Raw genomic sequence first — 72089 nt, forward strand, 5'->3', positions numbered from 1 at the left:
TAGTACTATTAAAAAGCTAGTGCGTGCTTAAATGGGGTGCTAAATTCTATTAAAGAAATACTAGTAGTATGTACATACTGAAGAGTTAAAGTAACGAGAAGAAACATAACATAGTTCTGCTGGGGGCTCAGCATAACACACCCCTCAAATTAAACTAAGCACACCTGAAATTAAACTATGCAACTAATCCGGTAGACACTGCATTAGAACCACCATGAGCAACGACACTGACACCTTACTCACTCGGAGTCCTCGTCCACGTCCTCGACTTCGTCCTTGTCCCTCTTCCTCTTGGCCGATACTTCTTTGCTTGAACCGCACACTTGGCTCTTGCTCTTCATCCAACCCTTGTAAATATTGAAACAAAGGTAGCCATCCATTGCAGCGTAGTGGATGTGGTCTATATCTAGTACATTCCGCTGCCATGCATGACGATGAAACGTGTAATGAGGTTTCTCCAGTTTACCGTACGAAGGATGAACCATGGCTCCTGCCAGGGTCAGCATTGAAGGCTGGCCACTGGAGGGCAGCAGCCGATTCTTCTGGAGGTCGAAGGGGTTGCCTACAACGAGGCCTATCTGACCCAGGACTCTTTTGTCGTTCGTAAAGTCTACAGTAACGAATTTGACTAGGTTGCTCTTGAGGAAGTTCTTAAAATCCAGGCATTCAACGTCGGCATGGCATATGTGGTAGACCAAGCATAAGTCATGCACGCAAACCTAGATCACGGCGGGCTTCTTCCTCTCTTCCTCCTTTAGATCCTTCTCTCGTCCCAGGACTGTGGTGTACTCAACATCTAGCCCAGCGACCCACTCATCATCTGAGTTTTCGAACATGCGTCTGAAGCGAGAAAGGCATCCTTTCACCGTCGCGGAAGAACGGGTGTAGATGACGTCGAACTCATCGCCGGTGATGGTTCTAACCTTGTACTCACCGCCGATCATGGAGATTTGGGACGCCATGGATTTGGGAGGAGGGTTAGGATTAGTGGAACTGCCGTAATGTGAAAGGACGGGACGACTAGGAGCGAACCGCCGTAATATTAAAGGACGTGCGGGGACGAGTAGGAGCGAACTGCCAGCGTGCGAACGGCAGGTTAGTGGCTTTCCATTCTCCCATGATACGGGCTTCCGAGAGCCCTTGGATCTGAGATCGAATGGTTGCATGGCGTGATTCTAGACCTATGGGTGAATATCCTATCCTGGAGGGTTATTCTGCAAATTTTCAGCAACTTAGCATGCGACCGTTCGATCTCAGATCCAAGGGCTGCCAGCAGCCCGTATCATGGTCGCGCCTACCACGACCGTCGCGTCGCTCGCGCGGTCGCGCCCTTGGAGATTTAACACGGTGCGTTAGGCTATCTGATGTTGGCATGTCATACATAGTCATCACTTAGTCACTCATACTACAACAAGGTTAGCTATAAGGTTGGCTATAAGTGTATTTTTTTTTACTTCTCTCTATCTCTTTCTTCGTACTCCCTCCGTCCCATAATATAAGAACGTTTTTGACACTAGTGTAGTGTCAAAAACGTTCTTATATTATGGGACAGAGGGAGTAGTATTTATTGCATTTGCCAAGGGGTGACCTCTTCCAATGAAACGGTGCTTAGATGAGGTGCTAAGGGCATTAAATGGCTTAGCAATCAAGTCCCCAATGCATAGGTGCTTATTAGTTTTTTGTTGCTAAGTTGCTTCATTTAATTAGCTATAGACTCAAAATTGTCTTTTCACCTAGGTACACGCGCTTAGCACCGTTTCTTCCTTGGGTCACCAAACTAGTCTCTCTCTTATTAATTAACTTGCCACATCAGACTTTATGCCTATGTGGCAAGCTTAGCACCTGTAGGAGCAAGTAAGTACAATAGTGGGCTATAAGCCCGCTTTACATGGCATTTTTGCATATATGGAGGAAAGAGGCAAGGAAAAAGTGGAGAAGTGGGCTCTCATGCAAGAGCTAGCCTCTACATGGTGGAGCATTGGGAGAGGCACCTGTATGGAGGTGGTCAGGAATCGGGAGACTCACGCCGGTCGTAGCGCCGCAGTTAAAATGATAATGGCAAGTCAAATCATGGGGCCCCACCTGTCCAGCAGTAACTCGCTGTCAAATCACACAACCCTACATTTGCAACAACCTACTCCCTCATCCTCTCGCGTCTCTGTCGAACCGACTAGGCGGAACTGCCCCGCCTACCGCGCAGGAAAAGCCCCGCCCTCGACTTTTAAATAGTACTACAGTATAATCCCTCCGTCTAGGTGACCAAGGTGGAGAGGAAAACGAGAGAACTTAATGTTTATTTGCTAAGGCTGGTTGTAATGGTAGTATCATAGCTAGTATCATGCATGCCAACTAGGCAATTTTGATGAGATTTCGTAGAATTAAATGAAGAAAGTCAAAGTTGAGTATCATATCATGATACCGTATCATAATAAATGCTATGCTACTATGTGTCATACATGGCAATAAATAAAGTACTACTCCCTCCGTTCCTAAATATTTGTCTTTCTAGAGATTTCAACAAGTGACTATATACGGAGCAAAAAGAGTGAATCTACACTCTAAAATATGTCTATATACATCCGTATGTAGTAGTTCATTTGAAATCACTAAAAAGACAATTATTTAGGAACGGAGGGAGTACATGATACTAATATATGATACTAAGCATTATTAATATCATTGCGTGCAATGAACTGACCACTGCATGTCATGTTTGATAGTCTCAAGTCAATAAAAGCATACAAGCCCCACATCTCTTATTGGTTGATTCCTCTATTTATGTCAAAAAATAAGAAACATCGTGAGACTTCATGCACCGCGCCTATGTGTTTACTATTTGGTTTTCGTAAGATGACTTACTCACCTAGACAGAGGGAGTATTCGATTTGACAGCGGGCGGCGCAGTTCCCGATACGGCTTTAATGCAGACGAGGGAGGGAGTGGCGGTTCCCGAAATGTTGAACGGCCAATGCATCCTCCTTCAATTAATGCATGAGGGAAGTAATGGGAGGAGGTCCGGGAAAAGAGGTTGCACGATGTGAATGCAACGCAGTTTGCCCTCATATAAAGGCGCCCCTCCATTCCAATGCATCTACCACATCGTATGCACCTAAGCATTTGCCTAAGCACCTACACTAAGCGCAAAAGAGCTCACTCTAGACCCATGGCGGCGATGCGCGCGAGCCACCAGCGGCTATGCCAGATGGTCCACGACGCCGGCCTGCGGCATGGCACCGAGGATCGTCTCCAGACGGTGTTGGAGACCGGCTGGTGGATGGCCGCCGTCGACGCCAACTACGACTCTCAGTTGGACCAGATGATCGTTGCCACCAGCAACAAGTTCACCGTCCTCAAGAAGCTCGCGGACGACATCGCCGTACTCCTCCAGCCCGCGCGCCCGGGCTCCTCATTGCCTGCCACCCTAATCGGCCTCCATGGCCGGAACCTCTTTCAAGCACTGGTGGCCCTGCGACTGCCCGCCGACGCCACGAAGAATGTCCACCTGGAGGTCGCGCTCGCCGCGAGGCGCCTCGCCCTGCAAGAATTCGTCGACCTACACATCCACGTGTACGAGCAAATCGTGTACATAGGTATCTACAAGGCCAGTGAGGACGCTACGACGTTGGCCTTCCTCAACCGGCTGGAAGCCTTGGATGCCTTTGCTGAGAAGCACCTCGACCTCGCCACAAAAGCCGCCGCTCCTTAGCCGCCGGTCGGTGGCCCGGCGCACTAAGTTGAGGAGGAGGAGGTCGTACGTTGATGGATGCATCTTTCTTCTTGCCTTCTGTAACCACCACTGCGATCGCATCATCGTGGCCTTAATTCTTATTGTGCTGTTGCATTCTCGTTCCAGTCAATACCGACATGTGCGATCCCTTTGCTTAATTATATGCATCACTGTAACTAGTACTCCATCCGTCAATTTATAAGTTGTGCTTACCTTTTCCATCAACTTCGTGCAACGCGCGGGCATCTTGCTAGAAACACTAGAACATGTCGGACCGCGTGTGACCAAACCGACGATGCGCCAACCTAGCTACTACGTACCCTGCTTATCTGGCGGAAATAGCCCCTCCCTAGCGTTTCCAATCGTTATTTCTATCTATCGATCGTGCCAAGGAGCGGAACCAAATGTTACAATTTATCCATGTTTCTCTACTCCTACTCCTATAAAAGACTCAGTTGGTGATGGTGGTGTGTCTGCCATCCGTCGTTTCTGACCATTAGATCTGCATCTAACGGCTGTGAGGTAAGTTGTGGCATTTTTGCAACAATAGCCCACTTCTCTGCTCCAATTTGCAGAAAACCCCTTATTATCTTGAAAGCAACCACATCCCTCCCTCACCTCATCAAAACAGCCTGAGAAATATATTTTGAGTGAAAAGTACTCCCTCCGTTCCTAAATATTTGTCTTTCTAGAGATTTCAATAAGTGACTACAAAATGAGTGAATCTACACTTCAAAATATGTCTATATAATCCGTATGTGATAGTCCATTTGAAATCTCTAAAAAGACAAATATTTAGGAACGGAGGGAGTAATATATTAGGAGTATATCAAAACAAGAGTGATTTCTTTCAAGTTTGTGAACAAGTACTACTATTTACTACTTTGGATCCGTCGCAACGCACGGGCACATTGCTAGTAAAAGGAAAAGGCCTGCCGCGTTCGCGTCGCACCCCCACACGCCCGGGAATCGGGAGTACTCCACGGCCTGTCCGCCACGACACATAGCTTAGGGAAGGCGTGTTGCCCAGCATTTTCACTTTCATGTGGGACCGCCGTTGAGCAAACCGACTATTGGCAAACCGCACCCCGCCCGCCGCCGGGTTGGAAAACAGAAACGAGGGGAAGATCTAGCTGTAGCACGGAAGCCAAGAAATTTGGTGTCAGATGGGGCTCGTTGATAGAATAGGAGCATTCCGTGCTAGTACTACTCCTACTAGTACCAAGTTTGTACTCCTAATATATTACTAGTACTACCACTATACAACTAGTAGGTACGTGCACGGCACAACATCGTAGGAACAAAAAACGGGAAGATCTTGTTTTGGGTGATTTATCTTTTTTTAGTCAACATAGTATGAATAATATGATGTGGGGGGCAGCAATGAAGCTTATGTGGCTTGGTTGCATGGCTACGAAAGGTTAGAGAAAAATAAATAGATAATGTGTTTAGAGTGCACTCCACTAAATAGATATACTTTGGATCCATTGCAACGGACCGACACATCTATATCTATACCCCCTATATAGTGTGTGAAAAACTTTGAAAGTTGGTCGTTGGATGAAGCCAATCCGACGGTACAAAGATGGCAAATCCAAGCACTACTGGCCGTTGGATATCATCCACCAGATTCTGCCACATGTATAATCTTGAAGACTCCATGGTTGAACTTAATTCATGACTAACTTTGCCACAACTAAGCTTAGGCAAAGTTATTAGTTCTTCAAAATGAGAGCCACAAGTTGGCAAGCCTAAGGGGATCTTGCCACATTTTTTGTGTGTATGTCATGTGGGACCTTAGTGTGGCTTGCCTAAGGTGTGGCTTGAACCAAACACTCACCTAAGTTAGTCAAACTTGTCTAACCTTACGTGTGGCAATCTTTGGCAATCTTAAAGTGTGGCAAGATTCCCTTAGGCAACCCAAAGTGTGGCTAACAAAGCAACTCAACTAAGGCAAGTGTGGCAAGTGTGGCAAAAATCATGTGGCAATATATGGCAAAGATAGTCACAATTCAAACAGCCCTACTAACCAAACAACCCCTAACCTTAGGTAAGTTTGGCAACATTGTATGATAAATTGTGGCATTGCTAGGCCTAAAACCAAACAACCCTTGTGTCTGCCACAAAAAAAATGTGGCTAACAAAATGGGCACCACAAGTGTGGCAAGATTTGGCAAGAAGTTGAGTCTATGACATGTGGACCATGTAGCTAGAAAAGTGTGGCAAGCCACAAGTGTAGCAATGAACCAAACACATGCCTAAGATATTGTGGCATGCCTAAGCTTAGGCGTGGCAACCTTAGGCTACAAACCAAACATCTATATCTATATCTATACCCCTATATAGTGTGTGAATAACTTTGGAAGTTGGTCATTGGATGAAGCCAATCCGACGGTACAAAGATGGCAAGTCCGAGCACTACTTGCCGTTGGATATGATCTACATTCCACCAGATTTTGCCACATGTAGAATCTACTCCCTCTGTTCCTAAATACTCCCTCCGTAAACTAATATAAGAGCGTTTAGTATACTAAAATAGTAATCTAAACGCTCTTATATTAGTTTACAGAGGGAGTATAAGTCTTTGTAGAGATTCCACTATGAACGACATACGGATGTATATAGATGCATTTTGAGTGTAGATTCACTCATTTTGCACCGTATGTAGTCTGTAGTGAAATCTCTACAAAGGCTTACATTTAGGAACGGAGGAAGTAGAAAACTCCACATGTAGAAGCATAATGCACAAACCACCAGAATCTCATGCGTGCAATGCACGTGTACCTTACTGGTACTAGTTGGTAGTAGTAAGAAACAAATTCCGGTTTTGGCACGAGCTCGTACTGCGGGAGCACCGCAAGGCCTGCCGCAGGAGTTACATTTCCCTCTCGGGGCCCACGGGACCGAACTTCAGTGGCTTAGTGCCCGGCCTATGAGTCAATGACATGCGGACCTTAAATGCGGCTGGCCCACATGTCATTCTCATGGTGGTGGCGTGGTTCGCGACTCACTCGTTCGAGATGAACCGGCCGGTGGTGGCGTGGCCGTGGCGAGGGTGCCACAGCTGGGCGTCAGGGCGTTACGAGGCGTAGATGGCCACACCGGCGGGTACTACCTGTAGTACAGAAGTACTCCAGCTGAGGATTGATGCCCGGGACGAAATGTGTCACAGCCGCTGGATGAAAATTCGATGGTGCGTGAGTACGGATCGGAGCACAGCAGCGGAGCAGGCAAACCGCGTCCAATCGGGTGTGTCTGTGGTAGAAAGTTGATGGTCGTTGCAGTTCAGCTGGCCCGCATGTCATGCACACAAAGGCAGAGGAGCGGCGGGGCCGAGAGGGATGAGGCGCACGTCGGGGGGATGAGGATCCCCTGACGCGAACATCCTACCATTCTGTCACTGACATGTGGGACCCCCAAGCGTGGGTCCCACCTGTCAGCGAAGGAAAGGCAGGGCAAGGCAGTGATAGCCACGTCAGAGGATCCATGTCCACCTCGGGGGACGTCATGCCGTGGGTTGGAGCGGCGTCGTGGGAATCGTGTGTGGGTGTGGCAGTGGTAGAAACAAGAAACGTGATGGTCGTCGTGATTCAACTTCCATGGACAAGTTGTCATGTCTACTAACACATGTATATCAAAACTAGAGTGTTTATATTTCAAGCACGTGAACAAGTATTATTCTACTACTTTGGATCCATTGCAACGCACGGGCCAGCGCATTGGTAGTAGTAGTAGTGTCTATCTCTATCTCTAGAGGCCTTCCCTCATTCATCCTTTTCTCTCACAAGATAAACTACTCATACAAATGCATATTGATGTTCCGTGGAACGCACGAAGATGTTTCCTTGGGGGTCTCTCCAGCGCGGCGTGGCCATAGTTGCAAGTTGACGCCCCTTGAGATGCCGACGTTGAGGGGCACTCGGATTTCCTCCGAGAGCAGGTAAGATGAGTTTGATCATGTAGTAAATGCATTCTAAAGACTACTTCCGTGTCCATTTCCTAATTCTCCCCCTGCCCACTGTTTCACAGGTTAGGCTCGGTGCGATTGGAGATTGGCTTGCATATGTACGGGAGGGTACCAACATCAATTTGCACAACATTTACAACGGTGACACCGTTCCCGTAGAACCTTTGTCCAACATTGGGATCAGCCATGCAACGGGCCACCGCATGAATTGGTACGATGGAACCACGGTGAGATTGAATAAGATAGCACGAACCTTGCACATGGCGGTCAAAGGCGGACCATGCTGTCTCCGGCCGATTTGTTGCCATACGAGTACGAAGGCGCTGTGCTCCTTTCTAACCGCATCTTCGCGGTGACAAACCAGGGGACTTAATTTGTATGGGACACATCCTACGATATACTCCCTCTCTCCCAGTTTATTTGTTTTGAATCTTTTCGTTTTATAAGTTTCAAATTCAAATTTAGAGCTCCCCATCACATGTTGAGATTACAATGTCCATTAAATCGTTGCGTGCATGTATAGTAAAGAAACAAATCTCGAGGTTGGCACGAGTTCATGCAGCGGTAGCACCACAAGGCCTGGCGCAGGAGTTACATTTCCTTCTTCAGCACCTTACTACATCTGCCTTTGAGTCAATAACATGTGGACCCGATAGGTGGCTGGTCCACATGTAATGCTCCCGAAGGCGGAGGGGCAGTGGGGCCGAGAGGGGTGAGCCGCAGGTCGGGGGAATGTGTGGTGTCATGGGTTCAAGCGGCATCGTGGGAATCGCGTGTGGCTATGGTAGAAACTTGATGCTCGCCGCATTTCAGGTGGCCCACATGTCATGCACACAAAGGCAGAGGGGCGGTGCGGCCGAGAGGGGTGAGGCGCACGTCGGGGGACGTGGTGACATGGGTTGGAGCGGCGTCGTGGGAATCGCGAGTGGCAGTGGATGAAACATGATGGTCGCCGTAGTTGAACTTCCATGGACAAGCTGTCATGTCTACGGACACATGCATTGCATACCGATCACTGGAAGGAGTAGTAGAGAAAGCTATATATGCGAACAAATAGTTCCTTCTAGTCAAGCGGACCCATGCTACTACTTTGTTCCAAAGACATGCACACCATCGAAATAGTCCATCTATATCAATATACACCGAGAGGGAATAAATTTTTTTACAAGAGAGGAAATAGTTCATCCATACATAATGCCCTCCTGCTGGTGCAGCCTTTTCTTCTTCTTCTTCTTCTTCTTCTTCTTCTTCTTCTTCTTCTTCTTCTTCTTCTTGTTCTCATTTTCTGTGGGAGACGGCTTCGCAACAAGCTCTTTGGACCTTCAGCTATCTCAAAACTCACACGAGCATCGAGGGCAGCATATTTTATCCGCTCGTACGTCAAGGGATAATTCTCCCATCCAGACGACCTTAATGCCACCGTCTCGTCACCCTTCTGAAGATTTGTACCGAGCACAAAATTTGCTATGTCGAATAGGGATGGTGTCTGTTTATCACAATCTTCTACAGGAATTTTGATTCTGGTTTGTAGGTCAGCGATGCTTTCCAATCAAGGTTGTACGGCTCCAGCTTCTGTTTGTCCCCTTTGATGGCTGCCCCACAGAAGTATACGTCCTCCCGAGACAAGAAATCGTGAAGCTCACCTGGTATGGAGGGCGCATGTATGATGTGGTACACCAAAACATCATTTTTGAGGCACAGCTGAAGGACGGCGGCGCATTGGATCTTCCCAGTGGCACGCTCCGTGTACTCTGCGTCGAGACCGATGACCCTCGTCTCTACCTTTTCGAGGGAGTTGGATACATTGTTGATCCACTTCCGAACAACCCTTGGGTGGACGGTGACGGTGGCAACTATGCTCAACGAGCCTTCGACGAGGACATGTTGGACGCTAAAAACCTGCATCTCGATCTCTTTCGCCATTTGGAACCGCTGGAACGGAGGGCTATGGTTTGGAGAATTAGGATTAGATGGCTAGTCTAATTGAAGTAGTAGATGATTATTTAAAGATGTTAAAACAATGTGAACGCAATGGGGTTTGGATGAAAATGAAGATGAAGGGGAGGTGAAGAAGCCGAGGAAAATCGGTTCCCGATGGAGAAGTAAATGGGAGAAGTGGCGTGCAGGCAGCTGATTAGACGGCTAGGTAGACTAAACGAAAAGGCTATGCGGGTAGACTGAGGAGTCGTACCTGTTCGTGTACGTGCCCATCCTTCCTGATAGGTGGGACCTATGCAGACAGATAAAAAAATGTGTCGTAGCTGGTTCAGATGGATATTGGCACGTGAGTGGGAGACACAACATTCTCTGGTTAAGGAATACTACCTCCGTCTAGGTGAGTAAGTCACCTTATGAAAATCAGGTTTTCCCAAAACCTTTAGGCGTGGAGCATTAACTTCCTGCTCGATCCCCTCCCAGCCTCGTTAGCCAGCGTGCTGTTCCTCTGTTGCCGCATTCTACCTTTCCATTTTTCCTTTTCTCAAGTGTGGAACGATCTGCATGCCGTCCTTGATGCACCAGAAGGACCACTGCATGCATCACGGCAGGGCGTTGATTGGGCCTGCTTGGAGAGCTGAAAAGGCATCCATATAACTACGTATTAATTGCTGATTTTGCTTCCATTTGTAACAGTGCCGTGGTTGGAAGTTTTGCTCGTCCCGGTGCTCTTTCTCGTCCAATCTACAGCCACCTATGTTGCGCTCATCTAGACGGAGGGAGTACACGGTTATCCTCATCAAAGGCCCATCTTCACGCTTCCGCATGCACGAGAATTTGGTTCTGCTCGCAATATGGATGATACATGGAGGATGAAGTGAACAGGCATGCTAGCACGGGAGACCTATTTCCGCTATACAATACTGGAGTACTCATGTTCCTACTAGTAGTAGTAGTAGTAGTAGTAGTAGTAGTAGTAGTAGTACAACCGTGGTACACTTGATGGTCAAAATACTATTCATCCGGTCCTCACAGTGAAGTGACAACACCCTGCGCCTGACACTAGTCCACGCGGCGTGTTCGGGTTACCAAAGTCAGCCTCACCCTGTGAACTGTGCAGTCTATCACCGCCGTTGTACAGCACATTGGCATGCCTCGCCTCGTCTCCCTCTCCCCTCCCATAGCACCACTCCATCTCCATCTCCGTTTCCGTCTCCATCTCACTGTGCCCCCGTGTACCGTCGCCTCGCTCGCCTCCCCCAGTACCACTATTCCCTCGCTAGCCGCTCCAGCACCGACAGCCTTCTCCCCCGTAAATCAAGCCCCCAAAAAAACCCCACCTTCCAAGCTCCACCATGGCCGAACGCGAACCGCACAGCATCCATATGAGCCGCGATTGGAGCAATCTCCCCAGTGACATCCTCGACCTCTATTGTTCGTGTATGGATATGTTGAGCGCCCCGCGGCTGGCTGCATGCTCGAGGGACATGCACATGGCCATCGTCGAAGCGAGGCCTAAGCTTTTCAAGACACCCTGCTTGCTGCTATCTGGTCTTGCGAGATTGGCTCACCATGATACGGAGGCATACATGATGCCCCTCGACTTTAATCCGATCTCCATTAGCCGAAACTTCTTTGCAGGTATGTAGTGGGTCGCCGTACATCATTTCCCTCGACTTCGATCCGATCACCATCGCCCGAAACTTCTTGGCAAGTATGTACTGGGTCGGCATGAACTCCCACTGGATGGCTGCCTTCAGAGAAGACGGTAAAAAGTTGATGCTCGTGAACTTCAAGACCTCCCATGAGATTATCCTTCCTCCGTTGGATTATATAGAGTTTTGCCATCGCGGTCCAAGTCATCTAGATTACCACGTCAGTTGGACGGACCTTGTTTTGCAGAAGATTGTAATCTGCCAAGTGCCCACACGACATGCGAATTACGCAGACTTCAAGCTAATTGCCTTGTTCGACCGCGGACTCGCCTATCTTTACGCCGGTGCCTTCTTTAGCTGGAGACAACTCAGCTCGCAGTGGATCATCGTCAAAGCTAGCGCCACCTCTTTTGCTTTGGTGTTCGTGTTGGTCGCCTCAATCTCGAGCTTCCTCCTTTTGACGGCCCCCTCCATCTCGAGCTTCTTCGTTTTGAGATTGATGTAGGCCTTCACTTGCTCCTCTTTTTCTTGACGCTTCCTCTCATCCTCTGCTTCCTTTTGGGTCATCATGCCTTGCCAAGTTTCTTGCAAGGGGAACGACGCCGCACCACGCTTCTCGTCCACCTTGGAATCGGTCTTGCCTCTTGGCTACTTCCCTCCCTCGTGCTGAACAACGGCCAATGACCCTCCTCTTTTGGGCGGTTGTTGATCTTTAAACTTGAGGAAATCTTTGATGATCGTCCAACAATGGGTGATGGTGAATGGTTTGCCGCCATGTTGGTCCTTGAAGGCTTCCAAAGAGTTGAATGCCTGCAAAATGAAAGTGAAGGCCACAATGTAATAGAGGACACAAAATGCAACGAACATGTAAATATGGTCATGCATCGGATGCATACCGACTGTCCACGATGTTGTGGAGGAGCTCGGCGACTGCCCAGTGGGCGGCGAATGGGCAACAAGCAGACGCTCGCCACGGCCATGTGGTCGTTGGAAAGAGAGAAAAGAAAGAATAAAAAAAGAAAAATGTGGTCCATTCCTCCCTGTATATGGTGTGGATATGAGGATTACTGGGACAAAGTAGGGAAGGGTCCGATTGAGTGGTTATTTATTCTCTACTGTCTGGGCAGTGATCACACTGCAGTGAGTGTCTTGGTTTTAGATGCTACTCACGGCATTTGTGTCATGGTCTACCCTTCTCTGCCTGAAGCTTTCTTTCCGTTCTAAGCTCACGAATGAGAGGTATTTGGACTCGATGGCTATAACAATTCCAGTGCCTCCATGCAGTCACTTTCCACCACCAGCGGCAGATGAGTCCAGTGCAAGGCCAGGGTTAGTCCTTCCTCCATGGCCTTAAGTTCCACCGAGGGAATGTGTGGTACTGCAACGGAAATGCATAGCCCACATGTACACATGACATGTTGCCCAAGCCTCTTTTTCCGTGGATGAAATACAGATACAACAAACTCCTCTATCACTAACTTCTCACAAGATGCTAAAAAAAACTACTGTATATTACTACTAATAAAGATCCAGAGGCATCCGTGCGAACACTCCGAACTATTAGGTGATCATCCAGCAACACAACTTTTCGCATAATTCAATCCATCCCCAGAGCAGCATGTTAAACGCCACATGAAAAAGATGCTCTAAAAGAACACATAGCTAAAAAGGGTGTGCCATGAAAATTGATAGCATCTTCTGCCCTGAGCTTGTGTTGCTCGATCTGGTTTCCCCAGAATCTGATATCTGCAGTTGATGTGATCCTATTACGTGGGTCTCATTGATACAGACTCGCTTGATTTAAACACCTGTACAAAAAGGTGCAGTACAAATAAATAAACAAACAGATGAAGAACAATAATTTGTATAACCTGACAGAGCATAACTCGCAGTGCCAGAATTCAACAAGAAAATAGATCGCTTAGAGAAGGCCCCATTTTTTGGCCACTAGTCCTAAATCTTGTGGATCTGCACCCTTTCATCCATGTCCCATTCGTTTTAAATATAAGGTACCTACGAGATTCAACTTTGATCAACAAGCAAGTACTAATTTTATGTTCTAACCAAATCCACCGGGCGGCCTTGTCCTCATCACCCACTCCCTTATTTTATGACCTAACCAAATCCACTGGGCCGCCTTTTCCTCATCACCCACCCCCTCACCAGTACACTCCCTCCTATAATTCTAAGTTTTTGGTGGCACCAGCACTGAGTGCCTCACACTGCTTACTACCCACAAAAAGTAGATTGTGCTAGGATTTAATTAGCAAATGTTAGTGACCACATATCTTTATGTCACTTGATTAAGTCATATAGATTCCTCACAAACGCAGATCGCAACATATGTTGTGTAAACTGTTGAAGTCACTCTATGTCTTCAATTAGTCGGAATGGATTTGGTCCAACCGACTTACTGAGTTCCTTATACAAAAGGTCACTCCCTATAATAATAATTGCCCATGTATGTTCATCAAGAAATCCTCGACAGGATTTTGCAATATCTCAGTGTGTTGATGATTTAACATCATTTGACAACGCGCGAGTTATTGACAAAGCATGTGATCATCCTAAGACAGGACTTTGAGAAGGATCTGGGTAATAGCAATTTTGCTTGGGATCAAAACTCAAGCAACTTCACACATGTATTACGGTACACCAAGTTGTCTACATAGCGTTGTGTGGCATTAGTTGTAACTCCTGCATATCCATGGTACCGACCCTTCGTTGCAGGTTAGTGTGATCCTCCAGTCCATTGATCGAGTATATCGTACGCTGTGTTTAGCTAAATAATGCCGGATTCCACTGTTTCCAAGCTGGTTGTTTTGGAAATTAATGAATGGTTCTAGGTTGGTTATTTTTAAAATGAATTTACAGTTTATAGGTATCTTTCATAAGATGAACTTTTGGTACATTCCTTTTACACCATAGCATTTCACTCCTGCGATCAAAGTATATTCTGTAACAGCACAAGCAAAAAATTCAATATGGACAAGTCATATCCAGCCAAAACTCTCGTGGATGTTCAATCGCAGACACGCTTTGTTTCCTACTTGGTGTAAGAGGCATCTCATGTAAGTCTCCTAAAGAGTTCCTATTGGCTATATCCACCAATCATTCTGAACTACAACACTTGAATTCTGTACGTGGGGTTGATAGTACTGAGTACTGAATCACCAACCATCCAGTATATCTAAGATAATGTTCCTAGTGTTGCTCGCATTCAACCAGGTTACAGAATGGGCAAACAAGATCATGTGACAACCTTGCAGATTTATTCACCAAGTCCCTTCCATATTCAACATTCCATAAATATGTTCATGAAATTGGTATACGACAACTTCATGATTTGCAGGGATCAGGGGAGTCACTCTCTAATTAACCTGTTCATACACCATATTGCACTCTTTTTTCCTTTTTGAGTTTACTCTCTAGGTTCTCATCTAGGCTTTTAATGGGGTAATATCTCTACAATACATATGCCCGACTTTTTATTTTCCCCACCGGGGTTTTTCAAAGAAGTATATATGACATATCTATTGAGTGCTACCTTGCGAGATAAATTCACTAGAGGTCATTGGACTCGCCCTCAAATTTCACTTCGGTCACTAAACTCAGGAATACCCAAAATACGGTCAATAAACATTCATCGATGGTCACTGCACACGCTTTGGCTCTGCATTCTGCCAATGTGGCATACTGCTTGACCGATTGAACGTCCACGTATGTGTAGTACATGATGATCATTCAATCGAACACTTCGCTTGCACCCATGAGGCTAACGTCCGTGCCCGGGACTCGCTGGTCGCTGCAGCCGGATGCGCTGGATGTTGTCCTGGTGTCGTGCCAATCAAGGACTCCATGCTTGGCGTTGGCGCCTGCGTCGTCCGTCGTCCTGTCGGACAAGACAAAGCCGCAGGGCCTCTAACTACTACTTTAGAGTGCACCGTCGCAGCCGTTGTAGAGGGATGCTCATCAGCTCCGAGGCCAATTAGTATGTGGTAGCTTGATTGCTTGCTGCCATGCCAGATGTGCCGTTCCAGATCGAGGCAAGGGCGCGCCACGCTGCATCTTAGCCCAGGAAGAGGTTGTCAACGATGAGCAGGGATCAGGTCCAGCGAATCAAAGAACAAAGAGGTAGCTCTCATGACCATCGTTGGGGCCTCTAAGGAGGAAACGCATGCCAAAGCTCCCCAATCGCATCACGGCGCACTAGGAGGGCAGGAAGAAGCTCCTCGTGGATGTGGCTTTGGCAGGGTTGTCAAAAAGAAGGCAGCTGCGACGACAGCAATGAAGACAAAGGTTGTCGAGGCGCCAACATGGAGGACCTCCGCGAGGGCAAAGCGCTGGCAGGTAGGCATGCACAATTCCAGTTTTTGATGCAACAGGTTGGTACTAAAGCTACATGGAGATCTTGCATTTCCTGCCCTCCCGTGACATCTTCAGCTAAAATTACCATCTAAAGGATTTTCATATCATCAGTACCAATCCATCCGTTAGGCAAGCCGTCGTGCAGCACACACCAGGCATGCACGGACAGAGCACACCACCGCTGCGCGTACACACCAAACTGCTACTATCGAGGCATGGTGGAGCGGGGCCGGCAAAGAGCATCAGGGCCATGACTCAACGTCCTTGGCTGCCTTAGCGAATGGCAGAGTTGCAGAGCCTCAGAGCCTCATCTTGCGCACTGTCAGCTTGGTTCATCGCGACGCCATTGTAATTCTTCCGGTTCCTGAAGAAGCGGTGTGCGCCCTCCTCAAGCAGCCGCCGCCGGCAGACCTCTTTCGCCGTCGCCAAGAACTACACTGCATGTTTGCCGCTCGAGCGAGAGAGAACGACCTGAAGGAAACAGCACCACCGCTGCCCTCCTCCATCTTCCTCTCGCTGCCAGCCAGCGAATCCATGGCTCCACGCTCGTAGCTGAGAAAGGACTCCACAGCAAAGGGAGAGGATGGCTGACAGAGGTGGTCAGCCAACGATGGAGGAGCACGGCGGAATTGGGGGAGGATTTTCACGGTACCATCTACTACACGAGCGTTTCGCAAAAAAAAATCACCGCAATGAATCCGTAGCCCCGCGCTCGTAGCCGGGAGAGGACGCCATGGCAAAGGGAGAGGACGATTGACAAAGATGGTCGGGGGATGATAGGGACCGCGGCGGAATTGGGAGAGGAGGATTTTCACGGCATCATTTACCAGATGAGCGTTTTCGCAAATAACAAATCCCGGCGCATTGGGGGCGCTCGGGGGCTCCGGCGCAAGGGAAAAACACGCCTGGCCCACACCGCCGGGCGAAAAGTCAAGCCAATCGTCCAGATTCGATTTGCCTGCTCGGCAATGGACTCGGACGATGAGGAGGCGCTCGCCGAGCTGCTGGAGGAGGAAGCCGATGCCGACGTCCAGGAAGAGGAACATCCCATGGTCCTCACCGCCCTCGCCGGCCTACTCGCGAGTAATGAAAAGCCGCAGCGAGGTGGCTTGGCGCCGGGGCGGATGAAAGCAAAGAACCGGCATCGTCTGGAAGGCTACTGCATGCTCTACTCCGACTACTTCGCCGACGCTCCACTGCACGGCGACAAAGTATTTCAAAGCTGTTATCGGATGAGCCGAAAGCTTTTCCTCAGGATTGTGAATTCCATCCAGAAGTTCGACAGCTACTTCAAGTGCAAGAAGGATTGCACCAGCAAACTTGGATTCACCTCAATCCAGAAGTGCACGACAGCGCTGAGGATGCTTGCATACGGAGCTCCCGGTGATTCACTCGACGACTATGGGCGCATGGCCGAGTCCACCACAAGTTCTGCAGGGCAGTGGTGGCAATGTTTGGACCGCAATACTTGTGAAACACCCAATGCGGAAGACACTGCTCGGATCCTAGCACAGAATGCAGCAAGAGGATTTCCTGGAATGCTTGGAAGCATCGACTGCATGCATTGGAAATGGAAGAACTGCCCATTTGCTTGGCAGGGGATGTACAAAGGCGCCAAAGGCGGTTGCAGTGTGGTACTTGAGGCGGTGGCCACACAGGACCTCTAGATTTGGCACTCCTTCTTTGGTATGCCAAGAACTCACAATGACATCAACGTGATGTAGTGCTCCCCTGTCTTTGCCAAGCTTGTTGAAGGTCATTCTCCTCCGGTAAACTTCGAGGTCAATGGGCAGCACTACAACAAGGGGTACTACCTAGCTGATGGCATCTATCCGAGATGGTCGACATTTGTGAAGACTATCTCAAACGCTGTGCCAGGAGGCAAGAAGTCCTACTTTGCCAAGGTTCAGAAGGCTTGCAGGAAGGATGTCGAGCGGGCATTTGGTGTGCTCCAATCTCGATTTGCTGTTGTCCGGCACCCTGCTCAGACCTGGTCGAAAGATCAAATGTGGGAGATCATGGCTTGCTGTGTCATCATGCACAACATGATCATTGAGAGCGAGCAGGAAGAGCCAGTGTTCGACACTGAACCATACTACAGGCAGGGTCCTCTTGCCGAAGTTGATCACCAGCTACCGGCGACCTGGGCTGCCTACCTCAACATGCGTTAGGAGATCCGAGACCCACAGGTGCATCAACAACTGCAGCAGGATCTGGTGGAGCATCTATGGAGGATCAAGGGCGACGCCTAGCTCGACGTGTGATGAAACATGAGTTTTTATTTTTGAACAATATAATTTGTATTTAACTATTTGTTGTTGCACTATTTGTTGAACTATTTGATTTCCATTGATTTTCTATGATGAACTATGTGATAAAAGAATTATTTATGTTGAGAATTCACGCCGAACCACGCCGAATATGGGCCGATTCTCGCCGATATCGGGCCGAAAACCTGGCCGACATCGGTGCCTGGGGGCGACAGTTGGGTGCCCAACCGCCCCCAGAGCCGATTATACCGCCGGCTCGCCCCCAGGCTGCGATTTTTATGCCTCCTGGGGGGGCCAACGGCTGGAGATGCTCTAAGCTTTTCTTACACGAATTATCAAGACAATAACTCTTATATGTTGTATCATTTTATCCATGTTTTCGTAGGTTTGAAGTGGTTTTAGCAACATATGAAGACACTTTTCTCCTCATACTTCTCCCCACATGTTTTTTAACCTGTATCAAGATGATGTTGCTCGCAAAGATAAGCATTGATTAGGAGGGTTGTTTGGAAATCAATGGTTAACTCATGCTTATGGAACAATCAAGTGGTTCCTAATTTGCTTGCATCTCTTGTAACACTATAAATACCTCAATTCATCATTAAGGATTACACATTGTTTACATTACATCATTAGTTTATTCTCTCATCGTTTCTACTTCCAAGACATTATCATCATCGTCGTCGTTTCTACTTGTAACACATTATCATCATCAAAAGAGAATTATTGTTCCTTTCATAGTGTTATTACTCTTCCTAACTACACTGGATACAAAACACGTTATCATCACACTCCATCGAGGTAGAAGAAACTACGCCGATGAGATGTTGTTTCTCACATCTCTTTCTCCGCCTTCTCATGGAGGATCGCCACCATCGCTTGACATTGTCGTTGCTTCGTCCACCATTGTTGGGGTGCTTCACCTCAACAATTATGCGTCACAGTGGTTGCAGCCACCACGCTGTGTTATGGACAGCGCCACTATACCACTGGACATCCTCGCAATGACCGCCACGCCGCCCCAATGAGTGCAAGGGCCAGAGACCTCAACCTATGGTTAACGGCTGGATTGAGCGCCCCATCGCTGGATGCAAAAAACGCCACCAAGCCTTGATCCTGCCGCATAGCGGATGGCCTGCTGCCTAGTGCACGGGTACAAACTGTATCCAGTGTGCAAACAGAGGAGGCCGTGCGCGCATCACAACCATCACCATGAACCGCCATGAACCGACGAAGGAACGAGCTCGCGACGAACGTGGGACCAAGTGGCCCCTACAAGCCGGTGCGAATATTTGTCTCTACCGACACACTGTCATCTCCCTACACTTGAGGGTCATTGCCACTTCTACGAACGCATTGCCGCCGACGACAATCAAGCTCGCAAACGAGCACAAGCACCGCAGCCTCTAGCAACACCTCGTTGCGCGAGGAGGGCTTCATCCCTCCACCACTGATAGAGCTTGAGGAAACACGCAAGGAGGCGCTACACCTTGAGACCTGGCTCGACGAAGCAACCAGAGCCAGTTGGATCAGTTGGACCCCGAAGGGACCCTAAATGTCGGCCTATCACATACAACGGGCACCAGACCTGCCAAGACCCAAGTCCATGCGCTTGTGGCCTTTTTGCTAAGAACTCCCTATATTTTTAGGTTTCACATAAGGTCACCCTATCAGTATTGTTTTTGTATTTGTATTGTTTAGCTCCTGCATTCCAAAATCCAACTTTGACCATAAACTAGACAAGTAATATATATTTTTTGTGACTTAACAAGTATACCATTGGAAACTTCTTTTGAATATAAATTCAGTATACCATTTTTTTCACATATAACCCCCATTTGGTTGTTCTAATTTATGGTCAAAGTTCAATTTTGAAATGTGTGCACGCCTTATTCATTGGAATGGAGAGAGTAGGATGCGGAGCGGTGGAGGTCAAAAGCATGCAAAAGAATCAACCTACAGGACATAGGGGGACCACACTTCCAAAAAATCAGAGAAAGGAACGATGAATAGGGACCAGCACGTGCCCAAGAGAAATCATTAATTCCTGATTGGGCGATCTGACGATGGAGTGGGTAGTCGATGCATCCCGAGATATCAGCCACGCCGCGTGATTTGAAGATTTCTCCAATGTACAATGCAAATACACAGTAGCCACGCGCTCGAGCCAAGCAACAACGCGCGACCTTATGTAGCCCACGGCTCTCTAACTCCAATCACAGCCTCACTGACCTAACCCTTCATTACTCCGTGTGCTCGCTCAGTCGCTCTGGGCATCTCGCCACCAACGCCATTCCTGAGTTCATGACTTATTTTTTAGATTGTTCGTGATCCAGCTTACCGCTCGTGTCTCCGTTTTCTAGTGGAAGTGTCTCAGATTTATTTAGATACTGCATGGAGGCTTTGGACTGCATTCTCAGTTATATGATGTTTGTATTATTTAGATATTGGTTGGGAGGCTTTGGACTGCATTCTGGATTATATGATGTTTGTAAACCCTAATTCTATATTTCTGTGGGCTTAAAGTTTTGGCATATTTAGACGCACCAAGATTAGTATTATGATATACATGTGCACTAGTAAAAGAATATATTGCAAAAACGTTTGTGGGTGCAAAGCCTCCATAGCCCCAACTCTGGATCTGCCCATGCTGCTTAATATGTACTCCCTCTGTCCCATAATATAAGAACTTTTTTACACTAATATAGTGTCAAAAGCGCTCTTATATTATGGGACAGAGGGAGTAGTTATGATAACAAATGACAAAAATAAGTTTGGTGGCGTGGCATGAGGCGGAGTCAGGTCACTAAAGGTGGTAGGCCAACAACAACGAGGCAGTTCTGGATATAGGAAGGAATGGGCAGAGATCAAGGGAGGACAAAGCTAAAGATAGGAGTGGCTGCAACGTGGGATCAGGTTCATTATGTGGCAGCTTACGTGCTATAGTTATACTTCATACAACAAATGTTCCAGGTACAGTGCACGAGGATTTAAAAAATGCTCACCTTCTCAAGAGGTTGTCTAAGCATGTCGTAGTATTTATGTTCATAATGCCTTGTGTCCCTCCAAAACTGAAGAAGCAAACAAAATAGTGAACACAACAACACAATAGTCCCAAAGTTATAGCAAGATATTATACTTCAACATACATGCTCAAGATTTGCCTTCCACACCTCGTTTGCATAATCAACCTGTCAAAAGTTGACGATGAATAATTTCCATGAATACAATGAGTTATAATTGACCTTTAGGAGGAAGCCTACCATTTTAACAGCGTCATGACATGTGTCATCATCTTTTCTTGGTAAGAATTTTTGAAGATCCTGATATTCGAGAAAAAGAATGGCCCTAATCAACCATGTAATATGAGAAAACAGAGATAGCAAAAGAAGTATACCATTATTGCTTGGATTGCATAACATCCATCAAAGCAATGCCCAGTCAAAGCATTAAATTGATCCAATAATTTCTTAAATGATTCTTTATCCTTCAAAAGGAAAAAAAAATGTCAACATACGAAATATGGAATTAAATATAACAGTTATAAATAAGCAAAGTACCCAATCAATAGAAGAATCATCAGTACTGAAAAAGCCTTCTTCATCCAGCAAATCCATCAAGCTTGCAAGTTGACCTTTCACCTGGAATTTTTCAATGTAAATACATGGTTCAACTCAGCATTAGATTATACTCTCTGAAAATTCTAAACCATGGTGATGCAAAGTCTGAACCATGAATTGTTCAGAGTTAGGTGTAGTCTTTTTTTTTTGCTAGAAGAATTGTATTAAATTATTATTGAGAAGTAGGACAAGCATCACCAGGGAGAGAAGACTACACCTAACCTCTCTGAAAAGTTAAGTTGAAAATACAGAACAGGTTTCCATACCTCATCATTAAGATCTCTCAAACTCTGAGTGTAAGAGTTCATTTTGTGTTTCCGCTCAGCAATATTGGTCATCCGCTATAAAAGAGTAAAAATGTGTAGGAGAATAATTTGTAACATAATCATCAAAAACATAAGTACTCCCTCTGTTCCTAAATATAAGTCTTTTTAGAGATTCCAATGCGGACTACATACGGAGCAAAATGAGTGAATCTACACTCTAAAATATGTCTATATACATCTGTATGTAGTCCTTATTGAAATCTCTAAAAAGACTTATATTTAGGAACGGAAGTAGAAGAGTATAAAATCGACCAAGGAATTCATGTGAAGTAACAAGTACCTCAAAGGACATTTTGGCAAGATCAGGATCCAGTTCTGCAAACTTCTCATCATCTCTACGAGCACTTTCCTGAAAAAAAGTCAGCATACAAACAATGCATAAGGAAATTAATAGATAGATGTGTCGAGCCATATAGTGAAACATTTCCAACAACAGAAAATGATGTTCTACCATGAAAGAAGACAAGTCAATAGCATCATCCCATGTGCATGTAGCCAAATAATTATCGAACTCTTCATGCAGACGTACTTGTTTTTTCGCTGTATAATACTGGAAAAAAGGACCTCCCAAGTTAATACAGACTAGAAGGTGACCAAGTTAAAAGAGCTAAAGCACCAACAAGTCAAAATTTAGTAGTCCTGAGATGGTAACAACAATGAAGGTACAGAATATAAGGCTGAATAAGTGAATATAGATTACCATTTTTTGAAATTATAGGTTCCCATTTAGTTGTATTTTAAAGTGATAAATGATAGGCCAGAGAATACAGGAGTAGGTCGAAAAGCAAGAACACGCCATTTTTACAACTGAATTTCAAGAGAATTATACTCCGTATGACATAGGGGCAAACCAGCTCAGCCCTGGGATAGTTTGCCAGTTCAAGATCCACACAACGCCCGGGCCTTATTTGGAGTGGGCGAGTGGCTGTTGAATGCATTATCGACAATGTTGAGACCGACCAAGTTCTGGTCTGACTGCTGGTTGCAAGCTAAAAACAGTGGCGGAGTTGGTCCTAATTTGTTCTCTTAATTCTCAAACAAGACATTAATTGGTGACGCTGGCTCAAGCTCGTACCAACCGAAGATAGGTGACTGACATTAAGGGAGCATTAATTGTGCAAGTTATTGTCAAATATCTTCAAATTTGGGATATGGTTGACAACCTTGTCTTACACCATGATGTGCCGAATCAGCACAAATGGCGCCTAACTCAATCAGGCTCCTATACCAGTAAGTCCACCTACGATGGTTGCTCTCTGGGATCCATCGAGTTTGCGCCTGGAAAAGGATTTGGAAATCTTGGGCTCTGCTGCTTTGATTTTTCATCTGGTGGGCTGTCAAGAAATGCTGCTGGACAGCTGATTGGTTATCTAAGCATGGGCTGCCACACTCTGCTGCTTGACCTTTGTGTGATCAAGAAGAAGAAATTCAGCACATCCTGGTTTCTTGTGTGTCTCATGGCAAGTCTGGATGCTGGTTCTCCAAAAGTTGGTATATCAGCTACTGCCCCCCAACCTGGTGCAACTTTTTTCTCCAGGTGACGGTGCAGTGTAATCAAGAGGGCTCTCCTAAAGAGATGAGGAAAGGTCTTAAGTCCCTCATCATTCTGGTTGCCTGGGAATTATGAAAGCACCAAAATGCTTGTGTGCTGAGAGAGCAAACCCTTGTATTCATATGGTTTTACAAGTGGTGGCTAGTGAAAGTCGTTTGTTGTGCTTTGCTGGAGCTGCAGCACTCCACAAATTGCTCCTGTGGTCGCTTACCCTGGACACTTAGTCCACCTTGGGGTAGTGTGTGATAGTGGTCGCTGTTCTTCTGTGTGTGGCGCAACTGCTTTTTTGTATGTTCTGGGAGCAGGCCTGTCAGCCTCTCCTTTGTACTCCCTCCGTCCGAAAAAACTTGTCATCAAAATGGACAAAAGGAAATGTATCTAGAACTAAAATACATCTAGATACATCCCCTTTTATTCATTTTGATGACAAGTATTTTCGGACGGAGGGAGTACTTTATTCCTTTCTTCTTAATGAAACAACACGCAGCTCCCCTGCATCATTCGAGAAGAAGAAAAAGGGCAAAAGCTTATAAATAGGTGTTTTCCTGGCTTATAAGCCAAAACTAAGCCTAACGAAACACCCCTAAGCTTAAGGCAGTAACTTTTGTAAGCTTGCACCTTCAGCAGTCAAGCTTATAAACCTCAAACAGAACATAAACTGAGTTTAGTGAAACAGAATTCAGAGCTTAACTAAAAGCTAATGTATAATTTTCTGAAGGATCCTGAATCTCACTTTTGGCAGAAAAATTGGACTAGGCTGTTTTCTCTGGCTTCTTTGCCTTGAATAATACTTATATTTTATCAAGACACCATACAAGTACCACTGTAACACTGATGCTAGATGACACCAACAGGTAAATTAACAACTCTGACATTCCTCCATCTCTGTTTGTGATATACTATATTACAATGAAGTGGCTTATGCCGGACTTCACTAAGTCTACGCAGGTTGATCCCCCAAAAATAAAATCTTATAAGTATGTTCAACCATTTAAACAATCAAAGCTTGTCAGCTGGCAGAAGTGTATAACAAGTTGAACCAACAAGTCTACTGATGAACTACAACATATACACAACAAAAGAGAACTCATAGTTCTGTTCACAACGAGTCAACAATTGCATGCATTCACGTCATATGCTAGTTTTAGATACAATCTTCCACATATGAGCATGTGCACACCAAATGTTATACAATAGCTATGTGTATAGCCCTGTGCTTGCATGTAACAGCTCCTCAGTTACTAGCTTAATAGGTACTCCCTCCATGCTTGAAAAGAAGGAAGAAGGCATACAAGTTTTGCCTACGGTCAAAAGGCGCAAAGTTTGACCAAGTTTATAGGAAAAACTATCAACAACAACAACAATACTAGATAGGTATAATATGAAAGTATATTTTATACAAAAAATACAATACCAAATTAGTATAACTGAATACACAATAAAATATACTTTCATTAAGAGTTCAAAAATGAAAGTATATTTTATTGTGTATTCAGTTATACTAATTTGGTATTGTAGTTTTTGTATAAACTTGGTCAAACTTGGCACTGTTGAACTTCAATCAAAATGTGTAAGCCTTCTTTTCAAGCACGGAGGGAGTACATAATTGTGTTACACAGTTCTAGTTATCCATGACACATTTATTGTACTATCTGACCATCTCGTCAACAATAATGCTAAATCTATTAGAATATCAGTGCACATAACACAGTTTGGATTTAAAATATGCATGGATACAACTTTGGGGATGGGGAAATACAATTAAAAATAGTGATGGCGTACCCCAAACTGTTCCTTCTTACTCTCAAAGTATACCGATGCATATGGCCGCAAGTGCGCCAAGAAATCATCAGGGTCAGGTTCCAGTGGCTGTGAGAAGGAACTAGATTAATGAAGTTCTGGCCACGCCCCCCAAAAAAGAAAATTAATGCACAAACCTCAATAATTGCACACCCTTCAGCTAACTCACGGGCACTTATTAGCAGTTGCTCCTTGTGGCGCTAGAAAATGTCAGTTTTTTAGCTTGCAACATAGGCGACAAAAAGTAATCTAGGAAACATATGAAACAACTTTAAGACATCATAATAACCTCACGTATCAAGGGATGAAACTGAGGCTCCCAGAAAATCAACAACGAATCAAGGAAAATCTACAAGAGAGATAGTCAGTCCAACCTTCCGTTAAATGGATCACAGAGTAAACTAATACTTACATCAACTGCCCTTAGTGCATAACTTCGCCAAAGATCAGATTGTGGTTGACAGCTTTCCACAAGACGATCCATAACATCATCCGAACAATCAGTTTGCTGTAAATGATCTAAGATCAAGTTAGGGATGCCCCTGTTACAGAAAAGTAAGGACCAGGCCAAATACCTTAACGTAAGGTTTCAAATTGATAAGTTCGACCAAAAAATCGTAGATCTCTTCAGTACGTCGCCGATAGCATACATCATACTCCTTTCTCTTAAAAACAAAAAAAAAAAAACTAACATGAAACAGGAAGAAAATGCATGCGCATATTGCAAGCTGAAGGTTATCAAGAATACAGTACTCACCTGTAGCATACGGGACATGATTCGCAAATGAGGATGTTGCAAGCTGTTAATGGCATACTTTGCCTTAAACTCTGGATTCAATCTCTCAAGAAGAGCATCACCATTTAAAAATTTATGCTGCAAAATTAGTTCATTAGTGCAACTTACAGTTTTACTAACAAAATATGAAGTCAGAAAAATTGTAGTGTTCTTAAATCCCCACTAAAGTTATGTTGTACAAAACAAGGCTTTCGAAGGCAACTCCTAAAGGTAACACCCAAGGCTTTTCTGGTTGTATCAGTAATCTAACAAGTTTTTTTCCAGCTCTATAAGGGCGTACCCAGTGCTGAAAGCTCCCAAACAAGGTGGGGTCTGGGAAAAGGAATTTCTAGACAGCCTTACCCTTGCATAATAATTCTGCACGGAGGCTGGTTCAAACTCAGGACCTCCAGGCCACAAGTGGAGAGACTACTACTGCGCCAGGCCCGCCCTTCTTTTTCCAGCTCTATCTCTAGAGGAATTTGTTTTAATTTGAAATGACTGTATCAGAAATCAAACAAGTTTTTTCCAGCTCTATCTCTAGAGGAATTTGTGGAATTTTGAAAATAGCAAACAACAGCTAAAAAAGGCGATAAAATAAATTAAAAATTAAAAATAAATACCCACTAAAAAGAATCTTTGCCTCCCAAAAAATTGATTCTTGCAAGCACATACATGCAACAGGCTGCGTGCCTCCTTAAGTTTAAAAAATCACAATATTTGCATTTGTTCATATGGTTGACTTCGATTGGCACAATAGGACGCCATGGAACCACAAGAAACACGATGGAATCTAGTTAGTCATAGAAGGCAAACAAAACATGTGTATGGACACCAGAAAACAAGTTTCGTTGACTACATGGTAAGACACAGCTAAGCATTTTATTCAACATTGGATAGTATGTGCTTAATAAATAAATATCACATGATGGAGCAAAAATTTACCTCCAGACAGTCATTCATTGTATCCACCTCATGCAACATTTCCATATAGGTAGGAAAATATCTGTCAAATTCTTCGTTGAACTGCGCAAAGCATAAAAGGGAACATATTGGGAAGAAAAATAAGCACTAGAAGTAAGCCGAGTAACTTCTTTGAATGTGAGACATAAAATATAAGAAAAACAAGATAACTCACCTCCCAATTCCACACAACGTGCTTTGGGAAAATATCTGGAGCAGGCAAAGACGCACGATAATGAAGATCCTTCAATTCCTTATTGAGCCAATCGATGAATCCATCCGCACAGGTTTTTCTGTCTGCCATTTCGCCATTCGTCATAGTAACCTGGTAAAAAATACATGCATCATAGCAGAATTCACTTACAGTGTTTGACTGAACCGAGCTTTGCCTAAAAAAGAAAAGGCTAATGCCAGCATACCAAATCAACATAAATACCTATATGCTCGTGATTTAAGTTAAGCTTTACAAAAGTATCTCGCAGCTAAGGCCAATCATACTATAGGGAGCTAAATGGAAAATCCAGGACTAGCAACCAAATTGCTTTGTTACTACAGTGCTCTCATGGATTATTATCCACATGATCACTCAGACATCATTACGTTGCATCTCATGCCAATAATAATGTAATACATTTTGGACTAGAAGTATAACAATCACCGAGAAATGTCAATATGCTATTTGATTTAACGCAGTTTACTCCGAACCATCTCAAAGAATTGGTCCATCAGCAAACAGTACTCAGCTAGATAACAATGAATACAAAAGCAGTCATGGCATGTCACTGTTAAAAGTAGACCTTGTAACCATCAAATTTACAGACTCAGGCAAGGTATGAAAGCAGTTTACATTCATAACTTATCAAAAGCAGTTACAGACACAGAATTTGGACCTGCTGTTTACGAAAACAGGACAGAAAATTTCCATAACACACATTTTGTATTGATTTGAGTGCACATATGGCTTGAACCCTTGAGATCACAACAAATTACAAGTATATAATAGGAGGAGCTACATTCATAACTTGCCTGATTTTGTAAGTAAACGTTGTATATTTCCTGACAAAGGCAAACAATATCCTTCATAGAACTCACTTCTATGCCTGAATTTGACTCCGATTTTAACCGTGAGATTCCACTTGGGGGACTCCTATCATCAAACCGGACAAGAGTTGGAAGCATTTCATTCAGAATAAACTGTTTTAGTCTCTCATCATCAGTAGCAACGGCAAGGCGGATCAATGCATGAAAAAAGGGTAGTGCTTCCTTAGCTGATTGATAATCCACCAAACACCCAAACAAGTACATACTAAACCTCCCAAAGCAATTGTGAAGTAAAAGATACCTACAAGAAGCATTGCTAAGCAGTAAGTAATTGTGAAGTGATCACACACAGAAAACACAACTGAATGACGTTCATACCCCATAAGAGAGCTGGAAGATATGGATTTCAAGTCAGACTTTGGACAATTCAAATCCGGAAGGCCGCTATTAAGTTCTTCTGATGCTAAGACCTTGAGCAAAGAAGATACAGAACGAGTGAACTTAATCAGTAGCTCCACTTCTAATTTCTTGAGTTTTTCTTCTGGTCCATATAGATCACCAAAGAAAGCTGGTACTTTAGCTCGGCCCTCGTGTATAAGACTGAGCCACGCATAACGAAAGATATCTTCACAGTAGAAAAATAAATATTCCAACAACAACAGCACCCATTCATCCCAACGTTCTCGAGGGCAATATCTGACTAATGGAATGAAGGTGAGCTGTATAAGTTTCCCCAAATGATCAAATTCCATGATGCTTATATCCGCTACAAGAGCGTGGTTGAAAAGAGAACTGTCCAGTTCGAAAATTGATCTTCCAACATTCGCGCACAAGCCTATGACATTGTACCTGCAACATTATACAAAACAACATCTTTCAAACACACAGACAATTGAAAGATCAGAGGGAAGCAGTTCAGTGTCATCTGGCACATTAGAACCTCCACTGCAGGGTATTAAATAGTGATCTGAACATAAATGAACATGTTGGCCAACTAAAAGGCGACATGTCCAACAGCTAGGTGTAGCAGAGATGCGCATGCTGGAATGGATAGGCCACTTAAGAAAGGATCGGGTCCGGAATGAAGATATCCTATATAACTAAATAGTTGATCCCCAGTATCTTAATTCTCTCAACATGCACACATGTCACCTCATCACGTCACTAATATTTTCTCTTAACATGCATGGGAAATGGTATTTATATTCTCTCTCAACATGCACACATCCCAACATGCCATCTCATCAGTAACACTAATTATATCTCTCAACATGCATGAGAAATGTTACTCATGTTCTATATAGGTTTACAACTATATAATAATCAAATACAATATATTATATCTATTTTAATTTTCATTTAAATTTCATCAAAAAATGTTACAACCAATCTCCGTAGCAACGCACAGGTTATCATCTAGTTTAATTGGAAGAAAAGCGATGCATGATTGCATACAGCAAGCGGCACTCCAAAAGAAGCAAGGGCACTACTAACACATCAAAATCCATGCATGAAACATTAAGTTCAGTTTCCAGCCACATCCTGCTAATGTAAGACGTTTTGGCCGTTCAATTTGAACTGCCAAAACGTATTACATTAGTGTTTTGGCAGTTTAAATTGAACTCCCAAAACATCTTACATTAGTGGACAAGAGGGTTTACTAGAAAACTGGATTTGGTTACTACATTTCCAAACAGTGAGGAATTTGACGAATATGCGGTCTACTTGTGTGCACTTCTTTCGGTGGGACAAAATGCAATATGCAGATAAGATGAACAGTGCTATGCGGACAACAAAAATCAGATGATTGGGGAACGATGATTAAATCCAGCCGGGGAATCTCTTCCTCTTCCCCTGCACCGGCTGCTGGATTCTTAAACGTCCATAGATCGTCCACACTTTGTCGTGTGTGGAGCAGTTTCGGATAAGATTTCATATTTTAAGGAAAGTATTACCAGCACTGGACACACTTCAAAAGAAGCAAGGTAGAGTGGTGGTAGCACAAGAAACTTCACAGCATTAGCAATTCTGTTTGGGTATTAATTATTATCTTCAAAACTGCTATAAAGTCTCAAATCTTTCTGAAGAAAGCAGTAAAAAACTACAGCAATTGATTAAATTGCATAAGATATTTAATAACCGCGTCCAAGCAGTCTCGTCTTGATCCCACCAAAATCAATACTCACATGAAATTCCACATTTCATGATACACAATCAGGCTTCAACACTTCCAGCATGTGCAATCAAATAAAATTTAACGAACATTTGGAAGAAGCCACATTTCTTGTCATCGAGTGAGTTAACGGATGCTTACTGTTCCTAGAGTTAATAATTGATCTATACCACTTAACCCCTAGTCCAAATTATTAAGGAACTAAGCAACCATAAATCTAAGCAAAAGAACTATCCCCAAAGAAAGCTATCCCCAAATTATTAAGGAACTAAGCAACCCCTAGTCACATTTCAGGAAGGACCGCAACACGGCCCTTTTCGACGGCGTGCGCCGCACATGGCTCTGGGCTCGAGCCAGAGCCAAAGGCTTAGATCGATTAATTCCTGTAACCTGAAGCTAGCACTATGAGGCTGAGCAACCTCCCTCCCTGCTCAACCAGCGCTCTTGGTGTCGCCATCTTGTGTACGCCACGGAGAGTAGCCCTTCTCCCCTACCTATCAATGGAATGATACTCAATAATGCGTATTCGTGAAAAGAAAAAACTAACATCGCACAAGATTTTATCAGGCGCAGCAATGACTTGTCAAGAGTGTTCAGTATATTTTGACTGATCAAAAGTACACCCGGCCCTCCATGTAAACTCAGAGCAATAGCTTGTCAAGGTATACTGAAAGCTCTGAGTATCGCTGCTGGGCTGGTTATACATCGCACAAGATTTTATCAGGCGCGGCAATGACTTGTCAACATACAGATAGAACCGATAGAGAAGCTTGTGCAACATTGTCTGAGATGGTTTGGGCATATAGAGCGCAAGCCTCCAGAAACGCCAGCATGTCAAGAGAGGTCGGGGTAGACCAGACTTAATATGGGAGGAGTCCGTAAAGAGAGATACGAAGGACTGGAATATCACCAAAGATTTAGCTGGACAGGGGTGCGTGGAAGTTAGCTATCCACGTGCCCCAACTTGTTTGGGACTGAAAGGCTTTGTTACTGTTGTTGTTTTAACATAAAATGCACGACTTCACAATATGGAAAGGGTGAATATCACTAATGCAACCGGAATACAATTCTTTCAAAACATATATCTCTAGAAATAATAGAATCGGTTTGACAAACAGGTGTGAAGCAGCAGACTTACCCAGTCTCTCGAATTTTACGCAAGCATGTTCCGATAGCATCCACCCTAATAGCGTCGACTCCATCATTGTCAGGTAAAGTATTATTCTCCGCTAGAAAAGTGGATATCTCCATGGTACTCATGAGTTTAGCTCTTCTAACAATTTCTGGCAGATCATACGCAGAGTGATCCATCCAAGCCATGTGTATAAAATGAAGGATCTGAAGTAAATGTGAGAGACACTGTAACTACATAATCACAATAAAACATGAAAAATAGCAATGTAAAATATGGTAGTTTCCACAAGCATTTGAACAGAGGGAGACCCCAAAAAATACCACTAGTTGTGTCGCCCATGTAGATACATCTCTGCAATACTGGTTTAAAAACAGAAGTGATTTTCCTAGTTACTGCCTGAAAAAATCCTAAAAATTCTATGGGGGGTCTACTATCACAATCTGCAAGGAATGAAGTGTTGGGGGTAGTTATTTACCCGTAAGAGCAGGGCAAGCATTAGTTGTGGAAAGGTAGATGAGTACAGATAATTGGTAGTTGATGTTGGACGGCATTTTTCCTGTGTTCCCGTAGAATGTTCAATTTTGCTTCCTTTGATCTCCTCCTCAAATGACTCTACCAACAAACATATTGTCTTCATAAACTGATCATTGCAAAGAAGGCCAGGTAGACGATATGCATAACTCATGTATTCTTCATCCCACTCTGGCTGGGTCCAAATTTTGTTCAAAGGGTTCAACAGAGACATAAGCAACTGCTTCTTGCATTCAATCCTGACAGACAAAAGGCATAAACTATGTTTTGCATCATGATTAGCTGTAGTGAGTGAACTTTATAACTTAGCGCACTTAATACAACAACATGGAATTCCAAAATGATGTTATTGCCAATGTACCCAGGGCAGGCCGTCACACTGATGAATGCTTCAGACAGGAGATTATGCTCCCAAAGAAGTAGCTTGGCCTTTCCTTGATAGCCTGGCGTTACTTTAAACTTACCCTGCACCATCGATGATACTAGAACAGTCAGGAATGTAAATCCCTAGAGCAGCATAGCAAGCTACAATGGCTACTTTCAGTATCCAACCCTCAAAGTGAAACATAAGCTACGATGTGAACCAAACAAGTTGGGCAGGCTAGTGCTGAAACCCACAAGATTCAGGATATTCAAAGAAAAATAAAACTTTCCCACTCTCCTAAACTCTGCAATGTTTGACTGCTCGAGGACAGCAATCTCTCCACTTGGGCTCCATCCCTTCCGTTAGCTTCCCTATTCCTCTTACCTATGCTAGCACTAAAATTAGATGTTTATTTTTGTCCCTATTTGGGGCTTCTTCCACCTCTCCATTGCTAGTTCTCTCCTCAATGGCCATTGTCAACCCATCATCTACCGGTTGAGCATGATTTAGCCTGGGTACATGTTTAATGCTAGAGTGCATTGTTTAGTTGGCAAGATGGATTTGGCATCTGGCCTATCACGTGGCAAGGTCGGCTGGAGCCAAGTCAATGGGAAAATATAAAAGAGTGCACATGGTGAGGCTAGATAAGGTGGAAACCAAAGTGCAATGTGCCCATCTGTAAATTGATAAATATCAGGGTCCACACAAAACTAATTCAGTTATTTAGCCTTTAAACCAATCACAATTCCCGCACATACACCATATTCAACCAAAAAAAACTGTTACAGTGCATGTACACAGCCTAACTAGCTCCAGTCTAACTCCTACAAACCAGGCTACAATAAGTCCAAATTCCGATACTGTGATGATGGTGCATTACAATCATATATATTTACCCCCTCCGTTCCATTTGAACTAAAACCACGACAAGAATTATGGGACAGAGGGAGTACAAGGTAGGTCAAATCACAATCATACAGTTTCATAATTAAAAAAAACCTACAGGACAAGTGTATTATCGTAACTCCGAAAACAAATGTTTTAAGAATCACTTGAACTTTAGAAGAGGTAGTTCGGCAAAACCACAAGTCCAAATATGTGGGGGGCAAACAATAAGAAAATGGAGAGAATAACACGACACTTACCAGCCATTTTGGCACAAAAGACTCGGTGGATCTTTCCAAATTACTAGTAGCACTACCCTGAACAGGATCGTATTCTTGATCATCAAGATTGTTAACAGCCAGGGCCTGATGGAAGATAGGCAACAATTTATAAACATATATTTTTGATGGTTAGGTACGGTATCACGCACAGTACTTGTGTGGTAACGAGTTCATTTAAGGAAGCCTCACCTCCAATCTTGATTTATCGGTGTCATTGACCACTTGCTTCACAGAAGTAGAAGAATTTTGAAGTTCCCGATTCATATGAGGCACTTGCCTTTGTGTAGGAAGAGAACAATAAGATTCCCCAATTAAAGGAGTACGAGGTAGAGAACAGCTGCTAGAACTTCCAGCATTAATTTCAGATTCAGAACTTAGGCTCGAACTCTTGCCTCTACAGAAGGGGTCAATAGTGCGTCTGTCTTGACTCCCATCTCCCCCTACATAAGGGGAAAAATATAAGAAAAGAGCAGACACATTTGACAACTATGCATAGATATTCAATATGTATACCATAGTAACAAAAAGAACGCAACACCCTATATATCTAAGCAGGTGATCCAAGTTTCGAGCACATGCAAGCCATCCACATTCCATTTTCCAGCACATGCAAGACTTCCACACCATTATTTTCTGTTTTTTCAGCAACAAAAAATTCAACATACTCTCTCCATAACTACTCCCTCCGTTCCAAACAAAGCTAGAACTTCTTATAGTTTGGCAAGGACAGAGTACATTGTAAGCAGGAAAGGGTCTATTACTTTTAGCCGCTAGGTTAAATTTAATTATTAAAAGACACTCTGCACATAAACTAGTGCCAGGATATAGCAATATTTTGCGTCTGCAAGTTTGATGGTCGCCATTTCTCAACTATTCTGTTTTCAGATAGAATTTACTGTTGAATCCTCAGAAGAAAAAAAAGGTCAGACTAAAACAACTACAACTCAAGACAAAGCTAGAACATCTTACAATTTGGAAAGGACGGAGTACATGTTAAGCAGAAAAGGATCTATAACTTTTAGCCGCTAGGTTTAATTTAATTATCAAAAGATGCTCTGCACATAAAACTAGTACCAGGATATATTTGCATCTGCAAGTTTGATGGTTGCCGTCTCTTAACTACTATGTTTTCAGATGGAATTTACCGTTGAATCCTCAAAAAAAATGTTGAGTTACTATATATTTTCCCTTTTCTCCAGCAAGAGTTCTCAAATAGTTCCATGTTAGTGGCTTTAGAGCAAAAGGTGCATCTTACCTTTGTTCTGTTCGATGGAATAATTTGCTCTGTCTAGCATCCCAAAGGCTAGCACATCTTCTTCGGTGATGTAAGGAGAGAAGAAATCCTGCATGTCAATCGATTTATTAACTTAAGAATTGAAGACACTTGACAAAATTGATTTCTTATACATTTCTATGCTTTAGTCAATAATTACCAAAATTATGTAATAAAATAATCAAGTTAAAAGATCCCCAACAGAGCTGAATATCCTATAAAGCAAAAGTACCACTTAACCTTACCGAACAAGTTAGTACAAAGTAAAAACAGAAATACCCCCTGTTGGACTGTGTGTGCGCGCACGCTTAAGGCCCATGTGGCCCATGTAACCCAGCAGCTTATATATGTATTGCCCTCCTGTACAGGAAACCCTAACCCCAAAAGAATACAACACCACAGGTTAGCTCTCTATCCTAGCCGCCACTCCTCTACTTCAACATGGTGTCAAAGCTTGGGTTCCCAGCAGTGGTGATGGTGGCTGGCTGGTGGTGCTTGCAGCGACCGTCTGAGAGGAGGCTTGTGTGGAAGGAGAGGTGGAAACACAGATCTGAGGGGTGGAGGTAGCAGAGGTGTTGAAAGTGGGGAGCAGTGGTTGCTGGAGGTTGCTAGGGGTGTGATTCAAGCTTGGAAACATGGGGGACAACCAGGGATTAGCATAGGCGTTGCAGAAGCAAGCTGAGCTCCTTGCCGACAAGGCAGAGGGTGTGCCTTCCCCAGATACGCATGTTCCTCAGCCCGAGGTGATTCGGAAAACAGAACTGATGCCAGATGACATCAAGCTGGCCTAAGCTGGTCTAGAAGGGCATTGCTAATATTGAGGACAAAGGGGCTGGAAGACTATGTCAGAGAAGAAGTCAATGAACGGAGGAACGGGGCAAGTGAAGAGAGGAAGAAGTGGAGCGTCATCAACTCTCTGGTGGTGGCATGTCTACTGAACTCCTTGACTCCATCCATTGCAGCAGCCGTGGAGACTCTTCCCCATGCAAGCAGAGGTATGGAAAACCCTGGAAACAATGTACTTCAGGAAAGGGAGCATAATGCTTATGGCGCAGACTGAAGATATAGTAAATGAACTAAAGCAGGTGGATAAGTCGGTGATAGAGTATCTAGCAGAATTGCAGCATTTGTGGGCTGACTTAGACCGCTATGTTCCACTGGAATTGCCACATTCAGAATGTATATAGTTGACACTAAGAAGTGGGTAGAGCATAGGAGTGATGAAATTCTTGAAAGGACTTAACTCGGAATTTGAAGGGACGCATGCTGGGTTGTTTCATCAGCCAAAGCTTCCCTCACTTGAGGAGGCAGTTGCAGAAATGGCACAGGAGGAGGTCAGGTTGAAGTTAACCAAGACTGGAGAAGTGAATGCATCTCGCTCAACATTTATTGTGTCTGAGTGGAAGGAGACAAGAGAGTACTTCAACTGTTGAGAGAAAGGTCACATAAAGCCTCACTTGCACAGCACCACGCAGAGAAATACATGGTAGGGGAAGAGGTTCCAGCCGAGGAGGATACCGGAGAGTTGGAGGTAGAGGTAACTCTAGGAGGTTAAATTATTCAATGGCTTCAAGGCAAACTTGGCAACACAAGAAGGGACGTCAACAACCTCTCAAGGGGAGTCAAAAAGTATAAGCTAGGAGGAATAGCCCTATTCTTGCAGTATATGTGGATGACACCACAATAACAGCAGACAATGAAGAAGAGATTAGAAAACTGAAGAAACGCCTAGGCAAAGCAATTGAAGTTAAAGATCTTGGAGGAATGGGGGGAATAGCTAAAATATTTCCTGGGTATCGAAGTTGCCAGATCAAAAGGGGGAATAGCCCTATCTCAGAGGAAGTATTACCTTAGAGCTCCTAAGTGATATGGGAATGCTTGGATGAAGAGCAGCTCCAACTCCCATTGAACAAAATCACAAATTGACAGCTCAGCTTGGTGAACCGGTAATTGGTTCAACAATTGGTTGGCAGACTTCTGTACTTATGTCACACTAGACCAGATATTACATATGCAGTAAGTAGATATATTCATGACCCCAGAAATGGACACCTTGATGCAGTCTATAGAATCCTGAGGTATCTAAAGGGCAGCCCTGGTATGGGGGACTGCTTCAAGAGTAATGACCATTTGAATATTGACGGTTATAGTCATGCTGATTAGGCTAGCTGTCTTGACGATAGACGGTCAACCTCAGGCTATTGTGTGTTTGTTGGTGGAAATTTGGTGTCATGAAGAAGCAAAAAACAACCGGTAGTACCAAAATCAACTGCAGAAGCTAAGTATGGGGCAATGTCTCAAGGGCTGAGTGAGATGTGGGCTGCTCGAGGTAAAGGCGCTGAGACAAGATCCTTTGAATGTGTGATATGTCAACAAATCTGCTAGCAGCATTGCTAATAATCTAGTCCAGCATGACAGAACAAAACATGTCGAGATAGACAGATTCTTTATCAAAGAGAAATTGGATGCAAGAATCATCAAGATAACTCATGTGAGCTCTGGAAAACAAGTCGCCGATTGTCTAACAAAAGGCTTGGGAACAAGGGAGAGCAATCTTGCTTGTGACAAGATGGGCATGATAGATATCTATCACACCTCCTGAGAGGGAGTGTTGGGATGTGTCTTCTCTGTGCTTCTATGTGTGTACGTGTGCTTAAGGCCCATCTGGCCCATGTAACCCAGCAGCCTATATATGGGCTGCCCTTCTGTACAGGAAACCCCAACCCAAAAAAATACAACACCACAGGTCAGCTCTCAATCCCAGCCACCACCCCTCTCTCCCCTACTTCAACACCCCCTTATAGAGCAAATTAGCAAACTCATTGCATATACCGTGTAACAAAATGTAAGTATATCGTATACATGTAATTACCATGCAAAGTGGTTCAAAGTGTGCTAATGAATAATGAGAAACACATGATAATATTGTATGTGACCTCTAGCTTGTAAATAATGAGTAATGAGAAACACATGATAATATGGTACGTGACCTCTAGCTTGTAAACAATATGCAGCATAACATGATAAAGTACTTTTCTAATCAAACTGGCAAGGTACCCCATACATGTGGCTAAAATATAACAGAAACGAGTCTGTCTCATATCTGAATACAAGGTCATGGGAAGTGAATCCAAAACTAACCTTCATATCTGAAGGAAGAGCAGTGCTATCAACAGCTTTGCATACGCGAATGATACATGAACATATTTGCGATTGGGCACTCTGGGCTGTTGAAAGATCCTGGACAGCAATGTTAATAAGCAACGAGAAAGTAAGTTAACCAAACTTATAGAGAACTCGGACACTATAAAACAGGATTTCTAAGCCTAGTTAAAGACATGGAATAGTTATCTATGCCCGTCTCCTAGCATGTTATTTGCACAAATCTTTGACCACTTAGAACACCCAACCTTGGATAAAAATTCAATTATTGTGAAATTTTCAAGGTAACATCTCAAACAGGTAGACTAAATATCCAGAAGCAAATACCCTACTTCAAAAAAGAACAGCAAACTAAAATCAGGGAGAGTGATTTCAGGTTCATGGGCATGGAGTATTAGTTTAATAGTGGACTACAGTCTAAACTGCCAACAAAGTTCAATTAACCAATCTAAACAGGTTACAATTGTGTTTTCCTTTTGACTGAAAGAAAGTGTTAAGCTTACATGAGAGCTGGCAGTGATTGATGACAACAGTTCAAAAAGTTTTTTCACAACTGAAGGAACTACAGGTGGATGACGCCTCAGGTAAGGGCAAAACGCAGTCAAGTAGTGTCCAAGGATAACAGCCAGTCTTGGTTCCATCCACTTCAAAGATAGAAGCTGAGCAAGTAGATCTGATTTACAATTACAGGGTGAGTTAATGATAAAACAGAACAACATTTACTACAAAAAAACAGGAAGTGAATAATCTGCAGACCTCCAAATATGTGGTGTATCCTGAGCAATGAAAATTGTGTGTCCAGAATGATCTCTCCATTCTCAATCGAATCATCAAATATTGCATTGACAACCGTGTTAAGCACTAGCTGTGCACTTTCAATTGCAGCCAAATCCTAAAATACTCATGCAGTCAGCACGATTTCACCAGCACAAATAAATTTATTATGAGATAACACGACAAATAGTTAAGCTCTGGCTGAATAATTAAGGGTCCAACCTTGGGGGGGGGGGGGGTGATACAGTGCTTGCATCTCCAGTGACGCTATTAATTCTATGTGCAGCTTTGCTGGCGGCAAGGATTGGTCTTCGATAAGCAATATATTTTATGAGATCTAACTGAGTGGAGGAATCAAATCGTTACATTCAGCAGACAGCAAACATAAGAACCACCATAAGCAACTCTATGATAGAACTGTTGAAAGCTTCAACAGATGGTAAACATGCAGTGGTAGACAACAGACTACTAACTGGAGGAGGGCTATGAGATGTAATGTAACAAGAAACACACCAGTCTGGAGTGGTACTGTATGAAGCCATTCTTTCCATGAAGTTCATCACTCCATAACTCTAACGAGTTTGGTAATATGGTTGCAGGTGTCTTGAGCATTCTTTTAAATGAAATGTCCAGAATCACACTGCATATATCATCGCTAAAAAATAAAAATGTTCCAATATTCCCCTTTTCTGCTGAATTTGTCCCAGCTGAAGAAGCAACATCCGCAGGGTCAGCGGCTAAAAAAAATTCTTTAGGTCCCTCGGTTAGCACCATCTGCACAAGGAATAAATTTCATAAGGATAATGTTGCATTTACTCCCTCCATTTCGAATTATTTTTCCAAGCCTACCATATGCATAGACCAAGGGTGCACAAGAAATTTTAGTGGTGTTGGATTAAGCATACTCTACTAACTTACAAACTACCACTACAACATCTTTAACAATGCCAAAGCAGGGGTATAATGCGCAACTAGTGTGATAGCTGCACAATGATTTACTCATTGGACAAACATTGTCAGATGACACTTCCCATAAATCTGTACTCCTATATAGTGTATGGATATCAAGTCATGGATCTTTCTTATCCGACGGCTCACAATTAATGTTGGGCTATGTCTTATCTGTATTTCAGTGTGTGTGTGTGTGTGCTTATGGCCCATGTGGCCCATGTGTCCCATGTGGCCCATGTGGCCCATGTGTCCCATGTGGCCCATGTGGTCCATGTAACCCAGCAGCCTATATATGTGCTGCCCCCTTGTACAGGAAACCCTAACTCCAATAGAATACAATACCAGGCCATCTTTCTATCCCAGCCGCCACCTCTCTCTCTCCCCTGATTCTACAGCCACCCCTCTCTCTCCCCTGATTCTACATGGTGTCAGAGCTTGGGTTCCCAATCCCAGCAGTGGTGATGGTGGTTGGCTGGTTGTGCTTGCTGGCGATTGTCTGAGAGGAGAAGGCTTGTGTGGAAGAAGGAGAGGTGGAATCCCAGATCTGAGGGGAGGAGGTAGTAGAGAGGTGAAAGTGGGGAGCAGTGGTTGCTGGAGGTTGCTAGTGGTGTGATTCAAGATTGGAAAGATGGGGGACAACCAGGGGTTGGTAAAGGCGTTGGAGAAGCTAGCTGAGCTCATCACTGTCAAGGCAGAGGGTGTGGCTTCCCCAGGTGCGCTTGTTCCTCAGCCTGAGGTGATACAGAAAATAGAACTGATGCCAAATGAAATCAAGATGGAAGGGGTCACAAACTACCTAAGCTGGTCCAGAAGGGCATTGCTAATATTGAGGACAAAGGGGCTGGAAGGCTATGTCAGAGGGGAAGTAGATGAACCGGCGAACAGGGCAAGTGAAGAGTGGAAGAAGTGGAGTGTCATTGACTCTCTGGTGGTGGCATGGCTGCTGAACTCCTTGACCCCATCCATTGCAGCAGCCGTGGAGACTCTTCCCCATGCAGCAGAGGTATGGAAAACCCTGGAAACATTGTACTCCGGGAAAGGGAACATAATGCTTATGGCGCAGATTGAGGATAGAGTAAATGAGCTAAAACAAGGGGATAAGTCGGTGATGGAGTATGTAGCAGAATTGCAGCATTTGTGGGCTGACTTAGACCACTATGATCCACTGGAGTTACCACATTCAGAATGTATAGTTGCTACTAAGAAGTGGGTAGAGCGTAGGAGAGTGATGAAATTCTTGAAGGGACTTAGCTCAGAATTTGAAGGGAGGCGTGCTGGGTTGTTTCATCAGCCAAAGCTCCCCTCGCTTGAGGAGGCAGTTGCAGCAATGGCACAGGAGGAGGTCAGGTTGAAGTTGACCAGGACTGGAGAAGCGAATGCATCTCGCTCAGCATTTACTGTGTCTGAATGGAAGGAGACAAGAGAGTGCTTCAACTGTGGAGAGAAAGGTCACATAAGCATCAATTGCACAGCACAACGCAGAGAAATACGTGGTAGGGGAAGAGGTTACAGCCGAGGTGGATACCGGGGAGTTAGAGGCAGAGGTAACTCGAGGGGTTCGAATTATTCCAGTGGCTTCAAAGCAAACTTGGCTAACTGGCAAGAAGAAGGGACGTCAACAACCTCTCAAGGGGAGTCGAAGAGTAGAAGCCAGGAGGACAACACCTTCGGGAACTTTGCCCACTTTGTCTACACAGGGGAAGGTAACTTTGCAAATGCATCTATATCCACACATGATTTCCTTCCAGATTGGATATTAGATTCTGGAGCATCCAAGCATGTTGCGGGTACCTCAACTGAGTTTGAATCATATACTCAGTACCCAATTACACATTGTGAAACAATACAAACTGCTGATGGCACCTCACAACCGATTAAAGGAGTTGGATCAGTTCAATGTACACCCACTATTAAATTATCTGATGTATTACATGTTCCAGCTTTTCCTGTGAACTTGCTTTCTCTAAGTGCTTTGATTGATCAGATAGATTGCCGAATAACTCTTGATAAGAAAATATGTTTGATTCAGGAGAGGATGACTGGAAGGAAACTTGGGACAGGAACCAGGCGTAGTGGATTGTGGTATATGGATCGTGATGTGTCTAGGTCTGGTGCTAGTCCTATTTTGGCTGTACTAGTTGGAGTAAGTGAGACAATGGCGATGATCCATCACTGTCGCATGGGGCATATGGCTTTTGATAAGATGAGTAAGATGTTTCCCGATGTAATGCGTGGAGTAGACAAGAGTAAGCTTATGTGTGATGCATGTGAATATGCAAAGCACACAAGAATCTCGTATTTGAGTAAGGGGCTAAGGAGTATATCCCCGTTTATGCTGATTCACTCTGATGTGTGGACATGTCCTGTTGTTTCTGTTAGTGGAATGAAATATTTTGTGACATTTATAGACTGCCACACTCGCATGACTTGGGTGTACCTCATGCGACATAAAGATGAGGTATTCCAATGTTTTCAGGAGTTTTATGCCTATGTGCGAAACCAATTCAATGTGCAGGTGCAGGTGATCAGATCTGACAATGGAACTGAATATGTAAACAAGCAATTTGGAGGTTTCCTGTCAGCACAAGGCATAATGCACCAAACATCATGTCCAGATACCCCTGCTCAGAATGGTGTTGCAGAAAGGAAAAACCGACACATTTTAGAAGTGGCTCGATCACTTATGTTCACCATGAATGTGCCAAAATTCTTGTGGAGTGAAGCTGTCATGACTGCAACGTTCCTGATCAACCGGATGCCTTCAAAAATGCTTGGTATGAAGTCCCCATGTGAGATGCTATTTGGGGAGAACAAATTCTCAGTTCCTCCGAAGTTATTTGGGTGCACCTGCTTCGTTAGAGATCACAGACCAGCAGTGGGAAAGCTGGATCCACGAGCTGTAAAATGCATATTTGTTGGATATCCTGCAGGGCAGCGAGGCTATAAGTGTTGGAGTCCTGCTGAAAGGCGCACATTTGTAAGTATGGATGTCACCTTTCGAGAATCTGAGCCTTTCTATGGTGAGAAGACAGATCTCAGCACTTTATTCGAAGAACTTGACCACTCACAATCTATGCAGGGTGGTCAAGAGGAGGAGTGCAACTTGAGTGGTGAGTGCAGCGCCAATGGCGACAAGGAGCAGCCAATACCAACCCCGAAAATAGTGGGATCCTTCATTCCAGTTGTAGTTGATGGGGCTGAACAGCAGAGGTGGCAGAGACCAAATGAGGAAAGGAATCCTCAGGTGTATACAAGAAGGAAGAGAGTTGTGGAGGAACAAGTGCATGAGGAGCAGTCAAAAGAAACTATGGAACAGGGGGAGCAGTCAGAAGAAACTCAAGCGACAGGAAGCTCATCTGAAGTGGAGTCATATGAGAATTCAAGTACTGAAGAAGCATCACCTAACCTGCCAATTGCTCTCAAGAAGGAAGTAGCAAGGAAAACTTTGAGCAAGGGCAATCTTGAGCATGACATCAGTAATTATGTCACCTATGAAGCCCTATCACCTTCATTTAGAGCATTTGTCGCATCACTTCAAGCCGTGATTGTTCCTAAAGACTGGAAAGAAGCAAGACAAGATCCAAAGTGGTGTGAAGCCATGAGGGAAGAGTTGGAGGCCCTGAGAAAGAACAAAACATGGGAGCTAGCGAATCTTCCATATGGGAAGAAGGCAGTCAGTTGTAAGTGGATCTTCACAGTGAAGCAGAATCCTGAGGGTAAGGTTGAGCGTTACAAGGCAAGACTGGTAGCCAGAGGGTACAGCCAAACGTATGGTATTGATTATGACGAAACATTCGCCCCAGTTGCAAAGATGAATACAGTGAGGATTCTAATCTCATGTGCAGCTAACTTTGGATGGCCACTACACCAACTTGATGTAAAAAATGCCTTTTTACATGGAGATCTACAAGAGGAAGTCTACATGGAAATTCCTCCTGGACTTTCTACACCTGGGACTGTTGGGAAGGTTTGTAGATTGAGAAAATCTCTCTATGGTTTGAAGCAATCGCCAAGGGCTTGGTTTGACCGGTTCAGGCAAGCAGTTTGCAGTATGGAGTATAAACAATGCAATGGAGATCACACTGTTTTCTATAAACATTCCAAGCAACAGATTACTATTCTTGCAGTATATGTGGATGACATCATAATAACGGGAGACAATGAAGAGGAGATTGGAAGACTAAAGAAATGCCTAGGCAAAGCATTTGAAGTTAAGGATCTTGGTCAGCTAAAATATTTCCTGGGTATCGAAGTTGCAAGATCAAAGAGGGGAATAGCCCTGTCTCAGCGGAAGTATACCTTAGAGCTCCTAAGTGATATGGGAATGCTTGGATGTAGAGCAGCCCCAACTCCCATTGAACAAAATCACAAATTGACAGCACAGATGGGTGAACAAGTTAACAAAGCAAAATATCAACAATTGGTTGGCAAACTTCTGTACTTGTGTCACACTAGACCAGATATTACATATGCAGTAAGTGTAGTAAGTAGATATATGCATGACCCCAGAAGTGGACACCTTGATGCAGTCTATAGAATCATGAGGTATCTAAAGGGCAGCCCTGGTATGGGACTCTGGTTCAAGAGTAATGGCCATTTGAATGTTGACGGTTATAGCGATGCTGATTGGGCTAGCTGTCTTGATGATAGACGATCAACCTCTGGCTATTGTGTGTTTGTTGGTGGAAATTTGGTATCATGGAGAAGCAAAAAACAACCGGTGGTGTCAAAATCAACTGCAGAAGCTGAGTATAGGGCAATGTCTCAAGGGCTGAGTGAGATGTTATGGGTAAGAGGCCTTCTGCTTGAGCTGAAAGTGCTCAGACAAGATCCTCTGAATGTGTGGTGTGACAACAAATCTGCAATCAGCATTGCTAATAATCCAGTGCAACATGACAGAACAAAACATGTGGAGATAGACAGATTCTTTATCAAAGAGAAACTGGATGCAGGAATCATCAAGATAACTCATGTGAGCTCTGGACAACAAGTCGCCGATTGTCTGACAAAAGGTTTGGGAACCAGGGAGAGCAATCTTGCTTGTGACAAGATGGGCATGATAGATATCTATCATCCCTCTTGAGGGGGAGTGTTGGGCTGTGTCTTATCTGTATTTCAGTGTGTGTGTGTGTGTGTGTGTGCTTATGGCCCATGTGGCCCATGTGTCCCATGTGGCCCATGTGGTCCATGTAACCCAGCAGCCTATATATGTGCTGCCCCCTTGTACAGGAAACCCTAACTCCAATAGAATACAATACCAGGCCATCTTTCTATCCCAGCCGCCACCCCTCTCTCTCCCCTGATTCTACAGCCACCCCTCTCTCTCCCCTGATTCTACAATTAACATCTTTAGCTAAAGGACAACGTGGCTACAACTACACCATTGGATAGAGTAATCAAACGGTTCATAGTGCAGGAACTTGCGGTGGCCCCGGCAATGTGCTGCAGCATGCCCCTCTCTGAACAGGCTTGTACGCACGCGTGATTCTCCCATCTCTGTCTAGAAAGTTCCGGCATGCTCACGTGAGTAGTACTAGCAACTACTAGCAAAAAAACAGAGGGGGAGCGAGAGAGATCAGAAAATTCTGGCATGGTCACGTGATAGTACTAGCAAGTAGCAAATAGGAGATAGAGAGAAATGGCATGCAGCTGCACAGCCTCCGGAAAGGCGCAAATTTTATTTTACCAAATTAGAGAACCGCAAGTGTAATATAGAAGTATGAATATGATACATGTTGTAACTAAATAACTTCACCTTTGCTTATAGTTCCATTTTACAATGTTATGACGTGGTTTTCCCTTTGTTTTTACCAACAATTTTTGTGTATAAGAATCGATCAAATCGTTGTTCGCATAATCGTCTGATTTATTATCGTGCCACGTCTATGTGTGCGTATGGATCTTACTTGAAGAAAATAAGTTAATGAAATTGACATATGTCCCTCCTAAGATATGACATTTCACAAGACATGCATGGAAGTGCCGTAGAGAAATATTGCCAAATGGAAAGAATAATTTAGTAAAGCTGTGTGAGATACAGAGTATACCAGCCAAAATGGTAAGGACTGAAAATGAAGTGCAATCTTGTAATGTTGGTAATATTCCAGCATCTACAAGCAGAAACATAAGGTAGACATCAGGGCCACCCAGAACTCAAAAAAGGGGCAAATTACCAACCAATATACATTAAAGTATTTAACAAGATGCCAAAATAAGAAAAAAATACTATTTGGTGAGCACTGCTACCATGAGCACTGACCTGTCGAAGGAAACAGGAGGTCTTAATGGTATCTGCAATAATACATTGCATGTTGGATGAAACCAGAGTAAACAAACAGTCGCAGATACCCTCGGCAACGTTGAGCTCCCTTTCACTACTAAAATCAGAGCATGCTGCGACTTTGGTCAAAGAATCTTGTGAAATGCTCATCAATATCTCAAAAACATGGCTCATTGCATCATCATAATCCTTTGCGACAGTAAGAGGCCTTCTTCTGAGAAAACATTCACAGTCACAAGCAATACAGAAGGAAGGGGGGAAGTTGTTGGCTTACGAGAAAGGAGAAACCAATATTATACACACCTTTGGCACAGAATTTTGAAAAACTTCAAAGCATATGTTTGGAATCTACTGAGATGAAGTAAGGACTCGCATCTGCAAAATTAAAGATATGAGGTCATCATCAAAATAAAGAGAACACCAACAAACAAATTCAAATTTCTGAAAGCGAACCTTTTAACTAAACCATGTTTGACAAGGTGAACCACTGGAACCCACTCCGCATACGCATTTGCAGCAAGCAAGCAAGAAGTTACCGTCAAGACATCCTTTTCAGTTGATACCATGAGCTCGTCAGGGCGTTCAGCAATAATTGATTCAGAATGTTTCTCGATCAACTACAATGAGATATCCAAAAGAAGAATTCACATTAAGAAGCCATATCTTACTAGATGAACTATCAAGGTTGAATACATAGTAAGAAAAATAACTTACTGACGAAAGGAGAAGCATGACATTTGTGAGAAACTCATCTAGTTCAGGTAAATCTGCTTCACATAGGCCACCTAACAAGGGAAGTAACATTGGTTTACCTTAGTAATTGAAATGGTTGCAAAGAAAATAACCAAGGAAAACATCATTACCTCTGAAATCTGAAATCCACTTTAAAATGAAGGCGGCCAACTCAGCCTATAAGTTTGAGCGACACTTATTAACTTCAACGCTGGGAAGGAAGGAAACTAAGAGTTTATATGTTGATGAACTCACATCGTCAGGACCTGATTTAGATAGATAAGTAACGGGAGAAAGCAAATCATCCAATAGAGAAGTTCCACCACTCCAAATTACCTGTGAAATAACATTGAGATTTGAACACAAAACAGGCACAGAAACAAACAAAACAAATAACAAAGACGGACAAAAAAAGGAAGAACCTTTGCCACTAAAGTAGCTGTAGCACTCCTTGATCTAAATAGATGCTGCCAATATCAAAATGCCACGAGTTACAGCTGAGTCGTACGATCAGAGTAGCAACTTATGCAATACTTATCAATCCCATGAATGCTACATATTTTACAGGCAAATTCCACAGCAGCCATACTAGCATCATGATGAAGTAGTGACCGAAGTAAAGCTAGACCGTGTACAAGAGTTGCATGTGCAGTGAATAAGTAAGTAGCATTATTACAAACTGTATCCTCATCTACTAACTGTCTCTGGGCAGAACTCCCTGTGTGAGAGAAGAAAAAAACATACTGCCTACATTTTTGTAAGAAGTTCTCTAAGAGGTACTGGAGTTGTTACAAATGGGAACATATATTTAGTAATGCCTAGTCTTGGTGGATGTTGTTGTCTCAATTAAGAAAAGATTAAAGCTGAGTGATAATAGATGTCTTCCCGGTCGGAGACAATAAGATATACGAATTGTGACTCCCTTCAGTGAGATCTAAGTGGGAAAGCACAAGAAAACGCAAGAGTAGCCTCGAACTGAAGCTAATTGAAAACGAGGAGTAACCCGCATCATTTTGAAGCCATGGTGCCAGACTTGAGGCGGAAGACCCTTCCCAAGCAGGTGAAGCGATGCCTTCGCCAACAAATCCTCGTACAATTCTCCCCCCTGTAATACATCAGATAATTACACGACATACCCAGATGACATACCCAGATCAATCGGTAGAAAAACACGAAATCTCGAAATGTGATCCAGAGAATTTTGGGGGGGGGGGGGGGGATGTTCGGGACTAACAAGCTCGCGCATCGCAGAGGCGGCGCCGGAGAATTCCTCCTCCGCCGACGCCTTCGTCGAGGCCGCGCTGTCCATGGGGCTCCCGGCCCGCGGAAGATGCTTCTAGAAGTGTCTGGGATGGGGGGGTCGGGGGGCATTAGGGTTTCGAGCAAGGCGAAGCTTATGGGAGAAGGGGCGCTTGCGGTGGACCCGGGGTTGGCTGGTCCACTTAGATCCAGGGGGTTTTTTGGTTCTTGTCCCCAAATTTGCCTAGCCTTGCATCCCTCTGAGAGCATGGTTAATAGTATAGCCAGCTCCCCTTAAAAAAAAAATACAGCCAGCGAATGGATAAAGATGTTGCCATGTCATACATAGCCAAGTTTATAGCCGATAGGTACAATAGCTAGATATAAAGATGTGTTATTTTGTTAATACATGGCCCACGTACCACTCTCACATAGTGCCTAGGAGCATGTGCTGCAGCTGGCTCTTATTCTGTAGTCGGCCCCTCTTTTCTCTCCTCTTCTCATATTTAGCCTGCTTACATAAGCTTATTGTACTTGCTCTGAGATCGGTCTGGACTTTGTTTGGTTCGTGCCTGAGTAACGTGAAGAAATTAAATGACATCATTAGCCTGTCTTGGAAATATCCCAGCGCCATTAGCCTGGCTCAGGCTACCGAGTAGGGACGCCTGGGTGCTGCCTGGGGTACTAATCATGCATGGCAGGAGGAAAAGTAAATTAATAGGCTGATGTGACCTGTGTAACCCATCACCAGGCATGGAGGCGAACCAAACAGGGCCTGCCTGGCCAGGCATAAAATTGTTGTTTCCCAAGCCCGAGCCAGGCATTTGAATTTATCAGGCACGTTAGCCAGGACGGCAACCAAACTGCCCCCTAATCCGCTAGCCATTTCCCTCATATCTACGGGATTTCACCTCATTTTTGTCGGCTCCTCTTTCCCTTGCGTGAACCAACTTTAGTTTGCTTCACTTCTCGCCTCTCGCGTCGCCGCCACATCCAATTCCGCCTCCGACCTCGTCGTCCAGCCTCGAGACGCCGGAATTCGACCGGATGAAGTATCAATGATCAAAATTATTATGATGATAGCATGTCTCATATTTACGATGATTGCAATGATAATTAATGTGGGTTTGCGAGAGTGTCAACTTTAGGCAATAATTATCCCACTACCTTGGAGGGTGTTGAATCTTATTGTAATGATAAAAGTGAATTTGGAGAGGTCATGACTTTATTTAGTGATAATTCCACTATTTCGGAAGAGGTTTCACTTGACTAAGATGAGAACAAAGTTACCACTTATGATGATTATTATGATGATACTTATGTTATAAAAAGTAGTAATAATTATTGTTTTGAAACTTTTCATAATTATGAACATCATTTACCAAGCATTACTCTTTTAATGTGGAATCAATTTATAGTGTTCAAGTTCTATATGATACTCCCACTATTATGAACGAGAAAAAATTGCTTGTGAGAATAGTAATTAAAATTCTATGTTTATGGATCACGAAAAGAATGCTTTATGTGATAGCTATATTGCTGAATTTATTCATGATGCTGCTGAAAAATATTATAAGGGATGAACATATGCTTATAGATGTCTCAATAATATCAAGTTTCCTCTCTATGTGTTGAAATTCTTGAAGTTGCACTTGTTATGCCTTCATATGCTAGCTAATTTGTTCTTCAATAAATTATTTTCTTGCAAGTTTCTTATGCATAGGAAGTGTGTTAAGCTTAAATGTGTTTGTCATATGATTCATGATGCTCCCTTTATGTTTCAATTCTTATCTTTAAGTGATCATCTTTAAAACTATCAATCCCTAGCTAAAAGGCTTTAAAGAAAGCGCTTGTTGGGAGGCAACCCAACATTTTATCTTCTTTTTTTGTGTCAACATGATTAAGCTACCGTAGTAATCATGTTTGTATCTTTTATTTAATTAAAAAACGTGCCAAGTAAAGCCTTTGGGATGATTTGGATGGTAGTTGAATTGGTTCAGTGCAAAAACAGAAAGTTTTGCGCTAGGTATTTGAATTACATTTTTACTGGAGTGTGGGAATGGTCTGAAATTTTACACAGTATTACTATACAAAATTCTATGTTTTCCTAAGTTTTCAGAATTTTTAGAGTTGCAAAAGTATGGTTTTCGTTCAGATCATGACGTGTTGTTTTCTTTTTACAGATTCTATTTTGCTTGTTTTATTGTTTCCATGGCTTATATTTGGCTATATAAATTGTGGAAATGATTGAATACAATAGGCATTATGTGAGAACAACTATGAATTTTGTCTTGACAGTACCAATATGAATAGTTTTTCCATTATTGTACTAACTAATCTCACGAAGTTCCGTTAAGTTTTTGTGTGATTGAAGTTTTCAAATTTTGCGTGAGATATCGATATGAAGAGAATAAGGAGTGGCAAGACGCTAAACTTGAGAATTCCCAAGGCACCCCAAGGTAATATTTAAGGAAGACCCAAGCGTCTAACCTTGGGGATGCCCCGAATGGCAATGCCCTCTTTCGTCTTCAACAATATCGGTATACCTCACTCAGAACTATATTTTTATTCGTACATGATATGAGTTTTGCTTGGAGGGTCATTTTCTTTGGATTTGATTGTTGTTATTTAGAATCATGTCTTATATCTTTTATTTCAATACAAATGTCAAGTATAGCCTTTATCATGCTTAGTTTGCATGCTTATGAGTTGCTGTTTGAAAACAAAAAAAATTGTTATGCCTTGAATATTTCTGAATAGTGAGAACATGATAAAATCTTGAAATTTTTATGCAGTAAGAATGCATGAATTCTCTATCACATGGTAATTTTTCAAAAACAATTGAGTTAAATAAGTATGAATTTTTCTTCATCCTTGGCAGACTGTTCTGTTTAGACAGATTGTTGTTATATTTGCATATGTTTGCTTGTTTAATGTTTCTATTAGTGGATATGAGTATTAAATATGAAGGAAATATGCCCTAGAGGCAATAATAAAGTTGTTATTTATATTTCCTTATATCATGATAAATGTTTATTATTCATGCTAGAATTGTATTAACCGGAAACTTAGTACATGTGTGAATACATAGACAAACAAAGTGTCACTAGTATGCCTCTACTTGACTAGCTCGTTGAATCAAAGATGGTTGTGTTTCCTAACCATAGACATGAGTTGTCATTTGATTAACGGGATCACATCATTGGAGAATGATGTGATTGACTTGACCCATTCCGTTAGCTTAGCACTTGATCGTTTAGTTTGTTGCTATTGCTTTCTTCATGACTTATACATGTTCCTATGACTATGAGATTATGCAACTCCCGAATACCGGAGGAACACTTTGTGTGCTACCAAACATCACAACGTAACTGGATGATTATAAAGGTGCTCTACAGGTGTCTCCGATGGTACTTGTTGAGTTGGCATAGATCGAGATTAGGATTTGTCACTCCGATTGTCGGAGAGGTATCTCTGGGCCCTCTCGGTAATGCACATCACTATAAGCCTTGCAAGCAATGTGACTAATGAGTTAGTTATGGGATGATGCATTACAGAACGAGTAAAGAGACTTGTCGGTAATGATATTGAACTAGGTATTGAGATACCGACGATCGAATCTCGGGCAAGTAACATACCGATGACAAAGGGAACAACGTATGTTGTTATGCGGTTTGACCGATAAAGATCTTCGTAGAATATGTAGGAGCCAATATGAGCATCCAGGTTCCGCTATTGGTTATTGACCGGAGACGTGTCTCGGTCATGTCTACATAGTTCTCGAACCCGTAGGGTCCGCACGCTTAACGTTCAGTGACGATCGGTATTATGAGTTTATGTGTGTTGATGTACCAAAGGTTGTTTGGAGTCCCGGATGAGATCACAGACATGACGAGGAGTCTTGAAATGGTCGAGACATAAAGATTGATATATTGGAAGGTTATATTCGGACACCGGAAGGGTTCTGGGGGTCACCGGATAAATACCGGAGTACAGGGAGGTTACCGGACCCCCCGGCCTTAATGGGCTTTAGGGAGAGAGAGAGGGGCTGGCTAGGGCTGGGTCGCGCCCCCCCCAAGCCTAGTCCGAATTGGACTAGGGGGGAGGGGCGGCGCCCCCTCCTTCCTTCTCCTCCTCTCCTTCCCTCCCTTGGCGCGCCCTCCTCCTTGGCCGGCCGCCTCCCCCCTTGCTCCTATATATATGGGGGCAGGGGGGCACCCCAAGACACACAAGTTGATCATTGATCTTTAGCCGTGTGCGGTGCCCCCCTCCACCATAATCCACCTAGGTCATATCGTTGCGGTGCTTAAGCGAAGCCCTGCGTCGGTAGCTTCATCAACACTGTCATCACGCCGTCGTGCTGACAGAACTCTCCCTCGAAGCTCTACTGGATCGTGAGTTCGTGGAACGTCACCAAGCTGAACGTGTGCAGATCGCGGAGGTGTCGTACGTTCGGTACTAGGATCGGTCGATTGTGAAGACGTGCTGATGTCTACTACGCAACCTTCTTCTTGTAGACGTTGTTGGGCCTCCAAGTGCAGAGTTTTGTAGGACAGTAGCAAATTTCCCTCAAGTGGATGACTAAGGTTTATCAATCCGTGGGAGGCGTAGAATGAAGATGGTCTCTCTCAAACAACCCTGCAACCAAATAAAAAAGAGTCTCACTACAAAAAAAAGACACATCCGTGACATTTTGGGTCGAACCAAATAAAAAAGAGTCTCACTACTAATCCTGGAGAACTTTTACTATGTGAGGGCAGCAAATCTAATCCTGGAGAACTTTTACTATGTGAGGGCAGCAAATCTAATCCTGGAGACCTTTTACTATGTGAGGGCAACAAATCTAATCCTGGAGACCTTTTACTATGTGAGGGCAGCAAATCTAATCCTGGACATACTCTGTTGACTTGTCCACCAGCCGCCACTTTCTATCCATTTTTCAACCAATAATAGATCTGTTCCTTATCCAGTTTGTACTGAGTTTTCCCATTATTTCCCTTTCAAACAAGAGACCGGTTGGGTACCCGGTCTCTACTACTTTCCCCCTGTTATTTCCTCTTTGAATCAAGTCCTAGATTCAGGCTATGACTTTCCCCCCTTCCTTCGTTGTTTGAACCAAGTCCTATATTCGAATGCATGAAGTAGCTTTACCTCTAATAATACTAAAAATTTAGGTGGATTTGGAAGAGCTGATGGAAGTAGAAAAAGATACACATGCAGACACGTTGGGAGCTGGGGCAGTAGAGCAAGGCCGCTTTCGAAGAACTTGTACCTGAGGTTCGCCGGGATGTCGGCGGCGGCAGGTCCGATCTGCGCACAATACGGCAGGGAGGAAGAAGGGTCAGAGGACCACCCGAGTCGGTGATGTGTCGAAGAGAACGGCACGGGCAGAGGATCGGGCCCCGCCGGCAGCTGTGGGTTTCCTCCCTCGGTGGCGATGACCACGTGAACGATGCACCTTTTAGTCCTCTACACACACCGGCCGAAGGGATCCGGCCGGATCTGTGACCAGCGGTGAGCAGAGAGAAAATGTCGCTACCACTGTCTTGTTTAGATCTGGAGAGGATGAGAGAATGAAGAGAGCAACCCTAGTAAAGCAAGCGCTCAGGCCCCTGCGTACATATATAGTGGAGTGATTATCTTTTTCTCTCCACAACAAGCATTTCAATTTGTGTACTTGGCATTAAAGAAAAGAAACTCTCTATTTAAGGTGACTACTGTAGACTCCTACTTACTACTAGTAGTACTAGTATTGTTCACTTGTGCTCCCCGCCCCTCCATTCATTGAACAACCGCACGGGTGAATAAACATACAGTAAGTATTTGTATAGAACGAACAAGCTCGAACTATTTTTGCATAGTTAAAAGTTGAGGGCGGGGCTTTTCCCGGCAGTACGCGCGGTAGTTTTTGGGTAGGCGGTTTGACAGAGAGGCGAGGAGGGTGAGCGAGTGGCGGATTCTCAAACATACTGCTGGAAAGGTCGGGCTGTGTGATTTGACGGCGCGTTACTGCTGGAAAGACTTGTGATATGACCACTCACTATAGTCATGAATTACTGGCGCTCCGACCGGGGTGATGCCCCCCTTCCGTTCCGCACTCTAATCTGGTGCATGACACGTCGACCCGGATGCTGGCTCTCCCACATGTTGGTGAAGTACTACGTAGTAGTAAGAAGGAGCAAAGAATGATGCGGTATATACTACTACTACTACTCAGGTCGGAGGAGTGCGAACCACGGCAACCCAGTGAACCAGCAGTGCGAACCACGGTAGCCCGGTGAACCAGCAGTAGAAAACAATGTGGTGATATGGCCATAAAAAACAATGTGCTATGGTCCACACTGTAACATGTACAGTACTACTCCTCTTTGTTTGGATCCCTGAGTTAGAGCTAGTTTGGGTTGAAATAGCCTCAAATTATCGAAACAGGAGGGGTTAGTTTGAGCTAGTTTGCTCTAACCCAGCTAAAAAAATAGCCCGGTGGAGAGGTTCTAATTGGGTTAGTTATCCTCGGGCCCACTAAAAGAGAACTAAAAAAATATCCCCTGCCCGCACCAGATCGCTCCCCTCCTCTCGCACGACTCCTCTCTGTTCCCCATAGGGCCGCCCGCCCAAGCGCCGCTCACCCTCTCTCTCCTCCGGCCGCCCTCTCCTTCCGGCCTCCACCGCCCTACTCCGGCCGCCCTCTCCCTCCGGCCTTCGAAGGTCGCCCCGCTCCCCCTTCACCGGTCGTTTTTCTCCCTCTATCGTGTGCGGCGGCGGCGCATCTACCAGGGAGGTCGCGAGAGGGGTGAGTTTGTTCATTCCTTCTCTGTCTCACAGCCATATCATTGATCTTGCTCGCTCTAGCGCTAATTTGATTTGGAAAAGTAGATCCTGATCAAACTTGGTATAGATTTGTGGTGCACGCATGGAATTGTTTGATGCTGCTTGAGGAGGTAATAAATCTTTCTAGAGGCCCACAGATTCAGTTCACCTTTCTAGGTATTTCAGTTTCAGGCTTGCATTATTTCTAGAGGCCCAAAGATTCAGTTCACCTTTCTAGGTATTTCAGTTCCAGGCTTGCATTATTTCTAGAGGCCCAAAGATTCAGTTCACCTTTCTAGGTATTTTAGTTTCAGGCTTGCATTATTTCTAGAGGCCCAAAGATTAAGTTCCCAGTCGGCGGCAAGCGGCCCTGCTACCCATGCCGGTGTCGACCTCAACTCGCAAGGGCCGGCGTCGGAGGGGTTCCCGGGGCTTGGGCTCTACAGAGCCTTCCTCCAGAGAGACGATGGCGAGCTCCTCCCTCGGTGCGTGAGGGGCTCCGGGCTCCCTCCCTATCGTGAATGACTTCTGTGATGAGTTAGCTCATGCTTTGATTTATGGAGTGTTTTTTTGTGAAGCTTGATTGACGACTTGTATGTTTAAGTGGGATATCTCATTTGTATGGACAAAGTAAAAATTATCATGTTTTGCATGCTTGATTTGTAAAGATGGTTCGTTTATGTCAATTGTGTCTGGGAGGAGGCCACACAAGAGCCAGCCACACCAAATCCGGCAGGAAATAGGGTCCAAAGTAGTCAAATGATTGAGAAAGAGCATTTATTGCCAATCTAACCATGCCATCCATACACCTCTTTGGTTTAGAGTTAGTTCAGGGTTAACTCTAACCTCTAACTGAGTTAGATTTCTCCTCGTCTCGGTTCATCGCCATCATACTTTCCCCATTCCTGTGTTTTCAGTATCCTGCGAATCAAAGAGGCCCTTTTTTTTGCGGGAAAAATCAAAGAGGCCCTTAGACTGGTTTAGGTCCGGTCATTTTTTATAAACGTGTTATGTCCAAAATTTAATGAACGTGCTCCGGTTTCTATGAAAATTGTCGGGGATATACCCCGCGGTATGACCCGGCCGGAAGTATGACCCAGCCGGACTTGGCATTTCACCGATGACCCAGCGGAGGACTAGCGACTCATGGGTCTGGCGGCTCATTGGTCAGACAGCTCATGAACCAGACGACTCATGGATGGCCCCGACGGCGGGTCAGATAGAAGACTAGGCCCAAGGCCCAGAAGGCCGGCTCATGTTATGGTGGGCCGGCTTAAGAGGAAAGCGTAAGGAATATTCCCTTACAAAGGAAGCAAGACTAGGACTCCACTTGTAATAGAGTAATCCTAATCCTACTAGGACTAGTCATGTAACCCGCCCCTTCAACTTATATAAGGAGGGGCAGGGCACCCAAAGAGGGACAAGCAACAAGAAACAATCTCTAGGGCTAGACACAAAGAGCCGGCTTACCGGCGACTTTCTCATGAGCATAATGAGACCTAGCCACAAACAGCATGTAGGGCTATTACCGGATGATGTTTCCCGGGGCCCGAAGCTGTCTAAATCCTTGTCTTGTGTTGCGTCTCTCAATTCCGCTCAACCCCTCTCAAGCTACCACATAGATGCACTGGCCTCGCGACTAAGTCCTGACACTAAGGACATCTGCCGTGACAATTCCACGACAGTTGGCGCCCACCGTGGGGCCTGCGCATGGTGGTGTCGAGGTCTTGGAGGGATCTCTTCAGGGATCGAGGAGCTCACGATTAGACAGATGAAAGTTTTGAGTTCAAGAAAATTAAGATGGCGTCGGGTGCATCGCCGCCACTGCAAGTTGAAGACCGATCAGCGCAAGAATCACGTCGCACAGACCGATAGGAGATTTTTGTGCCGTGTTAAACCACAAGTCGGCGAGAACATCGATTTCCTGCTGCTGCCTGTTTCTCGGGTGCGTCATGTACGGATGAGAGACGGAATTGCTGCTGTTACTTCTTGCCAAAAAAGCATCGCTCGGCATTGTGGTCTCCGCCACGGCAATAAGGAAAGAAAGAAAAATCAAGTACATTACGACCCGGAGGATATATGGACATGGGCGTAAAACACGAAGTCAGCTGTCCCAGATTCCGGGCCACCACGGATCGCTCGTCATATCCTCCGGTCGCTGTCGCTGCGCCGCCAGTTGTCTGCCCCACCATCGGAGCTGCCGCCATCTCCGCTTACAAACCGGTCCACCTCATCATATTCAGCCGCCGCTACGTGGTCACATTACGCATCAGGAAAAGTGGAGGGTCAGAGGTTATTAAATCGACCAAAAGAGCTAGTGTTTGAGCAGCTGGCAGTAATTGATGGATGTAACCTGAGTGTTGCAGGTTCGTACTACCTCAAATCTGTCATAGTCTCTCACGTGATGGAAGCCAAAGCATATAAGACAAAAATCTGGAAGGATTTCCATACTGCGTCCAGTGTTGCCCGGAGGCTGCGGCCGGTTCATCTGTACCCGGCTGCCTATGGACGTATCCACTCTAGGTCAACATGCCGGAGTCGCGCAGCCTCGGCTACCGCCAGCCGGACCACCTAAAAAAGGGAGTCAACGACGTGCTTACCTTTGATGGATCGCGCTGAGGATAAAGCTACATGTCCACGATCATCCGACAAGCACCAGGTGCTATTTTTCCTATATGTTTTTAGTACATATTAATTCATTCGAAAAACAATTACTTTGGCCAGTAATATTTTACGCAGGACAAAATCCACTACAAAAGTGGTATTATGCCACGGAGATGGGGGCATGCCGACATCATTTCAGCAAAGCTGGTCGTCGTTCCTGCACCAGTTTATAACGCCGCGGCCGTCTCTCGCGACCGCGCCGGTTTACAACACCACGGCCGGTTCATCTGTTTGAGCCACCTCTGGTGTTGCGGTCGTTACTGTCCGCCCTGCGGTCCGTCCTATCCAAAGTGCCGGGTTAGCTAATGGGATTTATGCACAGATCATGTGTCGTTCACAAACATCAGGTACCTGATATTCATCTAAATTTATCTATTAAACACTTATTGTTTTTTAAAAGAACAATTACTCTGTCCTGTAATATTTTTACACAGGACAATTATCTATGCCATTACACCATGGATGCACGGTCGGCTGTGCTATACAGCTTCACGGACGAGTGTGTTGCGGTCCGGTCTACATCAACGTGCCAGCCGACTCGCCCATCCGCGCCGCCTTACAATGCCACGGACGACTTGCCCGTCCACCCTTGCGGCCGGCTCACACGTTTGCGCCGGCTTACAATGTGACGGACAACTTACCCGTCCGCCCCCGCGGCCGACTCGGCGTCCGCGTGGCTTACCGCTCCTGCGATTGACTCGCTCGTCCGCACCGGCTTACAACGCCGCGGCCGGCTCATCTGTCTGCTCCCGCGGCCGACTCAGCCGTGATTGATTTCAGCTTCACCGTGATGATCATCAACTCCGCGGTGGATAATTTCTGGCCTGACATATCAGGTGAAATCAATCCAGTAAATTTTGATATATTATATATTGTTTTCTTTAAAAAAGAGCAATTACTCTGGCTTGCGATGTTTTTGATGTAGGACAATTGTTCACTACATCAACACGACGTGATTGACTCGCCCATCCGCGCGGCTTACCGCGCCGGCGATTGACTCGCCCGACCACACCGGTTTACAACGTCGTGACCAACTCATCTGTCTGTACCACCTCTGATGCTACGGTTGTTTTTACCATCTGTCTCTCGCGGCCTGGTCTATATCAACATACCGGGCCGCACCCGTCTGCGTGAGCTGATTATTGAATATGAGCAAGTCACTGCTTGGGAAGCCCGGTTTTTCTTCCAACAAAATTGGAGGCAAATTATCATGTATTATCAGCCGCCGTCTGCACTGGATGGTTCAAATGGGCAGGCGCACAAGTCGCCGCCACTACAGTTTGGTTAACTTCAAACAGCCAGTTGGAAGGGACCATTGGCCGAGTTGCTGACACGGCTCATACAGGATCATTTATAACTCACCGCAGTCACCTCAACTTTCTGTGGATTCACATAGCGCTATCAACACCAATGATATACACCTTATGCTATGGTCAATATGGAGAATCTAAAAGCCAAATCCTCGAGTCGTCTTGAGACTCGGGGGCTACAATGATATGACTCGGCATCATTGGTCGGTTTCAATGCATTCAAGAACTCCGGGTCATTGGAGGAAAAAAATAACCCGGTCCCGGAGGCTACCGCCATATTGGTGAAAATTTAAGGGCCGTCAGAAAATTTCCGGCTTAAAAAGAAGGATTCCGGTTTAGATCCGGATCAAGAGACTTGACATCTCCCACAAAGCACTGAAGCTCTTAATGTCCGGTTTAAAATCCGGTTCAAATGAAATTTATCTGCCACAAAGCTTTGAAGCTCTCAAATCCGGTTCAAAATCCGGTTCAAGGTAAATTTGTCTATCACCAAGCTTTGAAACTCTCAATATCCGGTTTAAGAATTTCCGGTTCAAAAATAATTTATCTCTCGCAAAGTTTGAGTTCTCAGGAAAAATTAAAGGGACCAAAGAGAGTCTGTTACAAAGCACAACTCAAACATAGGTACCCTGCTTTAATGACCATTGGGAGCTGATCGTATTCGAATTTAGTTTAACCCTTTTGGTGTGACCCTGATCATATTCGAATCAGAGTCGTTAAATATTCTCATGATCACTAGGGGGCTTCCTGTTCAAACATAGGTCGTATTCGAACCAAAGAGAACATAGCTGTCGGTACCCTCTTGATCGGCACACTGCTGAGCTCACTAGGGGGCTTCTTGATCGTATTCGAATCATAGCTCAACCCCCTTTGGGAACCGACTTTGATCGTATTCGAATCAAAGTCGTTAAAAAACTCTCAAGATCATTAGGGGGCTTCTTGTTCAAACATAGGTCGTATTCGAACCAAAGAGAACATAGCTGTCGGTACCCTCTTGATCGGCGCAACGCCAAAGCCACTGGGGGCTACATGATCGTATTCGAATCCTAGCTTAACCCCTTTGGAATGGTTTACTGATCGTATTCGAATCAGAAGCCTCAATTTTTCTTTCTATTTGGCTTAAGTTTTTTTTGAAGCAATCTTTGATTTTGTCTTGGGACCCTTTTTGTTCATATCTGAAGCATATATGTGGCTTCGATTAACCCGGCTTGACTTTGGATGATAAGTCGCCATCATTTGACAATCATAAACATTTGGAAGCATTGGCTTCTAAGGATTGGGTTATCGCCCTTACTGCACATGTCACATAAACCGACAGTGAAAATTCAATATCACATGTATAATATTATTATAGTTATGTTTCAAAGTTATGATTCATAACAGGCTTATCTGTGACTCCTTGTTACACATCAATGGATATATGTGAGATATTATGACCCGCCCTGCGGTAAACCGCCAAGGGATCTTGTGATCTAATTATGTGCAGGATAAGACTACATTTGGGTGGTTACCTGCCCTGGTTTTTGACGTTAAGTCGCCAGGGCATATGTTGTTTAAACTCTGCAGGATTTACAGAGCTATGACTTACATAAATGATTAAAATTCAAGCCCATCATCATAGATTGAAATTGGTGTCTCAAAAGGGTTATCAATTCTTGATTTTCTCAAAGGCTATAAGCCGCCGGGTTATAAAAATTCCGGCTTACAATGGAGGCGTATTAAATTGCCATCGGCCAAGAGCCGCCGGGTATTTAAACTCCGGATTTACTTATCAACAGATGAGGTATTCAAAGTCGCTTTGGCGCAATGGCTATTATTTTATCAATGGATATGATTTATTCTACAATGGAAGGAATAGTCCCGAGTCGCTGCAGGCTTACGACCCGGCACTTGGGGGCTACATTATTCAAATTGAGATTACATCGAATATGCAAGTCCCATGTTACTGCCAGCATGCACCATGGCACTTGGGGGCTAATGTAAAGTCATTTTTTGCTCAACTTATTGAAGACCCGACTCATCACATTGTAATGAGCCGGCCCTTGGGGGCTACCAATTGCTCCTGTCAAAAATTCAAGGTACACAAGCCTTAATCCATTATATTGAAAGATCCACTACTCAGTTGGTAGAGTACAAAGCTCTTAACCTTGTGGACGTGGGTTCAAGCCCCATGGTGGAGATTACATCATATGCTGTTATTATAAAAGAATCATATACAAAGTCCTAGCTCGGTAATATCTTACTTACCCGGCCTTGGGGGCTACACATTGCTGGTCAAGTTTACATGATTATATTTACAAAATCCCTGCTCATTATTGCATAATGACCCGGCCCTTGGGGGCTACACTGGTTGAAGTTTTTATGAGCATAAGGCAATTACAAGTCCCAGGTTGCTGCAAGCATGACAACCCGACACGTGGGGGCTACATATGTGGAATATTCAGTTTATGACTAATGATTGAGATGAATAACCCGGATTTCTTCAGGGTTGCAACATTTATATTGAAGCAAGTCTTAAGTTATCACTATGTTCTCCTCTTAAGACTTGGGGGCTACAGGTGATATACATATAAGGGGAAAAATCTTCAAATTCTCAGTTTTGAGAAGATCAAGTTGACCCGGTGTTTGCAACAATCATGATCCGGTGTCACCAACAGTTATGACCCGGTGCTATCAATATTTACAAGCCGACAATTTTGGTTATGATAAACCGGCAAGTTTTACCTCTTCAAGCCGGCTGAAAGTCTGATGAGTATTTCAAAACCAATATATTTTAAGCCGGTGCTTTGGAAGCCGATTCAAGTGGATTATTTCTTACAATATTTCTCTACAAGAGACCAATGACAGCAAATTGACTCTGAAGCTGGCCTATTGACCCGGACTTTTCAAAAGAAGTATCTGGATTTTTTGCATTGACAAAGTTGAAACATATCTGCTAAAGAAGATTTACTATGAGATCATAGACATATACATATGAACAAGGAAATGACAAGGACTTAAAGATGATCAGGTGCCGGTTCAGGAAAATATTTAACCCGGAACACAACCTATCAAGTTTGTTCTTGTGTTTATTTTACAGGATCAGTTTAACATGGATAAATCCAAATTAAACTGGGGGCTAATGTCGGGGATATACCCCGCGGAATGACCCGGCCGGAAGTATGACTCGGCCGGACTTGGCATTTCACCGATGACCCAGCGGAGGACTAGCGACTCATGGGTCTGGCGGCTCATTGGTCAGACAGCTCATGAACCAGACGACTCATGGATGGCCCCGACGGCGGGTCAGATAGAAGACTAGGCCCAAGGCCCAGAAGGCCGGCTCATGTTATGGTGGGCCGGCTTAAGAGGAAAGCGTAAGGAATATTCCCTTACAAAGGAAGCAAGACTAGGACTCCACTTGTAATAGAGTAATCCTAATCCTACTAGGACTAGTCATGTAACCCGCCCCTTCAACTTATATAAGGAGGGGCAGGGCACCCAAAGAGGGACAAGCAACAAGAAACAATCTCTAGGGCTAGACACAAAGAGCCGGCTTACCGGCGACTTTCTCATGAGCATAATGAGACCTAGCCACAAACAGCATGTAGGGCTATTACCGGATGATGTTTCCCGGGGCCCGAAGCTGTCTAAATCCTTGTCTTGTGTTGCGTCTCTCGATTCCGCCCAACCCCTCTCAAGCTACCACATAGATGCGCTGGCCTCACGACTAAGTCCTGACACTAAGGACATCTGCCGTGACAATTCCACGACAAAAATAATCCGGTTTCATGTAGTAATTCATTTATTTATTTATTCTTCTGCGGGGGGTTTGCATGTAATTCGTGAGGTCTGAAATGTAAAGTACCCCGACATATGCTCCGAGTCGTGCATGCACTACGACCCAGATGCTCTATGTCCCACATGTCGGGAGCACGTGGAAATAGCCTAGGAGTACATATATGAGGAAAAATGCGTGAAAAAATATGTACTGTGAAGTGTAGCTGCGATTCAAAAAGGAGACCTAAAGTGATGACAGCTATAGGTCGCACGCACCCAACTAGTGGTAGTAGACATACGACTACATTTTCCCTAAAAAAAGAGGTACGAGTGCTCACTACTCCTATTCTATCAACATGAGTCCCATCTGACAACAGCGTTCGTGCTACAGCTAGCTCTCCTCCCTTGTTTCTCTCTTCTAATTCTAAACTCGGCCGACGCCCGGTGGGCGGGGTGGGTTTGCTCAACTGCGGCCCCACCTCACAGTGAAAATGTTACGACTGGAATAAAAATGCCATATACTCCATCCGTTCCTAAATATAAGCCTTTTTAGATACTATTTCAAATGGAATACAACATACAGATGTATGTAGACATAGTTTAGAGTGTAGATTCACTCATTTTGCTCCGTATGTAGTAGTCACTTGCTGGAATCTTTAGAAAGACTTATATTTGGGAACGGAGGGAGTACTATACTAATAAAACATTAAGGCCACGAGGCAATGCAGTGTTGGTTACAGGAGTCAAGAAGAAGAGATGCATCCATCGACGACGTCCACCTCCTCGACTCAGGGCGCCGGCCCACAGCGGCGCCTAAGTAGCAGCGGCTTTCGTGGCCAGGTCGACGTGCTTCTGAACAATGGCGTCCAAAGATTCCAGCCATTGGAAGAAGGCCAACGTCTTTCTGTCCTCGCTTGCCTTGTAGTGGCCTATGTAGACGATTTCCTCGTAGACGTGGATGTGTAGGTCGACGGTTTCTTGCATGGCGAGGCGCTGCGCGGTGAGCGTGGCCTCGAGGTGCACATTCTTCGTCGCAACCTCCGGCACGTGCAGGGCCACCAGGGCTTGAAAGAGTTGGTCACCATGGAGGCCGATGAGGGTGGCAGGCAATGAGGAGCCTGGGCGCGGGCTGGAGCAGTACGACAATGTCGTCCTCGTGCTTCTTGACGGTGGTGAACTTGCGAATGGAGTTGACCATCATGTCGTCCATGCGAGAGGCGAAGTCGGCGTCGGCGAGGGCTACGATGCCGGCGGTCGCCAGCACCGTCTGGAAACGCTGCGCGGTGCGGGGCCGCAGGCCAGCGCCTTGGATGATTTGGCACAGCCGACTGCCGCTCGCGTCCATCGCCTCCATAGGTGCTTGTGGCTTCTAGTCACTTGGTCTTGGATTGGAGTGAGCAGTGTTGCGTAGAGACTTAGGAGTAGATGGATTGTAGTGGTGGGTCGCCTTTATATGAGAGTCCAAACTCTGTTGCATTCACATCGTGCTGGCTCTATTCTGCTTCTCCAATTAATTCCCTCTGCATGTAATTGAGGATGCATCATTGACCGTTCAACGTCTCGGGAACCGCTACCCTCTCCCTCCTTGGCATTCAAGCACCTATGGAGGCGACTGCCACTCGCGTCTATCGCGTGTCAGGAGACGTTCCCGTCGACGACGAGGTGCCTATGGTGCCTTCGTAAATTTCAAGATGATAGTGTCGTGCGTGTGTGCGTTCATAGGGGTGAGTGTATGCGCGTGTATATGAGTGCTTGCGTCTGTACTGTGTCAAAAAAAACGTAAATGTGTGTCAAAAAGAGACTAGTCAGTATACTCAATATTGTGCACCTCGGAGAGGAAAACGAGAGAAGTACATATTTATTTACGGTGCAGATTCACTCATTTTGCTCCATATGTACTCCGTCTCGGTGTAGTCTAGTCACTTGTTGAAATCTCTAGAAAGGCTAATACTCCTTTCTGGTTTACAGGGCTATACTAGCAAGTAGTAGTACGTACTACTCCCTCCGTTCCTAAATATTTGTCTTTCTAGAGATTTCAACAAGTGCCTACATATGGAGCAAAATGAGTGAATCTACATTCTAAAATATGTTTATATACATCCGTATGTAGTAGTCCATTTGAATCTCTGAAAAGACAAATATTTAGGAACGGAGGGAGTAGTACAATAGTGGGCTCAGATAGCAATTTTGTCTCATGCAAGAGCCTGGCTATATGCGTGCTCCAATGTTCGCAACTGCCACGTTCGGGTTGCGCTTGGCTCTTGGCCTCTTCGAGAAGACGAACAATGATGTTACTACTACTGCCTCTACAGTGTCGAATCCACTGCTGCATGTCCGTCCACCGCGAGCGGGAGGGATAGCTTGTTGTAGTAGCCTGTCCTCGTTTGCGAGCAACCGCGCGCATGGGCGAGGGAGAAGGCGTGTAGTAGTAAAATCAAGCTTCTCCTCATTGTACGAGTTGACGCAACACATCATAGCACTGGCCCCACATGCTTGCCTCAAAACTTGGCTGAAAGACCCGCAGTGTACAATATATTTGCTGCAACCTCTAACATTTACCCACCACAAATTAAAATATATATTCCTGTCTTGACCAGATGAGCATGAAAACTACAATCACCAGGGTGACAGGTAGGGTTATCAAGACAATGTGTTTCTTCGACAGGCGGTATATTAAGACCATGTATTTCTTCAATAGGAGGCAAATTCTTAACATCTTCAGCTTTAATACCTTTTTCTTTCATTGATGTCTTTGCCTCTTGCATATCTTCAGGACTGAGAAATAGAACACCTCTCTTCTTCGGAGTAGGTTTAGGAATAGGCTCAGGAGTTGGCTCAATTGGCTCAGGAATTGGCTCAGGAAGAGTCGCAATTATTTTCATTAGTCAACATATTATTCAATAGCAATTCAGCTTGGTCGACTGTTCTTTTCCCTGAAAACACAACCAGCACAACTATCCAAGTGGTCCTTGGAAGCATCGGTTAGTCCATTATAGAAGATATCAAGTATTACATTTTTCTTAAGAGGATGATCAGGCAAAGCATTAAGTAATCGAAGAAGCCTCCCCCAAGCTTGTGTGAGACTCTCTTCTTCAATTTGCACAAAATTATATATTTCCCGCAAGGCAGCTTGTTTCTTATGAGCAGGGAAATATTTAGCAGAGAAGTAATAAATCATATCCTGGGGACTACGAACACAACCAGGATCAAGAGAATTAAACCAAGTTTTAGCATCACCCTTTAATGAGAACGGAAATATCTTAAGGATATAATAATAGCGAGATTTCTCATCATTAGTGAACAGGGTGGCTATATCATTCAATTTAGTAAGATGTGCCACAATAGTTTCAGATTCATAGCCATAAAAAGGATCAGATTCAACCAAAGTAATTATCCCAGGATCAACAGAGAATTCATAATCCTTATCAGTAACAAAGATAGGTGAAGTAGCAAAAGCAAGGTCATATTTCATTCTAGCATTCAGAGATTGCTGCTTCCATTTAGCTAATAACTTCTTAAGATCATATCTATCATTGCAAGCAAGAATAGCTCTAGCAGCTCCTTCATCCATAACATAACCCTCTGGAACAACAGGCAATTCATACTTAGGGGGAGAACCTTCATCATCACTATTCAATAATATCATCTTCAATAATTTCATTCTCTCTAACCCTAGCAAGTTGTTCATCTAGAAATTCACCTAATGGCAAAGTAGTATCAAGCATAGAAGTAGTTTCATCATAAGTATCATGCATAGCAGAAGTGGCATCATCAATAACATGCGACATATCAGAATTCATAGCAGTAGTAGGTTTAGGTGTCGCAAGCTTACTCAAAACAGAAGGAGAATCTAGTGCAGAGCTAGATGGAAGTTCCTTACCTCCCCTCGTAGTTGAGGGAAAAATCTTAGTTATTTCGTCTTTCAAGTTCCTCATAGTGATCAGCAGATATAAATCCCAAGTGACTCAAAGAATAGAGCTATGATCCCCAGCAACGGCGCCAGAAAATAGTCTTGATAACCCACAAGTATAGGGGATCGCAACAGTTTTCGAGGGTAGAGTATTCGACCCAAATTTATTGATTCGACACAAGGGGAGCCAAAGAATATTCTCAAGTATTAGCAGTTGAGTTGTCAATTCAACCACACCTGGATAACTTAGTATCTGCAGCAAAGTGTTTAGTAGCAAAGTAGTATGGAAGTAACAGTAACAGTAGCAAAAGTAACAGTAGTAGTTTTGTAGTAATTGTAACAGTAGCAACGGAAAAGTAAATAAGCAAAGCACAATATGTGAAAAGCTCATAGGCATTGGATCAGTGATGGATAATTATGTAGGATGCGATTCCTCATGTAATAGTTATAACATAGGGTGACACAGAACTAGCTCCAATTCATCAATGTAATGTAGGCATGTATTCCGAATATAGTCATACGTGCTTATGGAAAATAACTTGCATGACATCTTTTGTCCTACCCTCCCGTGGCAGCGGGGTCCTAATGGAAACTAAGGGATACTAAGGCCTCCTTTTAATAGAGTACCGGACCAAACCATTAACACATAGTGAATACATGAACTCCTCAAACTACGGTCATCACCGAGAAATATCCCGATTATTGTCACTTCGGGGTTGTCGGATCATAACACATAATAGGTGACTATAGACTTGCAAGATAGGATCAATAACTCACATATATTCATGAAAATATAATAGGTTCAGATCTGAAATCATGGCACTCGGGCCCTAGTGACAAGCATTAAGCATAGCAAAGTCATAGCAACATCAATCTCAGAACATAGTGGATACTAGGGATCAAACCCTAACAAAACTAACTTGATTACATGGTAAATCTCATCCAACCCATCACCGTCCAGCAAGCCTACGATGGAATTACTCACGCACGGTGGTGAGCATCATGAAATTGGTGATGGAGGATGGTTGATGATGACGACGGCTACGAATCCCCCTCTCCGGAGCCCCGAACGGACTCCAGATCAGCCCTCCCGAGAGAGATTAGGGCTTGGCGGCGGCTCTGTATCGTAAAACGTGATGAAAATTTCTCTCTGATTTTTTTCTCCGCGAAAGCAAATATATAGAGTTGGAGTTGAGGTCGGTGGCCATCCAGAGGCCCACGAGGCAGGGGGCGCGCCCAGGGGAAGGGGGCGCGCCCCCCACCCTCGTGGATAGGGTGTGGGCCCCCTGGCCTTGATTCTTTCGCCAGTATTTTTTATATTTTCCAAAAGTAATCTCCGTGGATTTTTAGGTCATTCCGAGAACTTTTGTTTCTGCACAAAAATAACACCATGGTAGTTCTGCTAAAAACAGCGTCAGTCCGGGTTAGTTTCATTCAAATCATGCAAGTTAGAGTCCAAAACAAGGGCAAAAGTGTTTGGAAAAGTAGATACGTTGGAGACGTATCAAGGTGACAAGTAGCAAGGATCCCGGCGACGTCGCCGTGTAGGAGCTGACCTTCTTCACAGTTCCGCCAAAGCTGCTGGCCGGGGCTAAGCTAGTGTCCCTACACATTCAGATTGACAAGCTCACGTCCTAAATGTTTCTACAGTGCCTTCTGTTTATCTTAGTAATATGCTAATATAGGTATTACCTCGGTCCACTTTAGCTTAAGAAATGGCGGGTTTTGGTGGCGATGCAGCAATTACTTCGAAATCAGATCAGTAATTTCCAACAGTCGAACGGATATTTTGTGTCTGTTGGATATAAAGTTCCTTTGGGTAAGAAGTACTACTTTTCATCGAAATGGATAAAAGGAGATGTATGTAGACGTATTTTAGTTCTAGATACGTCCCTTTTTATCCGTTTTGATGACAAGCACTCCCTCCGTTCCATAATACATGCCTTCCATTTGTCAAAATATAGATGTATCTAGACATGTTTTAGTATATAGGTACATCCATGATAGAGCCAATCGGATGGTTGAGAACACTACAATTCGTAGCTACAGATGCGTGTGTGACTCCTAGATGCAGAGGCCGGGGGTCATCATCCTCCTTTTCGAGAAAAAATAGACGCGTGTGTGAGAGGACGAGTGCGTGCGTGCACCTCTTCTCTTCCTGTATAACGTACTAAACTCAGAGTACAAGTTTTTGTGGGTGGCACGATGGTGCGCGCGAGAAGTCCCGAGAGATAGGTTTAATGCGTCTGAAAAAAGACTAGCCCATAGCTTGCCACGCGGCTATTCCTGTCGAACGCCCCATTAACCATAAGATATGTATACGACGGTGCCAGTTATTGCACGTACACAGCAGTAGAAAAAGAACTACCATGGCATATGCTACACCACGACCGAGAACACGTGCCCACGTAACGCCATCCGGGAATAGTGCCGCACTTCAAAACTAGAACCGTCAATAAATTTGAGCTTGCGTCTCGTCACATTCCAAATTACTCCACGCTATATTGAATTGCAAACCTGTTCACACCGATCACAACCTAAACGGTTTCCCACTTAGGAGCGTATTAGTACCACGCTATATTGAATTGCAAACCTGTTCACACCGATCACAACCTAAAGGGTTTCCCACTTAGGAGCGTATTAGTACTCGGTTATAAATACTACTATGCCAAGATGACTGCACATTCCTCCTCAACTCCTCATCCAGAAAAACAAACAAGTCATTCAGCATCCTTCCCTTGCGTCTGCCATGGCCAGCGTGAGTTCTGGGTCGAGAGATTACCACCAGGGAGAGGCGAGCATGGAAGCGGAAGCACGAGAGATGTCCCGCCTCGCTGCGAAAGCAGCCGACATGTCCCACCGCGCGGAAGTAGCAGCACAGAGGTACTGCCGCGCCGCCGAAGCAGCACGGAGGTCCCGCCGTGCCGTCGATGCAGCAGACTGGTCCGGCCGCACCGCGGAAGCAGCAGAGATGTCCCGCCGCGCCGCGGCGGCCTGGGAAAATGTCTCGAGGGCAGGCGACGACTCTTACAGGCGCATGCATGTGATCGTCCACAGCCAGATGGATCAGATCTCCGGCTGGGCGAGGTTGCAGGACGACATGAAAGCCTCATTTGAACAGGCTACCGGCGTCATCCAACAACTAAGGGAGGGCAATGAGAGGCTCCGGGCCGAGCGCGACCTGCTGAGGGCGAAGATCGTCGGAAGTGTGGAGCAGCAGGAGGAGACCACTGCCTTGTTGAAGAGGAGCGACGTCATCGTCAAGAAACTTATGGACGAGAATGACATGCTCCGCATCGAGCGCCAAAGGCTGGTGGAGGAATACGTGGATGTTCTCAAGCAGCGTCTTGAGGACACGAAAGAGCTCATCGCCGCTCGCCACGGAGACTAGTTCCCGCGGCCTGCAGCAACGCATCAAGAAAGTAGAGATCAGCGAGCCAGATCCTTGTCTTCCTTCTTCTTTTGCCCTTGTGTATTTTGGGTGTAGCCGCATGTGGCTTTTTTAATTATCTTCCTAATTATGTAAGACAATTAATCGTCCTTATATATTCATAAGTCTTGCTATAAGTCGCAGTAGATGCTATATAGGTTCGTCGGATCTTACATCAAGATTGGTGCTTACAGATTTTCTTTTTTCTCTCTTAAATCTCAGTCGAGTGAGACATAGCCATGCCATTAAACAGAGGCTCGGGCGCCATTAATGGAGACCTTGGGAGAGAGGTGGACGACAGATGGAGGTCAAAGGGCTCTCCTCCCGATAAGCACGCGCAGGGGTCTGATCGCATGCCTCTCGTACTCAAATAGCTACCCTGCATGGCGCCTCCTAGCTAATAAAAAAAAGGGAGGCGTGGCGGCACATAAATGGTAGTAAATAGAACGCCCACGGTTTCAATAATACTTGTGTTTCCAATTGTAACATGACAACATTGTTCCAAAATGACTTTGTTGATTGTTAATGTGTGAGCCTTCGCAAATTGGACTGCAAAATTACCACAACATGTTGGTGCCATGTCATGGCACCAAGCCAAGTTTCATTATTTTCTTGCATGTTTTGGATTTACAGGAATTAAAAAACTAAGTTTCTCAATGTTTCCAGCCCAGCCACGACGCCCAGAATTTTGAATTTCATTCCCATTTCTTGCATGGAACCTAGAAATTTACCCGAGGACACACATGTGATTTTTCAACCAACTTTGGTGCACTGGAGCATGTGCTTGTATTTCAAATTTGAATTATGCACACAAAGGTGGCACGTTCCCTCTCAGAACCACGAGCCTTCTTGAGAGAAGCTCCAGTTTGCAAGAAGCTTATACCAAAATTTGTTCCTATTCGGCCATTTTTTTACCACAACATGGTACTACCATGACATGACACCATGCCAAGTTTCATGATTTTAAAACCAAGTTTCGCAATGTTCTCGACCGAGTCATGATGCCCAGATGTTTGAATTTTATTCTCATTTCTTGCATGGGACCTAGAAATTCACCCGAGGACACAGATGTGATTTTTCAACCAACTTTGGTGCACGGGAGCATGTGCTTGTAGTTCAAATTTGAATTATGCACATTAAATGGCCAAAAACTCAATTAATGTATAAAAAAGGCCAAACGAACCCGGAATAATTCCAAAATTTAACAGGGCACTCATGTAGTTCTATGTTGCCTTTGTAAATAAACTCAAGGGGGACAGCGTATATCGTTCGCACTCAAAGGTGGCACGTTCCCTCTCAGAACCACGAGCCTTCTTGAGAAATGCTTCGGTTTGCAAGAAGCTTATACCAAAATCTGTTCCTATTCGGCCAATTTTTTTACCATAGCATGGTAGTACCATGACATGACACCATGCCAAGTTTCACGATTTTCAGACATGTTTTGGATTTACAAGAATTTTAAAACCAAGTTTCTCAATGTTCTCGACCGAGCCACGATGCCCAGATGTTTGAATTTTATTCTCATTTCTTGCATGGGACCTAGAAATTCACCCGAGGACACAGATGTGAGTTTTCAACCAACTTTGGTGCACGAGAGCATGTGCTTGTAGTTCAAATTTGACTTATGCACATTAAATGACCAGAAACTCAATTAATGTATAGAAAATGACAAACGAACCCGGAATAATTCCAAAATTCAACAGGGCACTCATGTAGTTCTATGTTGCCTTTGTAAAGAAACTCAAGGGGGGGCAGCGTATATCGTTTCACACTCAAAGGTGGCACGTTCCCTCTTAGAACCACGAGCTTCCAAATCGGCCCAATTTTTTACCACAACATGTTAGTGCCATGACATGACACCATGCCAAGTTTCATGATTTCCAGGCAAGTTTTGGAATTACATGAATTTAAAATCTAAGTTTCTCGATGTTCTCGGCCGAGTCACGACGCCCAGATGTTTGAATTTCATTCTCATTTCTTCCATGGGACCTAGAAATTCAACCAAGGACACACATGTGATTTTTCAACCAACTTTGGTGCACCGGAGCATGTGCCTGCAGTTCAAATTTGGATTATGCACATTTAAAGTCCAGAAACTCAATTAATGTATAAAAAGGCCAAACGAACCCGAAATAATTCCAAAATTTAACAGGGCACACATATAGTTCTATGTTGCCTCTGTAAAGAAAATCAGGGGGGAGGCAACGTATATCGTTTCGCACACAAAGGTGACATGTTCCCTCTCGGAACCACGAGGCTTGTTGAGAGAATCTCCGGTTTTGCAAGAAGCTTATACCAAAACTTGTCCCAATTCAGCCAAAAATTATACATATGAAAACAGGGTTTAGATTATCCCAAACATCTCGCTACCTAGACCAATAATGTACTATGATTTGAATTCAACATAAAATGGATACAAATATTTGAATT

The 72089-nt window shown here is 44.4% G+C and overlaps 2 protein-coding genes across 2 annotated transcripts; one reads left to right on the plus strand and one right to left on the minus strand.

Moving 5' to 3' along the window:
• Positions 1-12695: 12695 nt before the first annotated feature.
• Positions 12696-47977, minus strand: LOC123080328 (protein HASTY 1). Its single transcript, XM_044503238.1, has 40 exons — positions 47775-47977; positions 47544-47645; positions 46963-47007; positions 46796-46876; positions 46672-46717; positions 46523-46593; positions 46262-46425; positions 46112-46183; positions 45788-46022; positions 45576-45638; positions 39091-39351; positions 38807-38918; positions 38560-38697; positions 38307-38476; positions 37783-37881; positions 34624-34711; positions 33558-33808; positions 33348-33452; positions 32200-32303; positions 31783-32077; positions 31311-31510; positions 28378-28848; positions 27985-28300; positions 27134-27283; positions 26941-27021; positions 25978-26094; positions 25796-25885; positions 25633-25728; positions 25510-25569; positions 25358-25420; positions 25203-25289; positions 22320-22418; positions 22149-22217; positions 21809-21883; positions 21483-21563; positions 21320-21409; positions 21186-21245; positions 21072-21113; positions 20928-20993; positions 12696-13092 (listed from the first exon to the last, which is right to left on the minus strand). The coding sequence occupies exons 1-40, from the start codon at positions 47847-47849 to the stop codon at positions 13051-13053; spliced, it is 4932 nt and encodes a 1643-aa protein (XP_044359173.1). The 5' UTR covers positions 47850-47977; the 3' UTR covers positions 12696-13050.
• LOC123080329 (uncharacterized) lies at positions 39884-41730 on the plus strand. The gene is made up of 2 exons (XM_044503240.1): positions 39884-41231; positions 41558-41730. Exons 1-2 carry the CDS (start codon positions 40157-40159, stop codon positions 41599-41601), a joined length of 1119 nt encoding a protein of 372 aa, XP_044359175.1. The 5' UTR covers positions 39884-40156; the 3' UTR covers positions 41602-41730.
• Positions 47978-72089: the final 24112 nt, after the last annotated feature.

Source organism: Triticum aestivum, chromosome 3D, assembly GCF_018294505.1.
Source record: "Triticum aestivum cultivar Chinese Spring chromosome 3D, IWGSC CS RefSeq v2.1, whole genome shotgun sequence".
Taxonomy (NCBI): Eukaryota; Viridiplantae; Streptophyta; class Magnoliopsida; order Poales; family Poaceae; genus Triticum; species Triticum aestivum.

Coding starts and splice junctions, on each gene's coding strand:
- LOC123080329 (XM_044503240.1), top strand. CDS start 40,157: ATGGGGGACAACCAGGGGTTGGTAAAGGCGTTGGAGAAGCTAGCTGAG. Junction 41,232..41,557: donor CTTTGTCTACACAGGGGAAG/GTAACTTTGCAA, acceptor TGTTTGATTCAG/GAGAGGATGACTGGAAGGAA.
- LOC123080328 (XM_044503238.1), bottom strand. CDS start 47,849: ATGGACAGCGCGGCCTCGACGAAGGCGTCGGCGGAGGAGGAATTCTCC. Junction 32,304..33,347: donor CTTTTGTGCCAAAATGGCTG/GTAAGTGTCGTG, acceptor TCGATGGTGCAG/GGTAAGTTTAAAGTAACGCC. Junction 27,284..27,984: donor ACGTTTACTTACAAAATCAG/GCAAGTTATGAA, acceptor ATTTTTTACCAG/GTTACTATGACGAATGGCGA.